At 32.9% G+C, this 69,178-nt stretch overlaps 7 protein-coding genes and 1 long non-coding RNA gene across 12 annotated transcripts; 7 read left to right on the top strand and 1 right to left on the bottom strand.

The window, feature by feature from the left end:
- Positions 1 to 16,661: 16,661 nt before the first annotated feature.
- LOC107960631 (probable calcium-binding protein CML33) lies at positions 16,662 to 18,776 on the top strand. Its single transcript, XM_041111919.1, has 2 exons — positions 16,662 to 16,928; positions 18,450 to 18,776. The coding sequence occupies exons 1-2, from the start codon at positions 16,662 to 16,664 to the stop codon at positions 18,774 to 18,776; spliced, it is 594 nt and encodes a 197-aa protein (XP_040967853.1).
- A 17,691-nt stretch (positions 18,777 to 36,467) lies between these two features.
- LOC107957551 (probable inactive heme oxygenase 2, chloroplastic) lies at positions 36,468 to 39,304 on the top strand. Of its 4 annotated transcripts, none has more exons than XM_016893083.2 (5): positions 36,468 to 37,097; positions 37,529 to 37,752; positions 38,238 to 38,345; positions 38,438 to 38,565; positions 38,768 to 39,304. In XM_016893083.2, exons 1-4 carry the CDS (start codon positions 36,530 to 36,532, stop codon positions 38,528 to 38,530), a joined length of 993 nt encoding a protein of 330 aa, XP_016748572.1. In that variant the 5' UTR covers positions 36,468 to 36,529; the 3' UTR covers positions 38,531 to 38,565; positions 38,768 to 39,304. The 4 variants fall into 4 exon arrangements, 2 of the variants coding, with proteins under 2 accessions (XP_016748572.1, XP_016748573.1); XM_016893084.2 differs by having other exon boundaries at positions 36,469 to 37,097; positions 38,250 to 38,345; XR_005926448.1 differs by having other exon boundaries at positions 36,508 to 37,097; positions 38,250 to 38,345; positions 38,438 to 38,639.
- A 1,686-nt stretch (positions 39,305 to 40,990) lies between these two features.
- Positions 40,991 to 41,248, top strand: LOC121228902 (precursor of CEP8). The gene has a single exon (XM_041111918.1). It carries the CDS (start codon positions 40,991 to 40,993, stop codon positions 41,246 to 41,248), a length of 258 nt encoding a protein of 85 aa, XP_040967852.1.
- Positions 41,249 to 42,087: 839 nt separating this feature from the next.
- On the top strand, positions 42,088 to 45,951 carry LOC107957552 (polyadenylate-binding protein RBP47C). Its single transcript, XM_016893086.2, has 6 exons — positions 42,088 to 42,836; positions 43,534 to 44,014; positions 44,836 to 44,894; positions 44,977 to 45,107; positions 45,183 to 45,279; positions 45,472 to 45,951. Exons 1-6 carry the CDS (start codon positions 42,507 to 42,509, stop codon positions 45,631 to 45,633), a joined length of 1,260 nt encoding a protein of 419 aa, XP_016748575.1. The 5' UTR covers positions 42,088 to 42,506; the 3' UTR covers positions 45,634 to 45,951.
- A 3,127-nt stretch (positions 45,952 to 49,078) lies between these two features.
- LOC107961227 (transcription factor MYB73) lies at positions 49,079 to 49,973 on the top strand. The gene has a single exon (XM_016897422.2). It carries the CDS (start codon positions 49,126 to 49,128, stop codon positions 49,765 to 49,767), a length of 642 nt encoding a protein of 213 aa, XP_016752911.1. The 5' UTR covers positions 49,079 to 49,125; the 3' UTR covers positions 49,768 to 49,973.
- Positions 49,974 to 55,009: 5,036 nt separating this feature from the next.
- LOC107957553 (uncharacterized) lies at positions 55,010 to 57,593 on the bottom strand. Of its 2 annotated transcripts, none has more exons than XR_001700491.2 (3): positions 57,221 to 57,593; positions 56,940 to 57,046; positions 55,010 to 55,263 (listed from the first exon to the last, which is right to left on the bottom strand). It is a non-coding gene; the product is annotated as an uncharacterized lncRNA (long non-coding RNA). The 2 variants fall into 2 exon arrangements; XR_005926447.1 differs by having other exon boundaries at positions 57,398 to 57,593.
- A 4,745-nt stretch (positions 57,594 to 62,338) lies between these two features.
- On the top strand, positions 62,339 to 63,463 carry LOC107960632 (uncharacterized mitochondrial protein AtMg00860-like). The gene is made up of 2 exons (XM_016896945.1): positions 62,339 to 62,527; positions 63,146 to 63,463. The coding sequence occupies exons 1-2, from the start codon at positions 62,339 to 62,341 to the stop codon at positions 63,461 to 63,463; spliced, it is 507 nt and encodes a 168-aa protein (XP_016752434.1).
- Positions 63,464 to 68,243: 4,780 nt separating this feature from the next.
- Positions 68,244 to 68,735, top strand: LOC107960633 (uncharacterized). Its single transcript, XM_016896946.1, has one exon. The coding sequence runs from the start codon at positions 68,244 to 68,246 to the stop codon at positions 68,733 to 68,735; it is 492 nt and encodes a 163-aa protein (XP_016752435.1).
- Positions 68,736 to 69,178: the final 443 nt, after the last annotated feature.

Below are 69,178 nucleotides of genomic sequence, written 5' to 3'. Positions count from 1 at the left end.
TCTTCTCTGAATTAACAAGAATGAGGGATGATACATCTTGGGGCATCAACAAAGTACTCTTCGTCTTCTAAACACATATCAAGTTCAAAGAGTCCTCAAGAAGTTTTGGGCAGAGAAGCTCATGCTACGATATCTGGGGCACCTATTTTCATATTTATTCATTTTGTATCATAGCAAAATTTGCTATCTTGATTACCTTATTCATTTTGAGGTTTTTCTCAATAAAATTTCATCTTGTCCATTGCTATAATCTTTTTCAAGTGTTTTTCATTGAAATAATGATTAATGGACGAATGACATTCAAAAAAGAGTTCTGCATATTACTCTGAAATGATTCTAAATGATACAAGGACCTGAAATGGGACTAATTAGTTTGAATTACCCAAATTCAAAGAAACATTGGGAAAAGAATAGCCCAAGTTATGATTATTCTTTAAGAAATACCAACTGAAGAGAAAGACTAAATAATATGTCATTGATAAAACCTTGGTGAACAACAAGTAATATCAAATTAAGCATTAAAAGAAAAATAACATTTTTACATTCATGCAAACATCACCCATACACATCTAGTTAGGAAACTTGATTCATTCATGACATCCTAATCATTTGGCATAAGCATAGACTCAAGAAATCAATTTTACGAGTCATGTCCCTCAGAGGACAGTGTAGCAAGATCGATTGAAGCTACAAATTACGGTGAATCTTATCTTCCTAAAGTTCTAGTGAAGTAGGTTAAAGTCATCAATCTTATCTCCCTGAAGTCGCAGTGGAGCAGACTGAAGATAGCAAATTTTATTTTCCTGAAGTTGCAGCAGAACAGATCGAAGCTATAAATTACAGATCCTATCTCTCTAAAGTTGCAGTAGTGCAGGTCAAAGCAAGCCTTATCTCCCTGAAGCCGCAGTAGAGCAGACTGAATATAGCAAATCTTATTTCCCTGAAGTTACAGTGGAACAGATTGAAGCTATAAATTACAGATCCTATCTCTCTAAAGTTGCAGTAGAGCAGGTCAAAACAAGCCTTATCTCTCTGAAGTCGTAGTGGAGCAGACTGAATATAGCAAATCTTATTTCCCTGAAGTTGTAGTAGAACAGATCGAAGCTGTCAATTACAGATCCTATCTCTCTGAAGTTGCAGTAGAGTAGGTCAAAACAAGCCTTATCTCCCTGAAGTTGTAGTGGAGCAGACTGAATATAGCAAATCTTATTTTCCTGAAGTTGCAGTGGAACAAATTGAAGCTATGAATCGCAGATCTTATCTCTTTGAAGTTGCAGTGGATCAGGTCGAAATTACAAACCTCATCTTTCTGAAGTTGTAGTGGAGTAGGTTAAAATTACAAGCCTCATCTCCCTGAAGTTACAGTGGAGCGGACTGGAGTGAGGCATATTGAAGCTACTCGAAGAAAATAAGCGCCAAAAGAAGTCGAAACTCAACAGGTCCAGGCAAAATTGGCCCTCTTATAGTCTTTGCTCCATTCCCGTTACATGACAATGAGCAAAGAGGGCAGCTGTACGGGCCCAAATTTGCCCGGCCCTTTAGAAAACCCAATAATGATAATAAAACCCAAAATTCAATGTCCAAATTACAAACAATTAGCAGGCTTAAATTACCCAACTTAGACCCAGCTAAGCCCAAACCTGGATGGCCCGATAGGCCCAAGCCTAAACCGAATCCAGCCAAGCCTAACCCTAGTTTCCCCCTAGAGTAATACCCCTCCCACGTACGTCGTCTGCACGTCTAACACCCGAGGTTTGGCCCTCCATTGTCCAGTTGCACCAAAGCGGCCACCTACAGCCCCGTTGACCTTCGTGCGCCTGCAAAAGAGAGTAAAAGAGGAAACAAAACAAGACAATAGAGCCAAAAAAAATGAAGCAAAAACGAGGCGAGAAAACGAGCAGAGATAGACAATAGCAATAGGAAATCAATCGATTTTCGACTATAAAGCCTAAACAAAAAGCAGATTGTATTTACACAGACATTAAGATTGAAATACAAAAAGAAATAAAAAAAAGATGGTTTTTGTCTAAACTTTCTTGAAATTTTTACATTTCCTGGATTCATTTTCCTTCAAATCATTCATCATTGCATTAGAAAACAAAGAAAAAGTGAAAGAGGAACCTTACCTTGTGAATCGGCCATAGATTTCTCCTTTTGCTTCGTTGAAATTGAAGCCGAAAAAGGATCTCAAGGCTGAAAAGCCATCCTTCCAAAGTTAGAATACACCGGTCACCGGTGATAGTGGCAGATCGGCGTTTGAGCCAAAGGAGGCTAGGGTTCAGCCGAATAAGGAAAAATGGGGTGTTTAGTTTTCTGCTTTTGACTCCTAAATGGTTAAGTGTATTAGTTTTAGGTTTTTTTTTTAGTTTTAATGATGGACATAAAACGACATAGTTTAGGGCCTATTTCAGTGGCTCCAAAACGATGCCGTCTAGGCCGACCCATTTTGACTCGACCCGATGGCCCCTAGGACCTGCGTGTTTCAGCGGAGAGGGGATATTTGCATGTTGGTCCTTCCTCTTTTGCACCAACGTTCGATTGAGCCTTGTTCGCATCTTTCTTTCTTTTAATTTTTTCCCTAAGATTTACGTGTTCTTGCATTTTAACCCATGTTGATAATATATTTGAATCTATCTTTCTCAGAGATATTATCACACTGTCAAGTTAACACTATTGGTGTAGTGATTTCAAGTACTTTAAGTCTATGGCATGTATAGGAGTTTAAATATTAGAGTATGTGATATGGCTTTAACCATATTTGATTATGGGGTTGTAAATCCATTTTAATTATACATGCATGTGCTATGGTATTACGTGATGAGTTTATAATGATTATAGCATGAATGTGGTAAAGATGTGAGTAAAATCTATGATATCTATTGCATGTGAAATTCCCATAGTCATGACGTGTTAGGAATGTTTAAGAACCTAATTTTGCCATGTTGTATGTTATTGTATAAGTATGCGTGCATGTGTTGTGAGTGTGACAAAATGGCTCGGAAAATAGCCTTATATTTGTCCACACAGGTAGGCATACGGGTGTGTGTCAAGGTCATGTTTTAAAGTCAGTGTTGTAGACGGGCTAAAGGCACGGGCATGTCCCAAGACACATGGGCGTGTGTGACCATACGATCTATATTCACACGGGTGTGTGGAGCCTTAAAGCATGAATTTTTCAAAGTTTTTCTTAAGTTCTCGGTTTAGTCTCGAACCATCTCTAATGTATGTTTCGGGTCTCGTGAGCCCGTTTAAGGGACAAAATATTTGTGAAACAGAAAGTTTTAAAGTGATCAAAATTTTATGGCCCGATTTTATATAATTGATTGAGTTTAAGTCAAGTAACACATCGAACCTTGTCCCGGCGTCGGATACGGGCGAGGGGTGTTGCATTTATTCTATTGTTGAAAATGAATTATTGTTAGAATTATAATATTGAATTGAATATTCAGGTTGAATGGAACGCGATATTTGAGTATATTCGTTATTTGGCATATGACGCTGTTAAAGGAAGATATCGGCAAATTGCCCAAGTAAATCGGGGTTCAACATTTGTTGTAAACTCTCATATTTTACTTTCTGTTTAGCTCTTTCGAGCTTTTGTTCAGCTCTTACGAGTTTCTGTTAAACTCTTATAAGTTTCTATTCAGCTATGACGAGCTTCTGTTCAACTCTTATGAGTTTCTGTTCAGCTCTTACGAGCTTCTATTTAACTCTTATGAGTTTCTGTTAAGCTTTTACAAGCTTCTGTTCAACTCTTACAAGCTTCTGTTCAGCTCTTATGAGCTTCTGTTAATGATGTACTCTTATCCATAAGTCATTCTTCAAATGAGAAAATTTTGGTAAGGTGATTTATTTATTGAAATTGAAAGACATGTTATTTATTTTTGGTAATGACTTGAAAACGAATGTATTCATCGATTGAAGTTGTGATTGATAGAGAATTATCAAAAATGATTTTATTATTTGATTTATTATAGTTAGTTCGATAAGATTTTTATTTACCCTATCGAACTTACTAAGCTTCATTAAGCTTATTTGAGTTGTTTATGTCCTTGTAGATTTTTAAAAGGTTAGATGATCGAATCAATACTCAAGTCACACTATCTAGCTTATTCCGGTAGTTGTTGAAATGTTCAATACGATTTATATGGCATGTATAGGCTTTTGTGTGGATTGGATTAAAGTTTGGCTTGTGTAAACGTTATGAATTACATTTTGTTTATATAACCAACTTATATATATTGGTTTGAGAATGAGCCATATTAATGATGTTAGTGTGAATGATATATGTTTGTATGTAATTATTTTGTAGTGAACCTTAGTAGAATTGTTAGATGGATTAAGATGGATTAAATAGGTAAGTTTGGATATTTAGTTGACATGTTTATCAGTTGTCATTTGAGGAGTCTAAGAGCATGTTGGTTGATTGTGGTGATGATAAATGTTTAAGACATGATTTTAGTTTGTGTTGAATGTTTTGGTATGGCTTGATGATGTCTGATTTGTTGAAGCTAAGTTGGTAACAATTTGGATGAGAAATATGACTTGGAAAATGACCTATTTTCGTCTACACGGGCAGAGACACGGGCATGTGTCTCAACCATGTGCCAAGTGACACGGTTGTGTGTCCTCTGTATCTTTTAAATTGCGCAAGTCAGTATGCTCACACGGCTTAGCACATGGGCGTGTGACTTGGCCGTATGACCCAAGTTAGAGAGTTACATGGGTACAGACACGACCGTGTGTCCCTATTTTGAATGCCCATACGACCTGACCACACGACTGTGTGAGTCACACGGCCTGGCCATACAGCCATGTGTCCCCTGCAACTTTGAAAATTTTCAATGTTTTTCGAAAAATTCTTTGAGTACCTAATTTAGTCTCAACTTGTTTCTAATGCATATTTTGGGCTTAAAGGCTCGTATAAAAGACAATATGTTTGATTTTGATTGGTTTCTGACGTGAATGTAATATGATATGAAATATCTGTTAATTTAATCTGTAAACTCCGATAATACTCCGTAATTCTGTTCCGGCGACGAATACGGGTTAGGGGTGTTACAAATAATCTCAATATCAATTTCTTAAATAATCTTAGATAATTTGAGAGTTGTGATTCTTAATTTTTTTCAATTTTTTATTAGCTTTTAATTTTTTAATGTTATATCCTTTCACCAAATGGACACATGTCAACTTCAAAGGCATTATTGATTCCACATTGAATTCTTTTAAAATAGCATCACGATAGACCTCTCATCCATAGTATCTCTAAATGAGACTACCCATTCTACCTCAAAGGAGTCATACACTTAGGTTTAAATTCCATACTTGTAACATCCCGATTTTGGGCTTAGTCGGAACAGTAGTTTCAAGACTACAAATCCGATAAGGAAAATTTCATTTTTATTATATTTTTATAGTCTACAATTTCACGGAATGATTTCGTGAAAATTTCGTTCGAAAATTTTGACGTTTGGGCACTCAATTTAGTAAAAAGGACTAAATTGTAAAAAGTGCAAAAGTTGAATTTTACATGTTAAAGGTGTCTAATTGTCATGAAATTTTAAATGGGAGGTCCTTAAATTATAATTCAACCATTGTATAACTTATTGGACAAAAATGGCCTTGGTTGGGTAAAATTTGAAAGAATAGTAAAAAGGGTATTTTGGTCATTTAGGGGTAAAATGAATTAAAAGACAAATTTTAAACCCCAAATGTATCCCTTTCTTCTTGCTACAGCAGAATGTACCAAGAGCAGCCATGGTTAGGGTTTGGCCAAGCTTTCAAGCTTAATAATCAAGGAAATCGAGATTTGGGCTTAAATCGAGAAAATACAAAGTTATGGACTAGAATGGTAAATTGCCATTTCTAGATCCGAGGTAAGTTCGCGTGATTTAATAAGCCTATTATTCATGTTATTATTGATATACATGAAATATAATTTGTTATAATTGTATTGAATTTGATGTTAATAGAAATTTGATGGAATATGATATTTAAAAGAAATGGGTGATTACCGAGAATATGAGATCTTGCATATGATTGTCCTGTTTGCATGGGTGGTTGTGCTAAGAGATAGTACAGGTACGTACTCGAAACTCATGATACATGTTTGACATGTGAAATGAAATGGACTTGTGAAGAGAGTGCAAATGAAATAAGTTTTAGTATTGTTCAATTAATAGACACAAACGGTGATTTATGGTTGATGACTTGAGATTACATGAGGAAATCTCGGTTGAACCTTCGGAATGAAAAAACATGGTGCTAAATGGATATACCATGGTTATACGTGTAACGTGGTGCTAAGTGGATATACCACGATTACACATATTGATACATGTAACGTAGTGCTAAGTAGATATGCCACGGTTACATATATTAATTCATTAATGTGGTGCTAAATGGATATACCACGATTAAACATGTAATGTGGTGTTAAGTGGATATATCATGGTTAAACATGTAACGTGGTGTTAAATGGATATGCCATGGTTATACATGTTAATTTGAAAAGTGGCGCTAAGTGCGTATGCCAAAATTACATGTTAGCCCAATAGTGTGGAGCTATGTGCTAAAACCACCGGATATTGTTACTTTCCGAAGTGTTCACCCAGAGCAACAAGTTTGCTAAATGAAATTTAACGTGAAAAAAATGTGGGATAGTACCGGAATATGAATATATGAGTTTTGAATTATAAGTTAGATATGTGATTGAATTTTTGATAAGATGAATATGGATAAGTATTATCTTGAAAGTTGATAATAAGAAATTTTAGTGAAGGAATGAAATTTGGGATAAACAGTCTAAAATAGCAGCAGGGGAGTGACTTTGAAAAATCACCAAAAATAATAGAATTTTAATTAGAAGTGAAATGATATATGGAATTAAAGCTTATTGAATCTATTTTCATATAAAAGAAACAGAGCAAACAAAGGAATTCTGTATTTTGAGATATTTATATTTTTGTAAGACTGGTTCAGACTAATTTCGTGATCTCCTGTTCTGAATTGTAAAAATTATTAAAAATTGTACAAAAATAATGAAGGAACATAATTAATATGGTTTGATTCCTTATTGAATTTATTTTCAGAAGAAAGAAACGAGAACCTCATTTGAATTTGGTAGCAAAAGATAATTAAAATTTAGTGAAGAGTGGTCGAAGCTGTCAAACAGCTAAACAGGGGAGACTTTAAATAATAAACTGTACTTATTGGATGGACCAAAATTCTGAAAATTTTATGGTGGAATTATATATGAGTATAGTTTCTGTGAAAATTTACGGATCTTAATTTGGAGTTCCTTAGCTCCAAATATAAATGATTTAGTGACTATGACTCAAGAAAACAGCTTAACCAGAACATGTGTAAATGTACAATTGGAATAGTTTTACTATGGAAAGCATGTTAGTAAATTGCTTATTATTTTCATGCAAGCTTACTAAGCGTAAAGCTTACCCACTCCTTTCCATTTCTTTTAGTGTTGTCAGGTTAACTCGGGGTTGGAGATCGTCGGAGGCAGCATCACACTATCAAGCCAACACCTTAACAGTATAAACACATATGCTAGAATTATCAAGTGAGTGGCATGTATAGGGACCTAGTTTTATAACATGTGTTATTATAATTTGGCCAAATATATTGGTCTTTAGTGAGCTAATGATTCTGACTTATAAATCTAGCTATTCATGTTATGTCTGATATTGGTGATGTGCATATGCTTGTTTGCCATGCATGGTTGGTAATATGTTATGTGTTGTTGTAAGAATGTCATGCTTGTGTCTTGATTGTGAATATATAATTACTCAAATATGCCATGTCAATTGAAATGAAAATGTATAAGTGTATGTAGGTAATTAAGGTTGACAATTGGCTTGGAAAATAGCCTTGAAATTGACCACACGGCCCAATCCACACGGGCGTGTGACTCTCCGAAGCAAGAAAATTAGTTAAGTTGCCCAAAGATTTTCAAAGTTCTTGATTTAGTCCCGAACCACCCCAATGTATGTTATAGGTTTCGAAGACCAATATAAGGGACGATATACATGTGTTCAAGATGTTTTAATTTTTGGTGAAATTTTGTGGTCCGGTTTTACATGTTGTGAATGTTTAAGTCCAGTAACGCCTCGAACCCTGTCCTGACGTTGGATACGGGTGAGGGGTGTTACAGTACTATTCTAATATGAACACACTTCCAAAGCAATAAAGAGTCTATTTAGGCTTAATTATCTCGTATTGATAAAGTCTCATGATACATGCCTATAATTATCTATTACACATTTAATGTGATTGGATGTATATTTGGCACGTCATACTTGTGGATAAGGGGACCTCTTTTATAAATATCTTGAAAAACAATGAATAAAGGATCAACCTTTTAGCATCTTGAGGTTGTTCTGAACATTCATCTCTTTGATCAGCTTGTCCCATTGTCCTTGTTTTGGCGACTCTCGGCCTTTATAGGTGAATAGGTCTTCATTGCATAACCCTAATCTCCTTACTCCCTCTTATTTACCTTTCTTGTTGTATCCTGTATCAACAAATTCGTTATTCAAATTGTTAGATATAGTTAAAATATTATAACTTATTTAACAATTCAAATAAAAAAAATGATTGCCATTTTCATTAAGAATAAATTGATCAAACTATAAAAATTGGGTAAACTACACTATTGGTCAAAAATTACAAAAGAGGCAATGACATTATGAAATGTTTTTGTTTTAGTCGCCCGCCATTAATTTGGGGTTAGGTAATGTTATTGTACACTTATTTTAGTCACTCAACTTTAGTATGTGTTCATTTTGGTTACTCATTCTATCTTTTTAATTTTCTTTACTTTTAAGAATTAATTTTAGATTATTTTTAGTAAATGAGAAAAACTTGGGTTTTATAGAGAAAAGCTTATATTTTTATATGGAAAAACTATTTTATCTTTTTAATTTACTTTATTTTATTTTATTTTTTTTTAGAATTAATTTTAATTTTTTACGGGTAAAAGGAAAAATCTAAGGATTTACAAAGAATTATTTGGATTTTTATAAGAAAAAACTTGTGTTTTTATAAGAAAAATCGATTTTTTTTAATTTTCTTTTTTTAGAATTAATTTTATTTTTTCAAAAGAAAGGAAAAGCCTAATTTTTACAAGGAATTACCTAAGTTTTTATAGCGAAAAAGTAATTTTTCTTTCATTTTTTAGAATCAATTTTAATTTTTTCTCGGTAAAAGAGAGACATAAGGTTTTTTTTTAAGAATTACTTAAGTTTTTATAAGGAAAATTTTGAATTTTTTAAAATATCTTTTCAATTTCCTTTAATTTTCTCTTTTAGAATTAATTTTAATTTTTTTTCAGTAAAAGAGAAAAAACCTATGTTTTTACAAGAAAATATTGACGTGTTACAGTGTTTGAGTTACATGAAAAAACTTGAGTTTTATCTCGCACTTGAATAATTCAATTTCTTGTAAAACCTAATTTTTTTTCTTTTCTTTTTTGAAAAAATGAAATGAAAATAAGTGAGCAAAATGAATATTTATTAAAGTTAAGTGACTAAAATGAGTTACAATAAACATTGTTTAACCCTAAATTAACGACGAGTAACAAAAAAAACAATTTATAACCACAATATTTTTAGTATTTTTTTTGGGTACCCAACAGTAAAATAATTGTAAAAGAAGTAGTCTACGTGTACCAAATAAATAAATAAATCCAATTGGGATAATATTTACAGAAATTGAGACAAATTGGTGACAGCAAAACAAAATGATTCTCTTATGTTAAGGAGATGATGTTATACCCTGTTTTAGTGGATTTATTCCTTCCAATAATTCGTCGTAGCTGATTCCCTCCATGAAAACGTTAGCAGTAGAACACGTAATACAACGAACCATATATCTAGTAGCTGTTTTAATGGACTTGTATAAATTTGAGATACATTTTTTTTTGTTATACTATGAATTATCGCCCTAAAAAAATTTAATATAAATATAATTTTTTTAATATGATATCTAACCCCGCAAAATACGTAAAGAATGCACAAAATGTACAAATTGTTGGATAAAGCATCGTGAACATGAAGCTTGATGTACCCACGAAAAATTCCTGCACTAGCTTAAAAACTAATGGGTAAAATCCACCAAAAGTCACTATGCTATTAAAAACTTTACATTTTGGTCACTCAATTTCGAAAAGTTAGAATATGATTATTAAATTATTTAAAAGTTTTCATTTAAGTCATTGAACTATACAAAAATATTTTTTATTTAATTAAGTCACTAGGCTGTTTAGTTTTCTTTTTAAGTTGTGCTACTAAGCTTTAAGCGAGGAGTCAACAATCAATATGGTAGATCAGTACTCATTGATAAGTAGAAGAATATAGTTAGTATTGAATATCAGGAAAGAAAACTGTTTAGATTTTAGGTAAACAAATTGAACTATAAAAGAGAAAGGGAAGAAGAGTTTTTAATTAGCTTAGGCGGTTTGGATGGAGAATGTTGTACAATAGTGATTTTAACAATCCAATGACTTAAATAAAAAATTTTGAATAGTTCAATGGTCATTTTATAATTTTTTTAAGTTAAGTGACTAAAATGTAAACTTATTAATAGTTAAAGTGATATATATCCAAAATTAATAATGAAATAAAGAAAATGCTAAATTGCAGTATTGGCTATTTTTTCTTTTTAAATAAACAAATGTTGAAGCCATTTTGAACTTAAATCAAAGAAGGTGGAATTTCAAACATTCATCTGATCTTTCTCTTTTATTTGCTGCACAAGAGAGAAAAAAAATGGTGCATTTCTTCAGTAAAAGAGCAGAAACAAAGACCAAAGATATACCGAAAGAAGATTACGATGAATTAATGAAGCTATTCAAGCGTTGCGACGTCAACAACGACGGAAAGCTGAGCTGGGAAGAGGTGAAGGCAGGTTTCCGAAGGCTTCAATCTCGTTTTCCGCTTTATAGAACCCATCGTGCGTTTCAGATGGCTGACGAAAACCACGATGGGTTTATCAACGTCAATGACGAGCTCGACAAGCTTGTGACTTATGCTTTGGAGTGTTACCCAGGCAAAATCAAACTTCGATTAATTTAAATATATCTACCCCTCTCTATATAGAAAATCCACTATATATGTAATCAAGCTGCTGTTATCCTTTTAAATCTGAATATCATAACAAAACTCAAACTGCTGAGGTTTGAGCGTGTACTTTGTGTATAAAATCAAGCACATTAGAACAACAAGTAGTTGGATGTAATGGTAAGATACGTTGCATTCTTATAGTAATAATTTAAGTTCAAACTTTAAAGATAATATTGTTGAAAGAGACAATTATAAACTCCGAACATAAGCAGTAAAATGAACATAAAAAATATAAAAAGAATAAGAATTTTAAGACTTGATTTGAGACAGTAAAGTTAACTACCTTTGCAAGCTTCTCATCGGAAAAAGATTTCAATCAAGGTTTCAGTGGGAACATGTAAACATATACTACCAAAAAAAAACTTATATTTACCGGCATTAATTAGCTCTCGGTAAAAAAAAAAACACGCCTATTGATTTTTCCTACGGTTCGTTGACTGATGGTTCACCACTGGTTAGGCGAATGTGGATAAAAAGTTTCCGGCGAGAAGATTTTAAAGAGTAAAAGTTCTTTCCAAAATATTAAGAAATATTTGAAGAAATCAAAGAATTCTGAAAAAGTTGCTCTCTAATCCTATTCGGTTGACAAAAAAGAGATTAAACTCGTTTTCAAAATCAAATCTTGAAGATCGATGAAAAAATATCATTCATCCAAGATAAGTTTCAAAGACATTCGAATCAAATATCTCTCGATCTTGTTACATTAGCACAAAGAAGATAAAACTCATTCTTCAAGATCAAATCTAGATGGTTCTTGAAGCGGACTCAACCAATCAAACCTCAAAGAACCTTGAATTCAAACTTGTTTTAAAGATCAAATCTCGACTACCTTTGAAGCGGGCTTTATTAATTCAAGATCAAGTCTCAAAGTCCCTTAAATTTAAATGAACAAATTCTCAAGCAAGCATCTATTTAGACTTGTTTTTAAGATCATCTCTATGACTTTTTGAAGTTGATTGCGTCCATTCAAGATTAAATTTTCATGACCCTTAGATCAAAAGCTCCACCAAAAAGAAGAATCAAATGAATTATCTAAAGGTTGTAACTCAAAAAATTTATAAATAAAATTCTTTGATTTGTTCCTAAATACTTTTTATTCTATTTTTAGCTCGAAATTTGTCTATACAAAATGTTGGCATCCTTTTAACTGGAAAATCTTATTTTAATTCTTATGTCTTTACGAGGATTTTATGCAAAGATTATATGGATTGAATCACATTGAATATCAATTAAGAAATGATTTATTTTGAAGACTTTTATGTGTGATTATGTTACCTTAAATGAAGAGATCTAATTTTTATAAAAATTATTGTTTCATACTTAGTTTATAACTAAGCTTTCAAGGAAAAAATTTTAGTGGAAAGAATAATCTTAAATTGAATTATGAAAGTAAGGTTGCAACTTGATCAGTATGTTGTATCTAAATCACATATTGTGTTGTAAATTGATAATGAATTACTCTTTTAAGTAAGACCTTACAAATATAGAAAAGATTTTGAATTAGCGTAACCAATTTCTATGTTTATCTCTATTTTACTTGTAGGTAATTAGGCAACTTCTTTAATCCAAAATTAGTCTTAATCATTTTCTTAACTCTCAAATCTTTGCTTTGGATGCCATAGGACAGGATCAAATTGAGGAAATATCTCTATTATGATTTTTCTATGGAGAATGGGCATCCCAATTAGGCTGTTTTAAACAAGATATTTTAATTTAATCACATATTCGAATATATATCTCTTGTAATTCATTTCTATTTTCTTATATGAAATTTTCATTTATATGCTGAAAATGAAGTTTCTTTAAAATATGCTTCGACATGTAAGTTAACAGAATGTTGGGTATATCAGGGTTAACAGAATTAAGGAAAGAAAAGGCAACAAAGCTCTCAGGGTGACCAGAGAATATGGAATTGGGGGAGGAGGGGGTTCCATAAACACTTTAACACTTTACTTGATTCTCGTGATCTATTATTATAGTAAGTGGTCATGTTTACGTGCCTCATGTGATCTTGTCTTATTATTTATGTTATACGATTTTGAAAACGAATATCGGATGTAGATATATGTCTAATATAAGTGTGATTCATTTCTTTAATTATATTCATATGGTTGGAATATCAAATTTCTTCTTCCAAGTTGAATTTTAAAAAAAAAAATTGTTTATAAAAATATAAAAATTTAATCAACACGATAATCAGATTTAATGATGTGGTGATATGAGATTATATCTCTTCATCACTTGAAAACTAAATATATCTATCTATTTATATATTTTCTTTTGATGACATGGTACAGTTATTAAAGTGTCGTGTATAGTACTCTAATAATTGAAATCTAAAGTGTCACATATAATGTTCTAATAACCGGACCAATAGTTGAATTAGTCACACCACTGATTCTCGATTCAACTACTAGACTAACAATAATTAATTAATTAATTAAAATTTCATAAAAATTTTAAAAAAGTGTTTTTTATTAAAATGGTTCAACTACCATTTTTGTTTTTTATTTTACTAGTTTCGAACAAATTCTTATTTAATCTATTCAACCCATTTATTTGGACTAGTATACCAATTAGTTCTTAATCTAATCAATCCAATCATGTTCTAAAAATAGTAATCACATCATCAAATGTTGGGTAAATCCGTATTATCAATGAACTTTATAAGAGGCAGTGGCTGATAGAATTCAAGCATATAAATAGGGAGCAGAACTGTTGCGTTGATCGACTAGCTAAAATGGGGCATTCAGAGTTGGAAGGGTTGCGATTTCTGGAGCATCCACCGGATATGTTACTTGATGTTTTGTTGCAGGATAGGAACCGGCAAGGAGGTTTTGGGGCTGTTTAGACTGATTCTGTTGTGGTTCGAGTGAATTTTTTTTATTCACAAAAAAAAAAAACTCAAAATGAATGAAGTTGTTAAGTTTAAATACCAAAATGAAAATAAAAAAGTACTAAAATAGATCCAATTATTAAATATAAGGACCAAAAATTATATAATTCCTTTATTGATGATATATGTTTAGCTGAAGAAGGGAATCAAAATGTACCCAAAAAGAAAAAAGGGATTCAAGTTCACCTAAAAGCCTTTTGCACAAAAAGAAATTCAGTTAAAAGCCCCCATCCATTCTATCCGAAGCTAAATCATTTAGATAAGCTTAAATTAGAAATAAATAATCATTTAAAACCCTTCTGATTAGGGCGAAATTGTGCAGATATGTATGTTCTTTACCATATTCAAGTTGGTGGCGTATATGTTAAAATGAGATTCCAGATTAAGTTTTGCTTCTTTTAACTGAAAATCAATTAAAAAGAAGGTTATTCTTTGGGTTAATAAAATCCCATTGAAAGGGACATCTCCATTCATGTTTTAACAACAAATAACAAAATTTCCGCATCTTTGGACCCTTGCCCCTTTATTCTCCAAACAACATGGCCTACCATTACACATAATTCATCTACAATGAGTGTTAGTTACGTTATTATAATTTTTTTTAAAGATCAGTAGTTCAATTCATTTTCCTCTAAAAAGATCGTTATCTGTTCGGGATTTTATCCAAACACGTGTTGGGCAACGGATTTTAAAGCATACAATTCCCAAAAACTGCTCAATCCTCAAAAATTGCCTACTTGAAAACTACTAATCTCTTGAAACCTTTTCACTGCATCATTTGTACTGTTTATCAATTAAAAATAAATATATCTTCTTATCAGTGAAAAAAATAATAATACATTTATTTTTAATTGATAAGGATGTGATAATGAAAGTTTATAAAACAATTCAAACATAATTTTAAAAAAAACTAAACATAAACTCTTGTTTATATGCACAATATTCTTAAATTTTATATTAAACTTTTTAAAAGTAAATTTAAATTAATCCTTTGTCACTCAATTATTAAAAATTTTATTTTAATCATTAAAATCTTTTAATTACTATGTGATTATATTTAAAACAACTGATGTTGTAGTGTTTACTTTTCTGTAAATTAAGGAAGCAAAAAATTATTGCTTTTTTTTTAAAAAAACTATCTAACTTTTATTTGTTTCTTTTTATTTAATTTCATCATCTTCTCAAAAAAAAAAAAAACCTTTTGGAGTTTCATCTGCATGTCAGGTCACCACTAAAATCGTCATTCTTTGCCATTCTAGATATCGACAAACTTATCTCATCGTCCTCTACCAGTCCATTATTATAAAATTTTTAAAAGCCTCTTTAAAACTTAACGAACCTTCAATCCAAAACTCAAAAGAAAAACAACTCCAATTTCCAATCTCCACCATTTGATCAATGCGGAATCGAGATATATTGCTCCTTTCGTCCACCCCCCACAATTGGAATTTAAAAGATGTTCCAAAATAGAAGAATCAAGGGAGTGCTCCTCTGTGCGCGCACGTGCGTGCATGTGTGCGTGTTTTGGCTTGAAGGGAATCTTAGCCTCACTTGTAGAATAAAAACTTTTTTCCACTTAAGTATCAAATAATATATATCTAGATCTATGTATATTATGTTTACTTTATATCTTTTTCCTTTTTTTCTTCCTCTCATTTTGGGCTTCTTTTACAAGTACGAGCATTTTAAAGCTCCATGATTTTAATTAATATTTTCAAAATTAGACCAATGATTAAACCATTCAAGTCATCAGTTTCCAATATGAGCAATTTATCTAGTTTGATTAAATAAGTTTAAAAAAATTATAAAAATAAAAATATTTTTAAAAAATAAAGAAAATTGGTTCAACTAGATTTTTAACTCGGTTCAATCTCTGTGTATGGTTTGCAGGTTAATCAATTCACCTCCAATCTAATTTAGAGCTATACTCCGACAAGTTCGCAGTCCAATCAATTGATTTAGTTCTGAAAATATTGGTTTTTATTGATGAAAAAACTTTTGCGATCCCATCAAATCAAGTAAGCAAGCAGTGAGATTTGAAAATAGAATTAATCACCATTGTCTTGACCTTAAGAGAGAAAATTTCGAGCATTGTTGGCATTGTCGAACATTATAAACAAAGAATAAAGGAAAAAAAATAGAAAAATAAAGAGAGAAATAATGTAAAAGGAAAAGGAAAAAAATTAAAAAATACTTTTAAAAGTTTATATGAGATGATAATCTTTGGTTAAAACTTTTTTTTAATGAATATAGCACTTTGGTTTAAAATAAGTAACGAAAGAATAGTTTAAGTATTATTTATGAAAAAAAATTAAAATTAAGTATCAATATGAAAAAATATGTATACTTTAATTACCTAGAATTTTAAAAATAGCCTAAGTTAATAATTTTTTTTTGATAAAATAAGTTAATAAATTTAAATGCTATGATTATTACTAAAATTTAAAAACAAAAACTCAATAATGATTCATAAGAAGAAGAAGAAGACTAAAATTTAACAATAAAAGTTGCATAATCAGTTTTCTATATAAGCAGATATTCTCTCCACTTAAGACGTATACAACCGAAGCTAAAATAGCAGCTTTACATATACATTTTCTTCTTCCATTTGGTTGGGTAAAGAGAAAATGGTTTTTTTTAAGAAAAGTGTATCACCATCTTTGCTAGCCGAACATGAGCAGATCCTGAGTTTATTCAAGGGTTGTGACGTCAACAAAGATGGAAAGCTTAGCAAAGACGAAGTGAAAGAAGGTTTTCGAAGGCTTCAGTCTCGTTTTCCTCGTTTTAGAGCTCAACGTGCGTTTAAGGTGGCTGACAAAAACGGCGATGGGTTCATCAGCGAGGCAGAGCTCGACGAGCTTGTTGATTATGTCTTGGACTGTTACGAAGGCAGCGTAGCTCTTAGATTGACCAAATAGATATGTATATTTTAGGAAAATCCTCCATGAAGAGTTATCAGAGAAGCTTTTAGGTAGTGATGTAGCATTATATATGTATGTACATATTAGGAAAATCCGCCATGAAGGGTTATTAGTGAAGCTTTTAGGTAGTGATGTAGCATAATATATGTATGTATGTATGTATATATTCGGACAATCCGCCATGAAAGGTTATCAGTGAAGCTTTTAGGTAGTGATGATGTAGCTGCAGTTTGAGCTTTGTACTTTGAGTGTTTCTTAGTCTATGAAATTAAGAGTATGTAATTTTAACTTGAATGTAAGATAGAAGTGTTACAAACTCTTAAAGTCTCTCGAGTTTCCTTCCATCGAAAGAAAAAAAGAAATTGAAAGGAAGAAAGAAAGATTGTTGATGCTTCAAGATTGTTAATGGTGTTTTACAAAATCTAACACCATGCAAACAATGGGAAAAAACTTTTCTAAAACAGTTTATGTCTGAATCTCTGATTGTCTGAAACTTTCAGCATTGAGCATAGTGTCTGAAATTTATGAGAGGAAGAATAATTCTTATTTGCGTAAAATAATTCTCTTAATTTTCGTTTTGCAAAGATTATGCTGCACATTAAGAAATTAAATAATACCGATTTTTCCATTTCAAGAAAAAAAAAATTAATTAACATAAGACTGATTTTTCCATATGATTCCGCAGGCAGATATTACTTTCAGCGATGAATGTATAAAATATTTTATGTCGAAATTAACACAGAGTTTAAGACAGTATATGATAACCTAAGACCTTGACCTAAGTTGCTGACAACAAAACAAAATTATTCTCTTACGTGAAGAAGATGATGTTACCCTGTTTTAATGGACTGATTCCCTCTAATAAAGCTGCTTTTTTTTAAATAAAAAAAAAATTTCCTCCAGTAACATGTGCTAGTTGATTCCTGTTGAGTTTAATCATGATAAAAATATTTTTATCATACTCAAAATATAAATCTAAAATTTTATTTGAGTCTATTTCTATTTGTAAACAAATACAAACAAATAGCTCAAACTCATTTTAGGCTGTTTATATAAATATATATTCAAAATATTTATATTATTTTTAATTTAATATTTATTTTATATATAAACATCTTAATTTCTTAAATATTATTATCTTAAAATTTTAAATTATTTTTTAAGATAAATGTTCAACCTGAACCAACTCTACTGGTTCCTCCAATAAAGATAAACTAGAGCTTGACTTAGAAAAAAAACAGTTTCAGCACAACCAAAAAGTTAAATAACATAAAAAAAATATATACGAAGACAAAAGCATCTTGAACATGAAGATTGATGTACCCATGAAAAATTCCTTCAATAGCTCATAAACTAATATAAAAATAAAAATATATGGCAGAATGTTTATATATATAAGTAAATGATAAACCATTTTAAACTTAAACAGAAGAAAGTAAAGTAGTGTTTCAAACTTTCACAAATAGTTTGTGTTTCTCTTGTACTTGCTTGCAGGGAAAGAGAGAAAAAAAAATGGTGTTTTTCTTCAATAAAAGAACAGAAACAACGCACAAAGATTTACCTCCCAAAGAAGATTACGATGAATTAGTGAAGCTATTCAAGCGTTGCGATGTCAACAACGACGGAAGGCTTAGCTGGGAAGAAGTAAAAGCAGGTTTTCGACGCCTTCACTCTCGTTTTCCGCTATATAGAACCCATCGTGCCTTCCAAATGGCTGACCAAAACCACGATGGCTACATCAACGTCGGCGATGAGCTCGACAAGCTTGTTACTTATGTTTTGGAGTGTTACCCAGGCACCATCAAACTTAGATTGATTTAGATCATATCTACAAATATCCACTGCCTCAACTAATATTATATATGTAATTAAGCTGCTGTTAGTGTTTGTGTGTGTATTCTGTGTATTTCCTATAGTTGGATCATAATATGAAGCATATTAGGACCTGATTTGAGACTGTAAAGTTAACTATTTTTTTAAGTTTCACATCTGTAAAAAATTCCGTTCGAGTTTCCGGTGGCAACAGAGACCAGGATTCCTTCATCTTACTCAACAATTCATTTTTATTTCTAAACTCTTTGGCTTCCACATAACTTCGAGCTCTTCCAGACTTCCTCCAAATCTCATTAAAGAAAAATCAAAGCTTGGAAGAAAACTTGAGTTAGATTTATAATGTCCATCGTTTACAAATCCATCCACATCGATTTGAGTAGATTTTTCTTTTCAAACAATGGATGTGGAAAGGTGCAAGGGGGTGAATTTTAGTAGGTATGAAATGATTATAATAATTGTTTTTCTCACTTCGCTCCGTTTTATTAAATGAAATTATCATTTTATATTTAAATTTATATATTTTATATTTAAATGTTTTTTTTAATAATTATATTAAAATATTTATTTGTATTTAAAAAGATTAAAAATATTAAAGATAAATAATAAAAAAATATATTAAAGTGAAGTGAGTTGAAATAAAGTGGATCGAGGATGAATAAAGAGTATGTCAAATTTAGAGTAGTGATGAAGTTAACAATATCTATTCTCACTCTACTCCATTATCACATCCTTAATGGATAGGTTTAAGCTAATCACATTCCAATATAATAAACTTCATTAAAAAATTTTATATATAATATTTTTAATTTTACTAAACTTAAATATATATACAAGTTTGGCCTACCCTAAAACACTTCCACAGATGAAATAAAACAACTTAAAAATGTGGAACCAAATTTATCGCATATTTTAAAATTTAAAAAGTCTAATTTTTTTATTTAAATTTTCTTTAAATATCGAAATGACCTTTTGGACGTATGTGAATAGTCCAACCCATCGTTCAGGCAAAGGTACAGTGAAACCATGTATATCTGCATTACTGTCTTTACAACTCACAAGTTACTATGCACGAACACCTATAGAGATTAATGCATCTGGAACTATGTACTTGCATGTGTTTGTATATATATAAGTAGAAGTTGAAACCCTCTTAAACTTGGAAATAACGTTTGTCACAAGTTGTTTCTTTTTGTTTTGTTGCAAGAAAAAAAGAAATGGTTTTCTTCTTCCGTAAAACAGATAAAAGGTTTCCAGAGACACTGAAAGACGATTATGCAGACATAAAGAGGTTATCAAGTGTTGTGACGCCAATAACGATGGAAGGCTTAGTTGGGAGGAGGTGAAGGCTGGTTTCCGGGAGCTGCAATCGCGTTGGCCTGCTTATAGAACTCAACGTGCGTTTCACATAGCTGACAAAGACGGTGATGGCTATATCACTGAGTCTGAGTAATGGACCAGCTTGTTAAGTATGCCTTGGATTCTTACAAAACCAAACGTAAATACTAGATTCGTAAGTAACTCAGAATATATATATAGAGAGAGAGAGAGAGAGAAAAACTCACTAGTGTACTGTATCAATGAAGTAGCAATTATCTGGGTGGTGATGCAGTCATCTAATATACAATCAGTATGTAATTAAGCTCCAGTTTGCCTTTGATCATGTATTTTGTGTACTTCAGGTATAATAATAAATTTAAGTATATTAGGACTTGTTCTTCTTTGTTTAGAGTTTAACATCTTCCAACTTTCTCAGTCCAATGGTTTTTCACAGTTTTTCTGAACTTTAAACAATCCACAAATGGGGAACATTTTTCAGAAATATGATTCTTTTTTTCCAAACAATTGATTGGAAAAGTTAACAACTCCACCAGGATTAATTTCTGGGTTGTTGTTCTGAAACATTTTAACTCGAAAATAACTTTGGGAAAGAGGGAATGAAGAAATATTCAACCCTGCAACATTCGACATAGGAAGTCAGTCGGAAAGAGAGTTTTCCCAATCCACAAAATGACGAAAATGATCAAAGAAAATGAAAAGAAAAAAGCTCGAATTTCTTACTAGATGTTGAATGTGAAATATCCTGATCAAAGTATAATAAAAATAAAAGGCCTCCATTAAAACTGCAGAATTTATGCTGTATTGCTGTCAATAGCTTTCGTTGTCCCCATGTAAAAATTCCTTACGATAAAAGCTAATCTTGCTGAAGAATGTCAGTGAAGGTTAAAGTGATGGATAATCAATTCAAGATTGCCCCCATCATATGATTATCAGTTAAGAATCTTCTCATCAATTATTGTTTCTTCAAGAATTTGACTACACTGTTCAAACATTGATTTTCTCAACACATCAAACAACCAAACTTAGGTCTAGATTTTATTTTCTTTTATGATATTTGTAAGCAGAGATATCGATGAAACCAATCAGGTCTCATTTAAAAATATTTTCAGACCCAAACTCCACCGGCTCGCCTATTATATTAAAGCCTTAACAGCTCCTCCACTCACGCAATTTAAACTTTTTACACTTTAATCATTAAACCTGTACACATAAAATATTGGATTTCAACGTTTACTTAGGTAAATATAAAATTGTACTCAATATGCTTGTAAAATACTCCATGAGTTGCAATCATGAAGTTTTAGGCAAAAATTTATTTGGAAAATGAGAAAAATATCATTTTTTTCATAAATAATTGATATTAAAGGGATATTTTTGTCTTTTAATAATTTATGTAAAATTCGTAAGGAAACTATTTTATAATATAGGCAAACAATAAACTTAATCCTCAAAGTTTACATTTTTTTTATTAATTTGGCCATTATTTTTTTATCTAAATTTGATTATTAACTTTTTAAAAAGAGTCAAATTATTTTTTAATCAAAATACTAACCAAAACATTATTTTTTTAACGATGTTTGTAACAGCCCGATTTAGACCCTAGTTGGAACAGTGGTTCGGGACCACGAATCTGAGTCAGAAAAATATTTAAAAATTATTTTCTATGTTTATTATGTGTGAATTTGTATGTGTGAAATTTCTTTGCTTTAATTTTATCGTTTGAGTGTTCGATTAAATAAAAGGACTTAATCGCGTAAAATGAAAATTTAGTAGTTTAATGTATAAGGGGCCGAATTGCTATTGGCTTTATAAATGGAAGCCTTTAAGTTGAAAATAGCCCATTGACATATTGAATGGACGGCATTAGGCTTATATTTTATAGTTTTGTTATAAATTCATTAAGGTTAATTTAGTAAACTAATAATATAAGCTATTATAATATAAAATATATCATAAAACATTAGTGTTCATATTATTTTTTACCATTGCCGAAACTAAATAAGAAAGAAAGGAAAAGAGTTCTAGGGTTCGGCCGTTTCTAAGCTCAATCAAAGTAGGTGTTTAGCTCGGTTTTTGATAATTTCTACGTTTTTGAGATCGTTCCTTCGAGTACTAGTAAACCCATGCTTGAATTTTTGATTTTGGTGAATATTTTGAGTTATGCCATTGTTGACAGCTTGTGATTTTTGTTGTTTGATGATGAAATATGAAAGATATGTTTTGGGTTAACATGTTTTGTATTGAAATTTTTGATGATTTTGAGTAATTAAGACTAAATTGAAAAAATAATAACTTGAGGGACTAAAATGTAAAATAAATGAAATATATGGACTTGTATGAACATGGGTAAGATTCGGCCTAACATGGGTATAGTGAAATTTTTCATATTTTTTGTTTTGTGCAATAGGGACTAAATTGCAAAAAGTGTAAATGTTAGGGGTAAAATGGTAATTTGCTCATTTACATGTTTTTGGACTAAATTGAGTGATTTGAATGAGCTTAATTTGAATATGTTTAGATCAAGAACCAAAGAAATCGGATTTGGATCGGGTGAAAACGAAAGTTGTCGACTAGCTGTCCCGTTCCATTTTACATTGTCCAAGGTAAGTTTATAAGCAAATAGACGTACTTCATTTTAATTAAATACAAAGTATATATGCTGAAATGAAATATATGAATTTATATATGCTATTGTCGAATGTGTATAAGCATGGTAACCATTTTTATGCATTCGTTTCGACCGAGTTACGACGTTCGAAAGCCCCGTATAAACGTTAAGAATAGTTAGGATACATATGTCATGACATAGGATTCCAATATATGTGTGCAAGTAAGACCATGGCATCGATATGTGACTCTGATATATGTGTGTGAGTAAGACCCTATCTGGGACAGTGGCATCGATAAGTGACAACATGTAAGACCACGTCTGGGACGTTGGCATTATATGATATGTGTGATTATCCAAGTGTCCTATCCAATTTTGAATGGTTCATTGGGCAAAGATAAGTGGTGTTCGAATGTGTAAAACGAACTAAATGGCCATGTATGAATTAACTTGTTACCTACTTGGGATAAGGTAAGTAAGTAACTTGTTTATTTGTTACAAATCATGTACGATGCAAATGAAAATATATATGTATGTGGTATGTGTATTCGGCTTTGAGAATGAGTAACTTGTTCATCATTGAAATAATTCTTAATATGTGCATATATGTTTAGGTATATTCGGCCACTTAATTAATATATGTATATGTAGCTATAATTTGATACATGAGCAATATATATTTGAGTGTATGTGGACTAGGTTATATTATGATTATTTGGCTTTGGAAGTTGATTAATAATATGTTAAATTGACTATGTGAACATTCAGCCAAGGTGAGAAATTGTCAATGAAAATGTATTATTTATAGAATTTGTAAGTTTGAGATTAAGCATGGTATGGTAATGTAAATCAGTTAGTTAAAATGAGTAGACTATATCTTTGAGTTGTTTATTTGCTTATGACTTACTAAGCTATGATAGCTTACTTTGTGTGTTCATGTTTACTTTGTTTTATAGATTTTGGATTCAAATTACAAGCTCGGGGATCGTCAGCAAAGTTCATCACACTATCTACTATTTCGGTACTTAATAGTTGAACTCAAATTATGGCATGTATAGGCTGGAACATACTTTTGAAATGTTGTATTTTGGTTTATGTATAATTTGAGCCATGTGAAAATGACTTAATTTCTATGTTTGAATTCAGTTATGCTTAGTTGTGGTTTGAATTCGTTTTAGTTAAAGTGTTAAGTACTATAAATGGATGATGCTCGTGATAGGTGTTTTATGCTTTGAAAATGGCTTGCATATTATGTTTAAATTTTGGTCTTATATGCTCTTTTAAAATGTTTGTAAATTGATAATGGAAGCTTTGGATATGTAAGGGGTTTTAGGTAATAAGATTCGACTATGAAAGAATGAGAGCATAATATGTATTTGGTATATTAGTTAGTTCATGATGGAGATATGAAATGTGATATAATTAAAGTGATGGATGAATGTATACTAGCTTGATTGGTTCGGTTGTTAAGTGGTAAGTATTGCATATATTTCATGATTATTTTTGTTGATTGTTTGGATATGTAATCAATGCTAAATGTGATCTTTACTTTAGGGTAAGTTGTGCATTATGTATATAATATGCATTAATAGCATGTTCGGTCATGTTATATTGTATTAAGTTGCATATGTGATTTCTTGTTAAATTATGTAATAAGTTTTTAAATGGTTTTACTATAAGCTTGTGCAGGAGTTATTATTTATGTCCGAAAATGGTTTAAGTTAAAATGTTGTAATGTACTTGAGCTCGGTGAACATGTTGCATCTTTTATATGTTGGTGGTTTATTAAACTATAAACATGACTTGCTATAAAGCTTAATTCGAATATGCTTAGATACATTATTTAAATTTACATATTTTTGAATGAATGTATATAAATTATATTAATGTATGATATATGAAATTCGCGTTTACCAACATGGTAATGTTGCATGAATGAATGACAAATATAATATGGAAGTTAGTTTCATATGTGGTACAACCTATACGTGTGCAAGATTTTTATAAAAAAAATTAGGTTAATATTCCATTAATGAAGTTGTTGATATAACTAAAATGTAATGCATATTAGTATGTATTGTGATATGATCGGTAATGCCTCGTAACCTTAATCTGACGACGGATACGGGTTAGAGGTTTTACATTTGATTGGTATTAGAGCTACGTTTTAGTCGATTCCAGGACTAACGTAGCGCGTGTGAGTCTAGCTATATATGCCATATTATTTACTGCGATAGTGTGATGACTTTTGACATTTAAAAATATGTTTTCATACAGTAAATGGATCCCAACAGAGTTGTAGCTGATGATGTTGAGAGTGTAGTGCCTACTCCCGCACAAGGGACAACGTCGGTTGATTTTTGACTGATTTCGAGTAACCAGGAGGGAGAGGTTAGATAAGCCTTTTACCAAATGATGAATGACTGGTTTACTCAGTATATCCGGACTAACCCGGCTGCACAACAACCCTCACCCCTGACTAATCCATCTTCGATACCTGTTATACCTCAAGTAAGTGACTCGTTGAGATTACAAAAGCCACCTGTTGATAAAATCAGAAAATATGAGGCCGAAGAGTTCAAAGCTACCGATGATGATGATGCTGAGCGAGCTGAATTCTGGCTTGATAATACTATCCGTTTGTTCGATAAACTATTTTGTACTCCGGATGAATGTCTGAAATCTGCCATATATTTGCTTCGAGACACTGCATATCATTGGTGGAATACACTAGTATTGGTGGTTCCGAGAGAGAGGGTGACTTGGGAGTTCTTTCAGACTGAGTTTCGTAAGAAATATATCAGCCAGAGATTTATCGACCATAAGCGTAAAGAATTTATGGAATTGAAACAGGGTCAGATGACCGTGACAGAGTATGAGCGGAAATTCGTGAGACTGAGTCGGTATACCCAAGAGTGTGTTTCGACCGAAGCTATAATGTGTAAAAGATTTGAAGATGGGCTGAATAAAGACATTAAATTGCTAGTTGGCATACTTAAGATAAAAAAAGTTCGTAGTACTGGTTGAGCGAGCCTGCAAAGCTGAATACCTCAGGAAAGAGAAGAGAAAAGCTGATTTTGAAGCTAGAGATTCACGTAAGAGATCATTCAGTAAGCCGCTTCAGCCGGCACTAAAGAAGTTATGAGATAATTTTAGCCGTTCTAAAGCTACTTCGAGTTATTCTCGACGGGATCAGAATAAACCACCTGTGAGCTCGAGAGCTATCTCAGTAGCTAGTGTGGGTAATGTCAGATCAAATCAACTTGAGTGTAAATATTACTGTAAATGACATCCCGACAATTGTAGATTGTATGATCGGGCCTGTTTTAAATGTGGATCGATGGATCATTATATTCGTCAATGCCTAAAATTAAGTGAAGAAAATCCAGTACAGAATACGAGATCGGGTAATACTGTAGCTTGAGGTAGACCACCCAAAAACACAGGTAATGTGAGTAGCAGTTAGAGAGGGACTAAAGATATGGCAGTTAGATCTGAGGCTCGTGCACCTGCCAGAGCCTATACTATTCGTGCACGTGAGGAGGCTTCATCCCCAGATGTTATTACTGGTATATTCACTCTCTATGATACTAATGTAATTACATTGATTGATCTTGGTTTGACTTATTTTTATGTGCATGAGACTTTAGTATTTAGTAAGACTCTGCCTATTGAGTCTACTGAGTTTGTGATTAGAGTGTCAAACCCCTTGGGCCAGTGTGTTATGGTTGATAAAGTGTGTAAGAATTGTTCTTTGTTGATTTGAGATCTGTGCTTTCTGGCTGATTTGATGTTGTTGTCATTTGATGAGTTCGACATAATTCTGGGTATGGACTGGTTAACCTTGCATGATGCTGTTGTAAACTGCAAGAGAAAAACTATTGATTTACGGTGCCAGAATGATGAGATTATTCAGATTGAATCTAATGATCTGAATGGTTTGCCAGCAGTGATATCTTCAATGTTAGCTCAGAAATATGTGAAGAAAGGTTGTGAAGCTTATTTTTCCTATGTTCTTGATAGAAAAGTGGCCGAAAGAAACATTGAATCAGTACTTGTTGTGTGCGAGTATCCGGATGTGTTTCCTAAAGAATTGCTAAGTTTGCCACCTATTCGGGAGGTAGAGTTTGGTATTGAATTAGTGCCGGGGATAACTCCGATATCGATAGCTCCGTATAAAATAGCACCTACTGAATTAAAAGAATTAAAAGCTCAGTTGCAAGAGTTGAAAGATAAAGGTTTCGTGAGACCGAGTTTCTCCCCCTGGGGTGCACATTTGTTATTTGTGAAAAAGAAAAACGGAACTATGAGAATGTGCATCGATTATAGGCAGCTCAATAAGGTGACTATAAAGAATAAGTATCCATTGCCAAGGATTGACAATCTGTTTGATCAACTGAAAGGGGCTACAGTGTTTTCAAAGATAGATTTGAGATCGGGCTACTATCAGTTGCGAGTTAAAAACTCCGATGTGTCAAAGACTACTTTCCGAACGAGGTACGGACACTATGAGTTTTTGGTTATGCCTTTCGGACTTACTAATGCACCTATTGTTTTCATGGATTTGATGAATCGGATCTTCAAACAATATCTGGATAGATTTGTGGTTGTGTTCATAGATGACATTTTGATCTACTCCCGTGATGAAACAGAACATGCCGAACTTTTGAGACTTCTGTTACAGACTTTGTGAGATAAACAGTTGTATGCAAAGTTCAATAAATGTGAGTTCTGGTTGTGTGAAGTCAGTTTTCTAGGCCATGTTGTATCAGTATCGGGTATTCGGGTTGATCCGAGTAAAATTTCAGCTATACTTGATTGAAAACCTTCGAGGAATATTTTTGAAGTCTGAATTTATCTGGGACTTGCTGGTTATTATAGGCGGTTCATGAAAGGTTTCTCTATGATTGCAGCCTCGATGACGAAGCTATTACAGAAAGATGTTAAGTTTGATTGGTCAGAAAAGTGCCAGAAAAGTTTTGATCAATTGAAAGCCCTTTTCACCAAGCTCCAATACTGGTTCAGCCAGAATTGAGTAATGAATTTGTTATCTATAGTGATGCATCTTTAAATGGTTTGGGTTGTGTTTTGATGTAGGAAGGCAAAGTTATAGCTTATGATAGAGGATTGCGCGCGGACCAAGATCGAGTTGCCAAGTCACGAGAAACTCCTACGAAAACCCTAAACAATTAGATCTGAAACGAAACAGAAAATTAAAAGATTAGATTTTTGAATTTTCAGATCTGAAATAAAATCCCCAAAACAGTAAAGAATCAAATAGAGAATAGAAATAAGTGTTAATAAGGAATCTTGAAACCCTAGAAGAGATTGCGATTCTGCCCAATTGAACACCCAGATAGTTTTCCCCAAATTTCGGCAATCTAATTTCTCCCAAAAAGAGTATGGATGAATCGGCAAGAACCCTAGAAATTGGGGATTTTTGGGCTAATTCCTTAAGATAGAAAAAGGCTGAAAACACAATAAGAACAGAAAATAAATTAGATAAAGATTCGGCACAAGCAGAAATAAAGAAAGAATTGACAGTAAGAAATTAAAAGATAAGTCCTAAGAAGCCTTGAAATCCCGAAAGATCTCACAACTCCCTTCAAACGGCTCTAATCTCCCCTCCAAAGAATATCAATGGCAAGAAGAAGGTTGAAGATAGCTCCCACAATCAAAAAGATTGTTAAAACAACTTCTAAAGAAAACTCAAGAGAAAATCCTTGAAGAACTCAAAGAGAATTTCACTCAAATCAAATCTGAAATTTTCAATGTAATTGTAATGTAATGTAGGGTGGCTGGCCAAGCCATATAAATAGGCCTTTCAAATGTTTTCCTAATTTAATTAGAACACTAAAACTAAAACTAAAAAAAAACTCCTAATTATTTTAATATGGAAATTCGGCCAAGGGTCTTTTATTTGGGACTCTTGGACTGAATATAAAAATTTAAACTAAGTAAAATAAATAAATAAATAAATAAAAATAAAACTTTACAACTTGGGCCACTTTGACAATTTGGCCTGATTTTCAACTAAGTATGGGTAGATTTCTTGATTGGGCTTGGAATCTTCTTATTGGGCTTTGCCCTCAAGAATTTGGGCTTGTGATCCATCTCCTACCGAAATTGAATCGTTGATGCTCGTAATGGAGATCCAATGCGCTTTGGCTGCAAGATTTGGTGTCTTGGACCAAGATTCCCAATATTTGAAATCTTGATTTTCCCTTTCTTTTGTGTACGCATCTAAGGCCTTACTAACAAACTCCTGGATGGTCCCATTTAGTTTGGAACGCATTTGTCGGGCCTTTGATCTCGTATCAGCTTATGCCTCGAGACAGTTAAAGCCACATAAGAAGAACTATCCAACACAAGACTTAGAACTGACAGCTATTGTATTTGCATTGAAGATATGGCGTCACTATTTGTTCGGCGAAAAATGTCATGTTTATTGTGATCACAAAAGCCTAAAATACTTGATGACTCAGAAAGATTTGAATTTAAGAAAACGTCGATGGTTAGAATTGCTAAAAGACTACGAGCTTGTAATTGACTACCGTCCAAGGAAGGCTAATGTTGTTGCTGATGCTCTAAGTCGAAAATCACTATTTGCTTTGCGTGTAATGAATTCGCATATGGCTATGTCTAATTATGGTTCGATAATAGCTGAATTAAAAGCAAGACCGTTATTTGTTCAACAAATTTGTGACGCTCAAAAAGTTGATGATGATTTGTTAGCAAAACGAACTCAATGTGATTCAGATGCTGATTCAGAATTTCGAGTTGATACTGATGGTTGTTTGAGATTCAGAAACCAAAAATGTGTCTCGAGAAATTCAGAGTTGATTCAGATAATTTTGAATAAAGCTCACAGCAGTCGGTTATCTATTCACCCAGGTAGTACAAAGATGTACAATGATCTGAAATAGCTTTACTGGTGGCGTGGTATGAAACGAGACATTTCTGACTTTGTTCTGAAATGTTTAGTCTGTCTGCAAGTAAAAGCCGAACATTAGGTACCTTCTGGATTGCTTCAGCCAATTATGATACCCGAGTTGAAATGGGACAGAGTCACGATGGATTTTGTATCCAGTTTACCGTTGACACCGAGCAAGAAAGATGCAATCTAGGTTATTGTGGATAGATTGACTAAATCGACTCATTTTGTTCCGATACGTACAGACTACCTGCTTGATAAGCTAGTTGAATTGTACGTTTCTCAAATTGTGAGATTTCATGGTGTGCCTATTTCTATTGTTTGGAATAGAGATCCAAGGTTTACATCGCGGTTCTGGAAGAAACTGCAAGATGCACTAGGTATGAAATTAGATTTCAACACAACTTTCCATCCGCAAACAGATGGTCAGTCTGAACGAATCATTCAGATACTTGAGGATATGTTGAGATGTTGTATTCTCGAGTTCGATGGTACGTAGGAACGATACTTACCCCTGATTGAATTTGCATACAATAATAGCTTTCAATCGAGTATCAAAATGGCACGGTATGAGGCTTTGTATGATCGTAAATTTCGTACACTATTATTTTGGACTAAGCTCAGTGAAAATAAGATACACGGGGGCGATTTGATCAGATAGACCGAACAGAAAGTAAAAGTGATCCGTGAAAGTCTGAAAGAAGCATCAGATCGACAGAAATCGTATGTGGACTTGAAACGAAAAGATATAGAGTTTTAGATTGGAGATAAAGTCTTTTTGAAAGTATCATCGTGGAAGAAAATACTCAGATTCGGTCGTAAAGGCAAATTGATTCTGAGATTTATTGGGCTGTATGAGGTTATAGAGCGTATCGGGCCGGTTGCTTATAGACTGTTGTTGTCACCTGAGTTAGAAAAGATCCATAATGTATTCCATGTTTCAATGTTTCGAAGATATCGATCAGATCCCTCACATGTGATTAGTCCGTCTGATATTGAGATTAGGTCTGATATGACATATGAGGAAGAACTGATTCGTATTTTGGCTTGTGAGATTAAAGAGTTACGAAATAAGAAAGTTCTGTTGGTTAAAGTATTGTGGCATAAACACGGATTTAAGGAAGCAACATGGGAGCCAGAGGATACAATGAAAGAAGGTTATCCAAACCTATTCACCGGTAAGATTTTCGAGGACAAAAATCCCTAAGGGGAGAGAGTTATAATAACCCGATTTAGACACTAGTCAGAACGGTGGTTTCGGGACCACGAATCTGAGTCAGAAAAATATTTAAAAATTATTTTTTGTGTTTATTATGTATGAATTTGTATGTGTGAAATTTTCGTGCTTTAATTTTATCATTTGAGTGTTCGATTAAATAAAAGGACTTAATTGCGTAAAATGAAAATTTGGTAGTTTAATGTATAAGGGGCCGAATTGCTATTGGCTTTATAAATGGAAGCCTTTAAGTTGAAAATAGCCTATTGACATATTGAATGGACGGCATTAGGCTTATATTATATAGTTTTGTTATAAGTTTATTAAGGTTAATTTAGTAAACTAATAATATAAACTATTATAATATAAAATATATCATAAAATATTAGTGTTCATATTATTTTTCACCATTTTCGAAACTAAAAAAGAAAGAAAGGAAAAGAGTTCTAGGGTTCAGCCATTTCTAAGCTCAATCAAGGTAGGTGTTTAGCTCGGTTTTTGATAATTTCTACGTTTTTTAGATCGTTGTTTTGAGTACTAGTAAACCTATGCTTGAACTTTTTATTTTGGTGAATATTTTGAGTTATTCCATTGTTGAAAGCTTGTGATTTTTATTGTTTGATGATGAAATATGAAAAATATGTTTTGGGTTAACATGTTTTGTATTGGAATTTTTGATGATTTTGAGTAATTAGGACTAAATTGCAAAAATAATAACTTAAGGGACTAAAATGTAAAATAAATGAAATATATGGATTTGTATGAACATGGGTAAGATTCGGCCTAACATGGGTATAGTGAAATTTTGCATATTTTGTGTTTTATGCAATAGGGACTAAATTGCAAAAAGTGTAAATGTCAGGGGTAAAATGGTAATTTACCTATTTACGTGTTTTGGACTAAATTGAATGAAAATATGTTTGAACAAGCTTAATTTGAATATTTTTAGATCAAGAACCAAAGAAATCAGATTTGGATCGGGGAAAAATGAAAGTTGTCGACTAGCTGTCCTGTTTCATTTTACATTGTCCGAGGTAAGTTTATAAGCAAATAAAAGTACTTAATTTTAATTAAATGCAAAGTATATATGCTGAAATGAAATATATGAATTTATATATGCTATTGCCAAATGTGTATAAGCATGGTAACCATGTTTATGCATTTGTTTCGACCGAATTATGACATCCGAAAGCCCCGTATGAACCTTAGGAATAGTTAGGATACATATGTCATGACATAGGATTCCAATATATGTGTGCGAGTAAGACCTTGTCTGGGACAGTGGCATCGATATGTGACAACATGTAAGACCACATCTAGGACATTGGCATTGTATGATATGTGTGACTATCTGATTGTCCTATCCAATTCTGAATGGTTCATTGGGAAAAGCTAAGTGGCATTCGAATGTGTAAAACGAAATAAATGGCCAGGTATGAATTAACTTGTTACCTACTTAGGATAAGGTAAGTAAGTAACTTGTTTATTTGTTACAGATCATGTACGATGCAAATGAAAATATATGTGTATGTGGTATGTATATTCAGCTTTGAGAATGAGTAACTTGTGCATCATTGAAATAATTCTTAATATGTGCATATATGTTTAGGTATATTCGGCCACCTAATTAATATATGTATATGTAGCTATAATTTGATACATGAGTTATATATATTTGAGTATATGTGGACTAGGTTATATTATGATTATTTGGAAGTTGATTAATAATATGTTAAATTGACTATGTGAACATTCAACCAAGGTGAGAAATTGTCAATGAAAATGTATTATTTATAGAATTTGTTAGTTTGAGATTAAGCATGGTATGGTAATGTAAATCAGTTAGTTAAAATGAGTAGACTATATCTTTGAGTTGTTTATTTGCTTATGACTAATTAAGCTATGATAGCTTACTCTATGTGTTCATGTTTACTCTATTTTATGGATTTTGGATTCAAATTACAAGCTTGAGGATCGTCAGCAAAGTTCATCACACTATCCACTGTTTTGATACTTAATAGTTGAACTCGAATTATGGCATGTATAGGCTGGAACATACTTTTGAAATGTTGTATTTTGGTTTATATATAATTTGAGCCATGCGAAAATGGCTTAATTTCTATGTTTGAATTCGGTTATGCTTGGTTGTGGTTTGAATTCATTTTAGTTAAAGTGTTAAGTACTATGAATGGATGATGTTCGTGATAGGCGTTTTATGCTTTGAAAATGGCTTGCATATTATGTTTAAATTTTGGTCTTATATGTTCTTGTTAAAATGTTTGTAAATTGATAATGGAAGCTTTGGACATGTAAGGGGTTTTAGGTAATAAGATTCGGCTATGAAAGAATAATAGCATAATATGTATTTGGTATATTAGTTCGTTCATGATGGAAATATGAAAAGTGATATAATTAAAGTGATGGATGAATGTATACTAGCTTGATTGGTTCGGTTGTTAAGTGGTAAGTATTGCATGTGTTTCATGATTATTTTGGTTGATTGTTTGGGTATGTAATTAATGCTAAGTGTGATCTTTATTTTAGGGTAAGTTGCGCATTATGTATATATATGCATTAATAGCATGTTCGGTCATGTTATATTGTATTAAGTTGCATATGTGATTGCTTGTTAAATTATGTAATAAGTGTTCAAATGGTTTCACTATGAGCTTGCAGGAGTTATTATTTATGTCTGAAAATGGTTTAAGTTAAAATGTTGTAATGTACTTGAGCTCGATGAACATGTTACATCTTTTATATGTTGGTGGTTTATTACTGTAAACATGACTTGCTATAAAGCTTAATTCGAATATGTTTAGATACCTTTATTTAAATTTACATATTTTCGAATGGATGCATATAAATTATATTAATGTATGAGATATGAAATTCGCATTTATCAACATGGTAATGTTGCATGAATGAATGACAAATATAATATGGAAGTTAGTTTCATATGTGGTACAACTTATACGTGTGCAAGATTTTTATAAAAATAAATTAGGTTAATATTCTATTAACGAAGTTGTTGATATAACTAAAATGTAATGCATATTAGTATGAACTGTGATATGATCGGTAATGCCTCGTAACCCTAATTCGTTGACGAATATGGGTTAGAGGTGTTACAATGTTGACGTGGCAACCTATTTGGCAGTCCATATGTACTTTTTGCTGACAAGATACTATTTGTCTTATATGTCACATCAATAAATAATTAAAAAATATATAAAAAATTAAAAATTTAAATAAAAATAGCATGAAGTACCTTTGGATTATCATGTAAGTTGTCATATTTAAAATTTTAACATTTTAGTTAATATTTCTATAAAAAAACAATTTTACTCTTTTTAAAAAGTTTATGTTTAATTTTAACTCTTTATAAAAGATTGACAACCAAATATGATTAAAAAAATAACGGCCAATTTGATAAAATATATAAATGTTAAGAGTTAAATTTATCATTATATCTAAAATATACTAACACTGTTTGAATTTAGAAACCTTGAGGCATTAACAAAGAAGTTTCAACCAATACGCCAAGTGTTGTTATATTATTAAAGCATATTTGTAATCATACTATAATGAATATTGAAATTTGTCACTATATATTTTTTATATTAATATTTGCCATTATGTTTTGAAAATATGAAGAAATTTATGTTCAACTCTTATATGATTGAATTTTATTAAAATTTTGCCACTAAATTAGTTTTTTTTAATTAAATTTTACTGCGCAATATTATTTTTGATAATTTAAAAGCATAATTTAATAATAAAAATTATTTCAAATATTTTTATTTTATTAATTAATAATAATTTAATTTATAAATATTAGAAAAATTAAAATTTCTATTTAATGAAATAAAAACTTGAAAAATAAAATTACATATATCGTAAAAGAAAAAAAATCATTTTTTTGTAAAATAACCATTTTTACTTAATTTTAGGCTTTGTTTGTTTCACTAAAAATGAATTCCGGAAAATGATTTCTGGAAAATAATTTACTTTTCTGGAAAAGCTAATATTTTCTGGTGTTTGAAGGAATTTGTGTAAAATATTTTCTGTTGTTTGGTAGATTTCTTAAAAGTATTTCATAAAAGTTGTTTTCAATTAAACAAACATACATTTGATATTTTCTTATTTTTTCATTGTTTAATTGAATTTTTTTATCTAAAATTTTATATTTTACATTTTTTTTGCATATATTAAAAATATTATGTTAAATTCAGATTCATTACAACGTCATTTTTTAATTACATAACTACTAAGTGAGTATTTTTTATTTAAAAATGTGACATCAACAAAATTGACAAGAAAATTTAACAATGTCAACAATTGAACTTGATTTTCAAATTTGAATAGTAAATGGACTAAATTCTTGAAAATAAAAGTACAAAGACTAAATTACAAATCTGTGAAATGTAAATAGACTTATGCCATATTTTAAACTTTATACTACAAAACATTTATTATTAATATATTTATAATTGTAATAAATATTTATTATTAAAATATTAATATTGAATATTTTCAATAATATGTGAATAATATTATTTAAAATTATTGTTTTTAAAATTTATTATTAAAATAAAATTGAAATATTAAATAATTTATTAAAATAATAAATTATATTTATTATATTAACAATTTATTATATGAATAAATATAAATAATTAAATATATATGTTTAATAATATTGAAAAATATAATATTTTAAATATTTTTAAAAATAAAAATAAAATTTATTATCAATATAATAATATTAAGTTTGATTTAAGTTAATTTTTATATAAAAATAAAATTATCTATAGATGAGCTCTTTTCCGGAAAATGACTTACGCTTTTCAAAATGGTAAATCATTTTACAAAAAAAGAGCTTATTTTACCTTGACCTGTAAGTCATTTTCCATTGACCAAACTATTTTTTGTGAAACAAACACAAGAAAATGCAGAAAATATTTTTCGTAAAATCTTTTACATGTAAACAAACGAACCCTTAATGTTATATTAATTAACATATTATTGTTAAATATTCAAGAAAAATATAAAATTTATTTTATTAAAATTTATCTTCAAATTATTTTTAAATTTAAATTAAATTTGAATAACGAATTTTAATAAAAAAATAATTTTAGTGGTAAAATTCAATAAAATAAAAGTTAAAAAAAATATTTGGTATATTATTAGTAGAGTTTTTAGACTCTACAAGTAAAGTTAGGGATTAACAAATGTCCTGTAGAAATATAGTCAAATATTAAAAAATAAATATTTTAAATAAAGACACATGTTAATTTTTTAAGATTACTTGTGAAATAAAAAAAAATAGGTTGTCAGTATATTAAATATGCTCACCGTACGAGTAATGCCACAAAATTTATTATAGAATTAAAATATAATGATAAATTTATCTCTAGTATCATAACGATGGTGACTAATATCAATATAGTGATAAATTCGCATATTAACCCATTAATTTTCAGGCTCTGACAACATGTGTTTTGTTAGTTGGGCTTTTTGGCTGATGTTTAGACATCAAGGAAAACGGTCCATTTAGGAGCTTGTTATTGAAAATGGCTACCCAACAACAGAGCCCAATAACATCTAAAAACCTCATCTCTTGATCTCTTCTCTCATCCCAGGCGATGATGCGATTGTCTTGTTTCTGCCAACACCTTTCGATGGATTCGGCTTTCAAATCGCCTCTCTTTCATCCAACTACATCGTTCAGTCGTTCTCAAGTTTCATTCCCTTTCTTCAGCTTCCAAACACAATACCTTACCCTCAACAAACCACCTACCATCTTACGCTGCTCTAACTCTTCCACCATTTCTTCCACCACTAATGGTAATAACAACAATATGGCAGGGCTTCCGGTGAAGAAGAAGAGGAAACGGTATAGGAAACAGTACCCTGGAGAGAATGAGGGCATTACTGAAGAGATGAGATTCGTTGCTATGAGACTTCGTAATATTAAAGGTAAAAAGGTCAGTTCCGATACTGTTTCTGACTCTGAAACCGACACTGAAAATACCCCAAGCGATCAAGAGAAAGAAGAAGATTCTGAAAATTTGAAAAGCGGTGAAAATGGTGGTGATGGAGAAGCAGAGACTTGGAGTCCCACTATGGAAGGATTTCTTAAGTACTTGGTTGATAGCAAATTCGTCTTCAACACTATTGAGCGCATCGTTGATGAATCCGATGATGTCGCTTGTGAGTTTTCTTTTTTCTCCAAGCAAATTACTTTACAAAAAAAATGGGTGCTTTTGGCTTTGTTTTTTCTCTTTCTTTTTCCCCATTTTCTGGGAAGTACCTTTTACATTTTGATGTGTGTCAAATTAGAATAATATTGAACTTTGTGGCTGTGCCTACTGATTGTGGATTTTGAGTAGCTTTGTTAGAGTGAAATTTGAGCCTTTGCATAAACAGGGGTGGCCCTTTGCTTTCTTATTTCTGCTACTTGCATGAGTTCAATTGATATCTTCTTGTCTTGTTTTGAATTCGTAGATGTAGAATTAGCATCTTGTGTTCAGTGAATCCATGGTGGATATAATTGATTATATTGCTGACTTGCATGTTGGTCACACAATTTTAACTCTTGCTTGCCGAATTACTAGAGAATTTAACATCGAAATTTGCTGCAGATGCCTACTTCAGGAAAACTGGACTGGAAAGATCAGCAGGGCTTTCTAAAGATCTAGAATGGTTCAGCCAACGAGGTCTTGTAGTTCCAGAACCTAGCAATCCAGGAGTTTCGTATGTCAATTATTTGGAGGAATTAGCCGAGAAAAGTGCCCCACTTTTCTTGTCTCATTTCTACAATATTTATTTTTCACACATAGCTGGTGGTCAAGTGATTGCAAGGAAGGTACGCAGAGGGTCATTGCCTTCTGACTCTTCATTTCTCTTGAAGTATTTGTGCTTGACACCTTTGTATGACAAATTTCAAAACGAGTATGAAGATTTGAGTCTCCAAGGACCGTCCATATACATGGAAAAGCGTAGAAAAAATTGTACATATACCAGTATGCGGTACTCATGATGTTTAGTAGTGTTTACTATCATTGCTTGAGGTGGTAGCATTGAAAGTGTTTCTGGATTTGAGCCTATAAACTTTTGTAATGTTCTTATTTTGATATTTAGGAACTTAGATGAGTTCTTTGTATGTGCTTTTATATTGTGTCCTCCAAGAAACTCTAATCTGAAAGAGAATTATGAAGGCTAACAGCCTCTCTCTACGAAGTGAAGGCAAAAAAGGAACATGCAGGAGCTTAAAATAATGTTCTTTTTGCCGGATTTAGATTCTCTGAGACCAAACCAATCATTTTTTTCCTAATTTTTAATTGTCTTTAGGTTTCTGATCAGCTTCTTGAAGGAACGGAACTAGAGTTCTATAAATGGGAGGGGGATGTGCAAGAATCATTGAAAGATGTCCGCAAGAATCTCAACATGCTTGGCGAGGTTGATGATTGAGATTGCTATGTACTGGAAGAATAATCTGTTTCTTTTTTCTAGGTATTTCTTCATACTTATTTCTGGCTTATACTGTGCAGCATTGGTCTCGGGATGATCGAAATAAATGCCTGAAAGAAGCAGCAAAGTCATTCAAGTTTTTGGGGCAGATAGTTCGTTTGATAATCTTATAAACAGGATTGGTTTCCCATCAATGCACTGTATATTTGTAAGCCGATAACCTTTTCCACTTGTTCTCCTCTACCGACCTCCTTTTGCACTGCATGCCATTGATATTAGAAGGTGACATCAAATATGTTGATATATCCTGGAAATAAACCAACATTCCTCTTTGCTTGAACTTTAGCTTACATTTCCAAAGCTCCTCATGGTCTCAGCTAATATGTTTGTGTTTTCTTGCTGTTCACCAGGCAATGCATTCACCTACTTGTCGGGATTGTCGGGACAGCCAACTAATGGAATATCGGCGCCACTGTCGTGCATTCATTGACATTAATGTCCTCTAGTGGTGACATTCTTACTTGGGGGCACTAAGCAAAGGAAGCAGCCTTTGTTTCCAAAACATGAAAATGGTGGCGATTGGTGTTTCCACTGAAGGTGTGTGAAAATAAACAGCAAGTTTGACGGTGGGACAGTGGCGATCTTTCATGTTCTTGGGTGTTTGGTTTTTAATGTAGCATGCAAGAAACCATGAATTTTATCCTAGTGGGTGTAAGAGTATGCAGGTTTTGATTAAAATGTGACACTTTATGTACTATTTTGAAATTTTAGAAGAGATATAGCAAAGTGGGAATAGACCAAGATAGGACACTTTATTCATTATGTTTGTTGTTTGTTAAGTTTCCATGTCCGACACATACAACGAAATTTTTCGGATTATTGTATGACAATGCAGATTACCCTTTTGTTGAGAAATTTTATTAAGAATTTATGTTGTGTTCTGATCATCTAGATGAAGATCAAAGAAGAATTTGTTTTACGCTTTCAGTTAGATCAATAGCTTTGTCAAATATTTGTAGATATAGTTTTTTGAGTCCTTAACATGAGACTAACAAGAATGTCTACTCTGCTGCTGTACTCTGTTCCTTTAAAATACATCCTCTTTTGCATCAAAATTTCACAAGGATGATTGAATCCAATCCAAGAACAGGGATGAGGATGATGAGGTGTTCCAGAAAAATGAAGTTGATGCAGGAAGATTTAGATTGATTATGATGGAAAAAAAGAGGGTCTTCTTGAGTAGTGGTAGTCAGATGATACAAGTTGTTCTCACCCCCTATGGAATAGGCACAAGGCCTAGTCGGAGGCCGGTTATGGGGCCGAGAAATGTGTCCATTTGAAGGGAGATAAAGATTTTCCGGTCTGCAGTAGAAGCCCCACAAAATCCTACTTTGATTTCCGTTATCATAATAACCCACCCATTGCTGGCAATTTGCTTCTTCTACCTTGTCACGCTTCAAAATGCTCATCCTCAAAACATTCAACAACAAATAACAAAAAGAACATAAAAAAATCATTGACCACTAGAAATATAAACATTGTATTTCAACCATCTACTGTGGAGCCAGCATCCATATTACCTGATACTCATGTAAGAATATATATCCAATATGCTATACCGGTATTTTATGTAAAAGAAAAAAGAAAAGTGTGCAGAGGCTGGGGCTGTGGCTGGGGCTGGGGCTGGTGAAGTCAAAGAAGGTATGCAGTGATGGTTTGAAAATCTTAAGGATGGCAGAGAAATCACGAGAGACAAGGAAAATTGGAAGACACTTGGATTTTCCACTTTATGTTCCTTTGAAAACAATTATGATTACTTGTTGTTACATGTTAGTTTCTTCTATGTTTCTGTTTATGGCCATTCCTCAGTCACTACAGAAAAGAAATTCATACCTGCAAGTAATTGATATGTTAAATCTACAAATTTTGGAAACAACGAATCTTTTGTTGAAGTGACAGCTTTTATCTCACTTTCAAAGGTTTTAGTGCTTAATAACTCTTACTCCAAATAAAATTACTTTGTTATCCAAGCACGTGAAACATGACGTTAACAGTAATTCCAAGGCTGATATTCAAAGATTATGGTCGTTTGCTGTAAACTGATGTTCTAAGGCTCCGCCTTCTTCCTATTTACAATTTACCAAAAAAGGAAAATTTCCTTTAAATTTTAGTTCAATAGATTTTGAATTTGTTGTATTAATTTCTGGACAATCCGCAACCGTAACATCAATACCTGAGAAGCGAGACCTAGGAAGCAAATACGTGCAAGTTTCCGCCCACCAGCAACAAGCATGAATATGCTGTCTAACAATTCAAATCTAGAGAAAGAACGGGGAACAATAGTTGACACTGGATGGAATCAAGACATGCAGGAAGCAGGCAGCAGTACAACACCACACATAGATGTCAACAATTAAACACTATGGGATTATACTGAACTTGTCCTTTCAATCCATCATAATAACCAAAAAGACTCATCAGTCTGCAAACCAGCCAGGACGGGCATTCCCACTCCACTCCACTCCACTGCTAATTAAAACTCTATAAATTCCCAGCCAAAACAAACGCTTAAACCCATCTCCTCATCATCATCATCACTCATACCTATAACTTTTCCTCTTTCAGCCGCTCAAATGGCCAAAACCAACCTCATTGTACCCGCTGCCATTCTCGCCGTCCTTTTGTTTGCTTACGGGATCACATTTTCCAAGGAAGCCCGGGTTTTGAAAGCCGACCATAAAACACATCACCATTCCAGTCTAAATGTGAACGTCAAGGGTGACGTTTTACCAGATGGATCCGCCACTGTCAACAATGTCCAAAAAGCTGCCTATCGCACCGACGCTTTCCGTTCCACGACTCCCGGTCACAGTCCCGGCGCTGGTCACTAGAATAACTAGATTTATCATACGAAATATTATATTATTTTCATTTTAAGAACGTACTGTTATCTTATAATATCCACTGTTTGAAATAATGTCTTATATCATCATTTGTAGCCTTTTTAATCAATCTCATAGGCTATCTTCTATCCTATGATATTGTTTGATGAGATGAGAAAGTAGTATTAAGTACACGAAAATTGCATCTTTGTCTCCATTAATGCATTATTAAAATGACTAATGCTACTATTATGTTCTTATTTACATATAATATAAAGTTTGATCTTTCTATTTAGGGTAATAGCATCAATAGAGTACATCTAAATATTACAAAGTTTGGAGCTGTCTTGTCTTCTTTAATTGCCTACACCCTTTCAAGTCACCTTTTTTAGATAACCAAAACCTCATGACCTCCAACTATTATTGGTCATGACGCATAACTTATGAGCTACAGTGATAGCCAGAATGATGGTATGAAATAGTAACGTTATATTATTTGTATATTTTTAATAATTTAATATTATATAAGTATTTTTATTTTAAATTTTAATATTTTCACTTTGATAAAAATTAAATTTAAATGAAAATTTTAAAATTAAGATGAAATTATTGATGTGATATTAAACTATTAGAAAGAGATAATATCATTAGTTTATAGAATTCTTTCTAATGAGAAGAGATATTCTAAAACTGTCATTTCAGATCATCTCTATCCCTTTTTAAAAACTTTAAATTAATTGCTCTATAATTCCAAATTCAATGAATATAGGTATTAATTAGGTGATGGAAGAAAGATAAGAGGATGGGAAAGGATAAAGTTTTAATTGGATACAAACTACTATCCTTTTATGGAAAAAAATTATTAAAATAATTTTGGTTCTGTAAGTAATGCATGTTGCTGGCGGCGGATTGAGGGTGAGAGAGTGGGCTTAAACCCGTATCACGTATCATCCCCTCAAAGTCAACAGCTGATATCAAACTATCACCTATCTAATCTAACGGCCAAAACCACAACTACGTTTGGGTTAAATCCTCTGCTTATACCCTAGCCGCATTTTCTTTCTCTTCTATTTTCTGTTTCCTGGAAACACTCGGATTCAACTTTTATTTTATTTTATTTTATTTTGTTTCCTAAACGAATAAAGGAAAAGAAAGAAAGAAATTAAAACTCAGATTCAATTCAACTAAACATTCAAATCTTTTTAAATTTATATTATTTTCCTAAGATAATAAGTGCTAGCGGTTTTTATTAATAAAAAGGATAAGGATGCAGCAAAATAGTGGCTTGGATTCGCAACCGTCGCAGGAACAGAACCAACGGCAGCAACAACCTCCACGATCGCAGCCGCAGTGGGTGGCAATGCAGTATCCGGCTGCCGCTATGGTAATGCAGCATCAAATGATGCAACCGCAGCACTTCGTGGCGCCGCCACTCCCACCTCAGCACTACATGCCTTATCACCACCTTCATCTCAATGGCCACGCGCAGCAAGGTTCCGGCGGAGGTAGCGGTGAGAACAAAACCGTTTGGGTTGGTGATTTGTATCATTGGATGGACGAGAACTATCTTCATAGCTGTTTCGCTTCCACTGGCGAGGTTGAACAAAATCTCATTGACACATTTAGATGCTTCTTTTTAATTGCCTAATTTGCTCTGATTTATATTCTCCTGTTTTCGCAACAGTTACATTGTCATATTTCACGGTTTTCTGCTGTTGATATCGTTAGTACGGATTATAGATTAATGTGATTGAATCTTCTTTAATACTTCTTTACGTGCCTCTCCATTGACAATCAATATGATCGTCATAATTTAATGTATGAAAATACTTCTTTAAATGCTAACCTTCACAATTACTGTTATAACAGAAAAAATTGTATCTGTACATCAGCGTCGGTATTAATTTGCTCTATTCTTGCATGCTTAACCCTAATCAAATTCCATGAATTTACATGAGTACAACTGGTGAACTATCTGACATCGATTCCCCATTTGAATATAGCAAAAAGAAACATTAATTAACTTCTACCCTGTCTGAAGATATAGTCTGGAATATAAAAAAATCTGTTAAGAGAAGGCATTGCTTTTACAGGATTCTGTATTTGTATGAATGTTGAGGTTAAATTCAAGTTAGAATGTAAGGTTGGTAGTGACAGTAACTTTGCATAAATTCATTCCAAGTATGACAATGGTACTTAAGGAAGAAAGAAAAGGAAGAATCTTAAAGAAAGAAATTTGAGTAAGGTTGATTGCCTGCCTAACTTAATTTATAATTTGGAATTTGTTTGAGCAGATTGCATCCATTAAGGTCATTCGCAATAAGCAGACTGGTCTATCAGAAGGATATGGATTTGTGGAATTCTTTTCGCATGCAACAGCAGAGAAAGTTCTCCAAAGTTATAGCAGCGTTTTGATGCCTAATACTGATCAACCTTTCCGTCTGAACTGGGCAACTTTAAGCACGGGAGAGAAACGCTCAGAAAATGGCCCTGATCTTTCTATTTTTGTAGGAGATTTAGGTGCTGATGTTACTGATAGCCTATTGCATGAAACTTTTGCTAGTAAATATCCTTCTGTTAAAACTGCAAAAGTCGTTATTGATGCTAATACTGGTCGATCAAAAGGTTATGGTTTTGTGAGGTTTGGGGATGAGACTGAAAGGTCACAAGCCATGAATGAAATGAATGGTGCATATTGTTCAAGCAGGCCGATGCGCATTGGTGCCGCGACTCCGAGGAAATCCTCAGGGTATCAGCAACAATATTCTTTGCAAGGTATTTGATTATTTACCTTGCATTTCTTTTTAAAGTTCACAAGCATTGGTACTTCTAATTTCTTCAAGTTTTATGGAGAATTTATGTTCCTTCGGATCTATCAAAAAGCAAATGTTCTTAGGTGACATTTCATAATTGTCTATGCCTCCTCTCTTTTTGTTGGTTAATTGCCGTTTCTTCGGTTATAATAAGAACATCTTGGTATTAAATGGTACCTTTGTTGGACAATAAATGCTAGTCGTCTGGGGTTTTTTATTTTTTTTGGTAATATACAATTAGAGAGTTAGTACTCATGCACGGTAGAAATTTTATTATCATATCACGTAAGTTGTTAGCTTCCTTTTTTAGTGGCCATGACTGAATTTCTAGAATAGTAATTGGGGTTTTGAAATTGACATCACTAAAGGATTTTATTTCATAGCGTAAGAATTTAATTGGTTGCCTCAAAATTTTATTATAAAAATTTTTATCATTTTTTTTTAAAAATTGTAACATCCTTTTACCTCACCTTATATAAAGGATGAGTCTTAAAATTAACCTTCTTGCTCCCTTTTTCTTTCATGAAACTTAAAACGGGCTTTGGCAAATGTAGCATTGCATGACCGGCACTGTGAATGAACTTCAGTGCCATGGTCAATTGCCAAACCCAGATGCTTATTTACCGGGTTTTATATCTGCCGCCCTACACAGAATTAATTTCTGGTTGCTATTGTTCATTCTTGCACCATCTATTTTTTAAACCGTCCGGGCAAAGTTACTTGTTACGGTTTAAAGTTTTGAGGATTTTACCAGACACTTTTTCTTTCTTTTGTTCATGGAAGGTGGGTATGCATCAAATGGTAACTCAACTCAATCTGATGGAGATTCTTCAAACACAACCGTGAGTTTTTCCCCTCTTTTTTGGCTTTTAACTTCTAGGAGCATCACCATTTGTGCTCCTTGGCTAATCTTATTTATTTTAGATATTTGTTGGAGGGCTTGACCCAAACGTCACTGAGGGAGATCTCCGCCAACCTTTCTCTCAGTATGGTGAAATAGTCTCTGTTAAAATACCTGTTGGAAAAGGATGTGGGTTTGTACAATATGCCAACAGGTAAATCTATGGCTCTATTTCGGCCTTTGCCTATAATAGACTGCTATTTTTAAGATATAATTTGTTACTCAACAGGAATAATGCTGAGGAGGCATTGCAAAAGTTGAACGGGATGGTAATTGGCAAGCAAACGGTGCGACTTTCCTGGGGTCGCAGCCCGGCAAATAAACAGGTCTCTTTTTCTATCCATATTCCACACTCCCTTTTTTCTCCATCAGTAGTTTGTCAAAGCTGCCTGTTACTAAAAAGTAGTATTGATCAAATGACATTTTCCGAAACAAACTAAAAACCTTTGCATATAATTTCCTGCCCATCACTTATGATAAATCACATATTTAGTCTACGATTTTTTTGGAGAATGCAGTTTAGAGGTGATTATGGTAACCAGTGGGGTGGAGCTTATTATGGAGGACAAGTCTACGATGGTTATGGATATGCTGTGCCACCACCTCATGACCCGGGCATGTACGCAGCCGCATATGGGGCATATCCCATCTATGGCAGTCATCAGCAGCAAGTTAGTTGAAATAATGACATCGGGGGAGAGAAGTTGTAGCTCTTAGTGAGTAGATACTCAAAACTAAAGGGGGCCAACGGCAAACTAAAGCAGTAAAGCTCTCTAGATTTCTTTAGAAATCTTTATATGAATCCTCTCCAACTGTGGACCGGAACTGAATTTTGACCCCTTAGATAGTTTTTTGTAGGGATTTATTTCAAAATTTGTTTAATTTTTTAGGTGAGGTGAAAAAGAAAACTTGGTGATTGGAATATAAAAGTTGAATATGGTAAATAAGAAGTACCAAAGATGGGGCTACTTGTCCGGTCTGGTAGGTTCGACCTTAAATAACATCTTTAATTACGGCATGGTTCAATCCAAATTAGGCTTGGGAAAGAAAATAGGGCTTTCTTTTTTTTCCTATTTTGAGTTTTTTAATGCTAAAAATGGAGATTTGTCTTAATGGCAAAGAAGATGAGGGTTTATTTTAATACTAAAAATTGGGGTTTGTTTTAACGGGGAGAAATTTAAAGTATTATTTATTTCAAAATTTTGTAGATTTTTTATTGTAGAAAAGATGAAGATGGAACGAGAAGGACCGAGAGATGATTTTTTATTTATTTTAAATTTAAATTTTATTGAATCTTAATTTTAAATATTTTATTTAATTAAAAATCATATTTCATAAATTGATTGGTGTAGAGGTTTTTTTTAATAGAGTTAACTGTTGGTAGCTAAAGTGATAACAAAATAAAACTTTAAATATTTAATAAAAAGAAATTTAATTATTTAAATGAGAAAATTTGTATAGTTTGAATAGCTTTTTTTTATATCTTAATAATCTTAATGTTAAAGAGAAATTGAAATTATTATAGACTCATTTTTCCTCTCAATCAATCTTTGAAAGAAATTATTGAGTGTTGATACTTATAATTTGAAACATAAAGTATACTTTATATTTACTTAATAATTGAATAATATAATATAATGTAATTAAATTTTATATTTAACTAATTGAGTTATAGTTTAATTGATATAGATATTATTGTTAATATAAAAATATATACATTCTTTTATTATAGTTTCATATTACTATCGTAATTTTGTCTAAAAATTATACTGACACAAATGATTTTCTTAATAATAAACTATTTATTAACAAACATAGATAATAAATTAAATATAAATTTCAACAAAAATGCATGGAATGCAAGCAACGGGTTGAGTTGACTCGGTGACAGAAGGACCAAAAAGTTACCGGCAAATGGGTTGGAAAGAGACAACAACGGGCCCACCTTAGTGACAACCATTCAAGTGGCTCTTCGTTACATTTCATAAATCTCTTCGTATCTTTCCACTCCCCTTTTTCTCTCATGTGCGTGCTTCATACTCCCCAAATTAGGCATGAGACGCTTCAAGAATCATATTTACTTAAAGAGATATTTGAGTATGGGAGCTCAGATGGTTGAGAATGATTAATTATGAGTATAGTTGCTCCTCGAAAACAAGTGAGTCACACACTCCCTAGGGAAGAGATTTAAATTAAAACCCACAGAATGCAATTGGAATCACATGAGATTCTTACAACCTGGCTGCTGGGCCAATCCTACGTGGAGGGCGCCCAAGTCTGTAATTTTGTTTTCTCTTCCCATTGAGAGCCGTTGATTAGTGTAACCAAAAAGAAGTCAAAAAGGTATAGGGTCCTCACTTTCCTTCTTAATTTAATATAAAACTTCTGTTCTGTTTATGTTATGCGTTGCTTCAACCTATCTTCTCATGTTTTAAACGTGATTTTATTAGGTTAAAATTTCACATAGCTACTTATACTTTTTACAAATTTAAAATTTAATCCTATATTCTTATTTTCAAGAATTTAATCTCAACTTTTTAAATTTTAAAATTTAATCTCATTATTAACACTAATAAATTTAGTCCTATATAGTAGATCAGGCATGGGGACAAAGGATCCCAAATAATTACCAAGTTCGACGACTACAGATTCTATCCTCTATATTTACTATATAGTATTTTCTGTCTTTCTTAACTTCACACACATTTTTCCCATTCTAGATCATCTTTCAATCAACACATTTCTTCTTGCTGTCATCAAATTTCTTTTTTATCAATGGACAATAATTGTATTTCCATGAATTGCCTTGCTTCCTCTTATCCACTATTTTGGTCATCATTTTAACTTTGATTTCCTCCAACATGGTTATTATACTCTTGAATTGCGATTTTGCAACATGCATTGGATAATCATTTTAACTCCGATTTCCTCCAACATACCCCAAAATAGAAACCCTATATAAATATTATTGAAAATCAAAATGCGATTCTATAACAGGCTTTAGATAGTTCTCTTTCGCACAATTTTTTTACTTTCTCAAATTAGGGTTCAATTTTTGCTCTCTTTTCTATAAATTAGGGTTCAATTTTTGCTCTCTTTTCTTTAAATTATCTAATTCAAGTGTTTGTTCTTTTAGGATTGACCATCTCATTTCTAAATTGATTCAGCGTCTGCTTATTTTACGTTTTTTTATTTTTAATTTTTTTAATGAATAAAAAATTTTTTGAATTATTTTTATTTTAATTACGTGTGAAATGCGTTGATGTTTAGGTGGAATAAATTTTTTTTCACATCAGCACTGTTAAACATTTAACAGCTACGTCAACATGTTCGTTAAAAATAAATCAATTTGACAAAAAAAATAAGTGTTAAAAGTTAAAGTGCTGATAAAAACAAAATAAAAGACCAAAGTGACCAAACAATTAAATGATAAGAGTTATTTTTGGGATTATGGCGAAAAACAATTATTTTAGATGAATTCGTGTCTTATTGGAACTTTTTCCCATACATAGTCGGTGACTCCTAAGGTATTTTTACCTTGCAACACAGTAAGACTGATGGATTAGTTGGGTTATGATTTTACTAAAAGTTTGTACTTGGAAAACATTAAGACAAATTGGGTGAGGATGCTAAACTACACTAGACTTTAAGATTAAAAAATTTGCATTTTCGTGCCTTTTTTTTTATTACCTTTTTGGTGTAGCAATAGTTTTAAGGATGAAAAATGTCAAATAGCTAGTCGGACATGATTTTAAAAATAAATTGGTTTATTTAATTTACTAGGAATCCATTTGAATTAATTTATCACACCTGCTTGTCATTACGTTTTTAAAGGAAGTTAAAGGTTGAAATGACTATAAGTAATAAACCAAAAATGTTAGTTATCATATAATAATTTTTTAAAATTTAACAACCAAAATGCAAACTTATTTAACCATAAATAATTAGTTTTGTTGTTTACCCAAAATAAAATTAAAATCAAATTTCTATTTAAAAAAAAAATCAGATCATTTTTTAATAATAAAACTTTAAGACGCCACCTTCCAGGAAGTTCCCTCTTCTCTGGTGGATGCCTAAAATGTTCATGAACCTTTACTTCATATATATAATATAAACCCGATCCCCCTCTTTCATCTCATACATTTCTCTTTGCCTTGTTAAGTCTTTTAAAAATGGAAGCAGTGAATGGATGTTCATCTTCTTCATCATGTGTTACATCTTCTTCTTCTTCTTCAAAGTCATCTTTGTCTGAAATGGCTTCGAGCAAATCTGAGAAGATCAAAGGTCCATGGAGTGCAGAGGAAGATAGGATTTTGACTCGGTTCGTTGAGAAATACGGACCCAGAAACTGGTCTTTGATAAGCCGTTATATAAAGGGTCGATCAGGGAAATCATGTAGGCGTAGATGGTGTAACCAGCTCAGCCCCAATGTGGCGCATCGTCCGTTTTCACAAGCTGAAGATGAGACCATCTTGGCTGCTCATGCTAGGTTCGGTAACCGGTGGGCCACCATTGCTAGATTGCTTCATGGGAGGACTGATAACGCTGTGAAGAATCATTGGAACTCCACGCTGAAAAGGAAGGCCAAAGAATCACGACAGCAACAGCAACGAAAGGAACAGATCTCAATGAGTACTTACCAGCAAATGGATGAGGAAGCCTTGTCGACATCGTTGACTCTAGCGCCGCCTGGTAGTGGAACTGCGTCGGTGGCGGAGAGGAGGATAAGTGTACCGGCGGAGCTTTGGGATGTAATGAGAGATGTGGTAGCAAGAGAAGTTAGAGAGTATATGAGCTCAACTTCATCACACTGAAGCATCAAAATTTCACTAAGCCATTGTATTATTCTGTATTAATCTCCCTATGTTTTTGAACAAATAGAAAGATTGAGAAAAACGATAAGTATCTTCTGTCGAGTAGCACTGTTTAGAATTTCTCCCAATTCTAGGAGATGAGTGATAGTGGGCGGCCACCACAAGACAAATTAATACTCTACTCTGTACTCCGGTTCTGGTTAACATTAACATTAAGGGTGCGTTTGGTTCGCTGTATTGAATTAGAGGTGTATTGGATTAGAGGTATATTGGATTAGAGGTGTAATAGCTAATCCACTGTTTGGTTGAATGTAATGAAATAGAGGCGTAATAGTAATCTTGTGTTTGGTTGAATGGAATAGAGGTGTAATAGCATAATGGAAAAAATTAAAATGACTAGAATACCCTTAGCATAAAATTGTTTTGGTAAATGATTATTGTTATTGTTATTTAAATTATAATAAGATTATTATTATCAATAATAAATAATTTAATCATATTTAAACATAATTATTATTAAATATATTTTAATTAAAATATATAATTTAATAAAATTCTTAATAATTAATATTCTTATATTAATTTACTCAAATCATAATATATGATACTGTAAAATATAAATTAACATAATTATTATTAAATATATTTTAATTAAACTATATAATTTAATAAAATTCTTAATAATTAATATTCTTATATTAATTTACTGAAATCATAATATATGATACTGTAAAATATAAATTAACATAATTATTATTAAATATATTTTAATTAAAATATATAATTTAATGAAATTCTTAATAATTAATATTCTTATATTAATTTACTGAAATCATAATATATGATACTGTAAAATATAAATTAACATAATTATTATTAAATATATTTTAATTAAACTATATAATTTAATAAAATTCTTAATAATTAATATTCTTATATTAATTTACTGAAATCATAATATATGATACTGTAAAATATAAATTAACATAATTATTATTAAATATATTTTAATTAAAATATATAATTTAATGAAATTCTTAATAATTAATATTCTTATATTAATTTACTCAAATCATAATATATGATACTGTAAAATATAAATTAACATAATTATTATTAAATATATTTTAATTAAACTATATAATTTAATAAAATTCTTAATAATTAATATTCTTATATTAATTTACTCAAATCATAATATATGATACTGTAAAATATAAATTAACATAATTATTATTAAATATATTTTAATTAAACTATATAATTTAATAAAATTCTTAATAATTAATATTCTTATATTAATTTACTCAAATCATAATATATGATACTGTAAAATATAAATTAACATAATTATTATTAAATATATAACTTGAAAATTATATTCTGCATAAACATAATTAACTTATACTAAGAAAAAGTTAGATGAAAATGAAATTGTACATCATAATCAATATGTTCAAAAGTTTTACAACATCAAAAAGTTTGAACATTGATATTTAATGGTGAGAAAGAAATCTTCTGACCCATTCCAATCGGGCAACAGAAGGTAAACTGAAGAAAACGATCATTTGAGTTGGATGATCGGGAATTTTACTCAAAGCATCATACCGCTGATCGTCGGTTAAACCTTCAATTGACCATAAGGCTGAATATAAATTTGAAGCTTTCTCTTCCATCTTTTCTTCAGACTTCTGCTGAACTACCATCTCGGAGGCAATACTCATACTGATTCTATCGCCAACGGCCTGGATTTTTTCCCCCAACAAGGTGGCAGCCTCCTCAAATGAAGCATACACATTATCACGAGCATCATATTTCTTTTTTCTCTTGTTTGAAGATGAGGAACCCCCTTGATCTCTATCTCCTCGCGGATCCATACCGGAAACATCCATGTCGTCTAAAGAGACGTCAGCTTCGCAGTCATAGAATGTGTTTCTCTCTTCATTCATATCTGTAGTACGATCATCCTCAGCATGTATTTCTTCAAGAACATCAGCAGCTGTTTGAGCGTCTTTCCCAGTCGCCCGATCTCTTGCGTATATGGCAGTAAGCTGGTTGTAGTAAGGGAAAGAACGATGTTTGAATTGAGAGGCTTCTTTGTGACTCTGAAAAAAACGAGGAAATCATATTAGTTATAAGTTTTGTAAAAAAGCAAATAAATACTTGAAATACATTTTACCTTAACATAGGATTCCCAAACTGCATCTTCAGCAACAACGAGCTGCCTATGCTCGTCCCAACCAAAACCGCTGTTGTTTTGACCATTAAGCATGTCGTAGACGACTGACCATTCCCTTTTTAAGCACCTAATCCGAGATTCAATATTTGGTCTCGCCTTCAACATTGCTCCTGGTAAAGCCTTTTCTAGCATTTTCTCTAGCTCGTTCAAATAACCGGCTTTGAATCCGGTATCAGCATTAAATGTTCCTACATTGTGCAAATCCACCATGCAAGAAACCAAGGCTGCATCCTCTTCTGGAACCCATTTTCTCTTGCTTCCTCGAGAAGCTTGAGAAGAAGCACCCGTTGGTGGAACACCTGACATATTGTTCTTAAGAAAAAAAAAACAAATTAACATTATTTACTATTTTGAATATCATGAATCAAAAGGTGAACAATTTATAATATTATATCGGTAGTTCAATACTAAATTTAAATTTATAACACATGCTGAATGAAAAGATAATTAAATTATAATTCAACAAAGTTTAGTACAATACAGAATTTTAATCAAAGACCACCAAAGTTTCATAAACTAGATACATAAAATAACATCAACAAATCAATTCAAACTCAATTTGTCCCTAAACCTAACTAATTTCTAGATGTTTGCCATTCATCGAACATTTGGTTGGCTAGTTCCATCCTCCAAGTTGCCCAAGCATCCGATGGATGAATATTTGTGATATTCGGTTCATCGTCATCCACCACATTAGTAGGTAATCCTTCTCCCACCTTCGCTTCAATGGGATCAATACTCATATGGGTTCGAATAAAATTATGGAGCAAACAACATGCAATAATAATTCTATTGTGCACCCTTACAGGATAAAATGATGGACTCCTAAGTATTCCCCATCTAAGTTTTAATAAGCCAAAGCATCTTTCAATGACATTACGTGCTGAGGCATGTTTCATATTAAAAAACTCTTGCGGAGAACTTGGCTGATAACCCTGACGCCACTCGTTCAGATGATATCGCTGTCCTCTAAATGGTGCAAGAAATCCCTCACAATTTGTGTATCCAGCATCAACTAGATAATAACAACCTATGAAATAAATTGGCTAAAAAATGATTAATTCAACAAACAAAGTTTGATCTTAATGAATAATTCAAATTCCTCTAACTATACACTGTACCATGAGGAACTTTTAGTCCATGTCTTCTACTAATGGCATCTCGAAGCACCCGTCCATCGGCAACTGAACCTTCCCAACCAGGAAGAACATAAACAAATTGCATCTCAGGTGTACAAACACCTAGCATATTTGTTGCTATGTCACCTTTTCGGGTGCGATATCTAGGTTTATCAACTGTTGGCACCCTAATCTTGATGTGGGTTCCATCAAGAGCACCTAAGCAATTCTATATCACATGATATAGAACATTGAGTTAGAACACTATGATTAATCATATTAGTCAACTAAATATTGTACAAGCTATATATAAAACTCAGTCTAATACCTTAAACCATTTCCACCTTGTGTCAGAAGAATCGGCTGTAACTGGGTCCGGCTTTTTAAATAAGACATCTTGTAAGTGTATGACAGCATTTAAAACATTATGAAATGCTCTGCTTACAGTTTCCCCGGACCTCTTAAAGTGATGCTTGATAACTCGATTTTTTAGGTGATGGGAGATGATATGTAAAAACATTGCTACTTGCTCATCAACAAGCATGAACCTTGACGACTTCAATCCCCCTATCGATTCTAACATCTCACATAGTTTAAAAAAGGCAGCTCTATTCATCCGTACTTGTTCAATACAAGTCTCGTCACTAGCATATACAAGCCTCTTCACATAATCCCGTTGTGCATAAAAATCTACGGTATAGGACCTAATCCTTGGTCTATAAGTATGTAGGCTAAGGCTGGCACCCATTCTAAATAAGAACCAAATCGCGATTCTACAGATTTTCAACCAAATTGTCAATGCAACACCGATTCTTTTACGCCTCACTTTGTACAATTAAGGGCAGACGAGCCATTACTGCACCATATTAAAATTAGAACTCAGTATCAATCCCCTCACACTTTAGAGTAGCAATTTTTTTAAAATAAATATTGTATAAGATATCTTTTTCAATTAATAAAATAGATAATTCATTAAATTTTTGTTGAGATGTTGTTAATCTTCAGTAAGATTTTATCAATTTTAATTTTTAAAACATTTTCTCCGTTGATGCAACAAAAACATGAGTAATTAACATTAAACGCATTTGAAAAAGAAACAAACTCTTTATGAATAATTATGTCAATTGAGAGTCATTTTATAATTTGATAATTTATTTAAAATAATATTCTAATCAATTTGAATTAAATAAGGAATTTGAATATTATTAATTTAATAACAATTATATAAGCATCGAAATTGGAACTTGAGAGAATAACATTTATGTTCATATCTTTACGTATGACAACTAATATCCATATTACAACAAAAATTTAAAAAATTTAAAAAATTTAAAAATTTAGAAGAGTGGAGATGATGTTAGCATAATGGATGGGTGCAGAAGAAATTAAATAAGGGGAATGAATGGGTAATGTGAAGAAGATGTGACTTGAAGAGAGGAAAATAGAAGGAATCAAATTTCAAGAATGATTGGATTTGGTTGACAAACTTTTCTAACATTTCCAACATTTTTACATCACCACAAGATTTTGTCCCCAAATTTATGCTTTGCTTATCTCTCTTATTAATCTATGTTGGATTATATGTAAACACGTCCTTTTTCAATCAAATCTGCAATTTCAATTTCTTTAGTAAAACATCTATCCAATTTTATTATAAAAATTCAAATAAAAAAAATATCCTAAATGATGCATAAACTCGAACGACTTATTTCTAAAACGACATATTATACAAAAAAGAACATAAACAAATTTGGTGTCCTCCTAACTGTGATGCTTTTGAACCGAGAGGAGGTGGAAGCGACAAAATGAGTAAGCAACAGCCTAGCCGAAGCTACAACCCAATATTCCCTGGTCGCAAAATTTAGATAAATAACAACAAAAGTTGAAAACCACCTTCATTACCATAAAGTAAGCTGCATATTTAGGAAAAGGATCCATTCATCTGAAATCTTCTTATGTTTCACGCTAGTTTTATAGGCTACTCATGAACCACATGATAAAAGAACACTATGATTCACCAAAATCATGCAAATAATCTCAGTAACAGTATAAAAAATCAAATAATTTAATTGCAAAAAAACTTACAGTGACTCAGTGAATACAAGTGGCCGGAGGCGAAGCAAGCAAGGGAGGTTGGGACTGCACCATATTAAAATAAAAATACAATTTCAATAATAAAAATAGAAGAAGAAAAAGCGTAGAAATTGTAGCATGAATTACTTCTTCAACTATGTTTAGAAAAAAATTATAAATAAGGACATACATTCTTAGTAAAAATACAATTTCGATATCCAGTTCAGCTAGCAATTATAAAGCATTCTCATAGCCGAAACAATGTCCAGAAATGCAAAAACAACACCATTGTAGATTTTTCATTTTTGATCGTGACAACAGATATACACGCCACTTTTGGGCATCTACTGCTCCTTACTCTGTAAATAAAATCTGGAGTGGCATTCAAAAGCAGGTTTTGAAGGGCCTTTCAAAGGTTTGCCAAAGCTTGTTCTTAGCACCAGGATTTAATTAAGTACATTTCTAAAATAAAAAGTGGTTAAAGAGTTTCAATAGTTGATAGTACACAAATGAGTCCTATCTATACATAATCTAACTTACAATAAAGTTTAGCAGTGTTAGTTGTATTGCTTTTGTCTTTGAAAAGTCAGTGATTTATTGGCAGTTTGCTGAGAAAGATCAGTGTACCTTTCTTTCATTTATATATCAAGCCTTGCTATACTTTTAGGCCCTGCATTCAAGGCGTGTTTAGTGTTAGGTGTTAATAAGATAGATCTTTGTGTTGTAGGAGTGATAAGATTCCATTCGGATAAAATATTTTAGAGCTCCACATCTTCGAAGGCTTTTTCAGTGGTTGTGATTGCCATTATAATTTCATAATGAAATAACCATAGGAATCACATCCATGAAAACTACATGGGATTCAATTCTTATTTTCCTTCTCTTGCTTTGCAATCCAGATCAGTAACCCGTCTTGTTGATTCCACACTTGGCAAAAGGCTCTCATTTATTTCTTTAAATCTTAGATCAAGCCTTTTTCAATCCATCACCAAGCCAGCATTACCTAACAATAGTATTTTAACCACAAAAACCCAATTGCATTAAATAAGATACTTTTCACAACCCTATCGACAGTTTCCGTAAGTAATTTTTCTTGACCAGCTAAGCAACCAAATTCACACCAAAACTGTCGCATACTTTAAACTCACAAAACAATATTAACCATCCCCAAAGCCTCCAACAAAACATACCCCACTGCTGTTCTACCTCAATATTATTTCCAAATTTCTCAACCAAGATCTCTGTTTCAGTATCACTTTCTTCCACTATGATTCCCCCCTTTTCAATTCTCTCATCATCTATTCATCTCAGTTAACTGCATAATAGCAGCAGACTGCCAAAGTTTGGTCTACTATAGCTACCCAATAAATATTACAATCATATTTAAAATACATTAGCCACCCCTTTTTTTTTCTTCTTTCTCTCCTATGTGATGCATGTTATATAGTTTTATGTGTGTCGCATTCTGCAGTCAATTTCTAATCCTTTACCCTCGTCTGTGATCTAGCAGCTGCTTACCTAGCCTTCCCCCCCCACCCTAGGGGAACTAACCCATTATCTTAAAAGTAATGAACCCCTTTTATTTTTTTCCTTTTAATTTTAGCCAAGCATTTCGGGATATTAATTGTTCTTATGTTCTTAGACACAATTTACTTATCCAGTTTAGCTAGCAATATACACATGACTAGAAAGCAAGAGGGCAAAGAAATTAAGTAAATTAACCTCAAAAAATGTACTCTTACAGGAATCGAAGCTTTTGAAGCTTGCCCAGAGTAGATGGAATGTGCCCGGTTAAAGTATTCCAAGATCCTCTAGGATTATACCAGATATGTTATTACTATAAAGCTCCCTGTCAAAAAAAATGGTAATCTTCAGCAAAAGAAGTTCAATAGAAGCACATAAACCATGCATGTATCTATGAAAATGCAACCAAATCCAATGGAAAGATGACAACAGATGCAAACCATTGTGTAATGACAAAAGCATAGAACATCATTGTTTACAACTATTTCTACAGGTATACCTGAATACCTCAGACATTCTGGTCAGTTTTGGTTACTAGGATGACAAAATCATGCTGGTGTTTTGTTTTTCCTTTATGTATGTCTCAATATTCTAACAATGAGAGGTAGCATGTAAGAAATGAGTTATCTATTTTGGGGTCAACCAAAATTAGACTAGGCCTACACTATCGACTTACAAATTCTGCAAAGCCGGAAGCTGTCCAAGCTGTGGAACCAAATGACCAGACAGATGACAACAAAATCAGTCGCTCGCAAAATAAAACCAATCAAATGCATATAAAATAACTTCAATTAACACCAACTGCTTTCTTTTACACAACAAATCAATAAGAACAACAGAAGAACACATGCAACCCCAAATCCCCCTTAAAAACGCTTCTTTTCCTTTGATTAATTAATGCTTTTAACAATTTAAACCCAAAATGAAACAACTTCTAATTCCCTGTTAGAACGAACCAACAAAGCCTATATACTTCAGTAAAATGAATGATGCAATATAAAACCAAAAGAGCTAAAAAACTCAGTAAATGAATGATATTAATTAGCATACAAGGAAAATGATCATAGTTTATATGAAGAAAAAATACCTGAAACTAGGTGCAAACTTCTGGGTCTGTTACCGAAAACAAAGAAAGAAAGGAGAAGAATTTGGGGCTTCTGGGTTAAAACTTCAGTATGTTACAGAAAACAAAGAAAGGAGATAAAGGCGAAGCAAGAAATTGGGGCTACTGGCCGAAGGCGAAGCAAGCAATGAAGGAGATAAAGGAGAGACAAACCCAGGAAACAGAGGGCAAATTAGGGCGTGAAACTAAAACGGATGTAAACTGAGGAGGAGCCAGGGATTAGAAAACAGAGATTTTCGGGGATTAGGGCCGTAACGTATTAGGGGTGTATTAGCCAATACATTGAACCAAACAACTGCTTAAGAGGGGCTTAAGTGGGGCCCACGGATTAGGGGTGTATTGGCTAATCCAATACATTGAACCAAACATAGTGTAATTGATAACACGTGCAGCTTACAATGCCTTAGATCTCATGGGGTTGGGCAAGTAAGAAAAAATAAGTAATTGTGTTTTTCACCATTCAAAAGCTTTACTTTTTTTCCCCTGAAAGAAGTTTAAATGAATTTCAAAACAGATAAAAAGAGATTTTGGTATGGACTATGGAGTGTTACAGCATCAAGTATTCATTTTCAGCTTCAGTGAACTCTTTGTGCAGATGCTCTTGTAAGATTAGAGAGCAGTGTTTCGATTCCCAGCTTTTGTCAATAGCCCTTGAACTATTTAATCCCACTATTGCGCGTTGAGTCCAATGGGAAAGTGATGTACCGTGACACCTTCACGTTTTAATCATTTTAATGCACTTTCTTTCTTGATTTAATTTTAAAAAAAAACACTGTTGGGATTTATCTCTATCAACATATATAAAGTACTTCAGACAAGGTGGGCCTTGCCTGTTGAAAACTTGAAAACATGGTTTTGAAACCGGATTCAATTAATCAAAGCTCTCTAACTTGACATCACCGACTTTGGGTTTCATTTGAACAAGGCTTGCATGTGTTAATGTGGCAATGCGCTTAAAAAGAGGAAGTTTTCAAGTGATGTAGCTTTCAGTACTGTTGTTTTTTTTCAGTTTGGTGGTTCAATTCATAGGTTATTGAAAACCCTGAAATAAATGCATACAATAACCATTTCAATGGGAGTTAAAAGCTCTGCAGGAGAGAAATTATGTTAACTATGTTAGAGATTTGTGTCTCATAAGGTATCCGGAAAGTTTAATAATCTTCATGAAACCGTCTTAGGTTGTTAAATATCATCACCATATCCAAATTTGTTTGTGAATTGATCAAAATATATGTAGAAGGTTCTTCTGATAAAGTGAAGAGACATTACAATCTAGTAAAACAAGATTTTGTGGAGAGACGGGGGAGAGAAAGATTGAAGCAAACTCTAGAAAACAAGTACGGTAGTAATAGACGCAACATAAGGTTGAGAAAGATAAGAGCTACTATGGTTGTTGTAATTGTAGAGAAAAAGTTTCTGTAAGAGTTTTAGAAAGCTAAGTTTGTCAAAAGGTCTCAAAAGTCCTCCTCAAATGAAACTTTGGAACTTCTATTTATAGTTTCTAAAGTAGTTATCCCAAAAAATTGTTGTAAAACAAGTGCGAACGTGGGGGAACGTCGGGTTAATTCACAAGTATGTTTTATGAATTATTGGATAATGAAAATGAATGAAATTCATTCACATTCATGTTACTTGTAGTGAGTAATGGGAGAGAAGTTATGAAAGTAGTGGATGTAATGATAGTTTAGCGAAAGTTCCTCTCATGTAACTCATTTTTACAAAGAGAGTGCTATTTGCAAACTTAAGTGCTAGTGTCATAGGATTAGAACTTTAGTTTGACAAACCATGTGGCATTAGGCAATTTATTGGGATTCAAATCCGCCTAAGTCAACCTTACTCTCGAAAAATAAGATTTCTATCAGAAATTTTTTAAGATATTGAAGCAAAGTAAAAGCAAACTCGAAAGAAAAAAAAAACCACTAACAAATAGAAAAGGCACAGAAAAAGAGTGCACACCAAATGTTTGAATAAATGCTCTAAACAAGATATTTTTAACTTAAAAAATCAAGTGATTACAAATAAAGGGGAATGACTCTATTTATAGTTGAGTCTCCTCAAATTTAATGATACTTTGAATTACATCAATGGTTGAATTTAGTTCTCATCTACAATAAGAGAGTCCAAAGAGATTTATAATAATTATTCTCATAAAAATATAATTTACTAGAGTGAATACATTTTAACCAAGAGAGGAATAGACACACTTGCACTCCAGAGAAAAGTTAATAAGAATCATTTTTAATAATATTTGTATCTAAGTCTCCGAACTATACTCTCCAAGATTTCTCAATGGTGGAGTAAACTTACAAATCCTACAAATCTTCTTAGTGATTTTATAAAAAAAAAACATATTTCTTGACACTAATATTTACAGAAACGTTAATAACCAAAAACGAGTATATAAACTCTATTTATAATACTTTAAAATAATTAAGCCTAAATGGGGATAAACATTATCTGTCCAGACAATAATTGACTTATTGGTCCAGAAAAAATAAAGGCGGATATTCGAATTTGTGAAACCCAAAATTGAATTAAGCTGGACCGACTCGACATCAACTCAAAATTTTGTACAAGCAATAATATTGACCCTACAAACACCTCAACTCATGAGTTGCTTAGGTTTGCTTCACGTGGACCTTGGATTGTTGCTGATGGGCAACATCTTTATTATGGGGTAAAATAATAATTAGGGAAAAGAGGTTAATTTCTGTTAATTAATAGTTAGTTTGTTTAGTAAAACGGTGCGTATAGTTTAATGAACCGAGGCGTTTTGCACAACTGTAAGTGCCACGTCCTCTTTAGCTGCTGTTTCCTTTTTAAGCATGAATTGTGTGTGGAGAAACAATTATGAAAAATATTGAGCAGATTTATGAACCTTCTTTTTTCTCTTTTCTCTCCTTAATTCTTCTTCTTCTACATTTTCTCTTTTGTATTTTCTGAGTTCTTATCAAAGGTATCAGAGCCTCTACCATCCCCACAATGACCGGTGATAGAGTGTCGACACGGTTGCAAAAGGAAATGGGCAGTATGAGGCAAGAAATCTCCAAGATCCACGAGGAGTTGGCTCGATTGGAAGCAACGATAGACTCCAAGTTTCAAGCATTTCGAGAAGAGTTTTGAGGGGATTTGCAAGCATTTTTGAGCAAGAATTTTGATAAAGGGAAGAAGGTTTTAGGAGCACCACCTGGTTTCCCTCAAAAGGAGGCCGACGCATCCACTGTTCTTGTTGGACCGAACTTGACGGATATGGGCAGCATGCATGGGAAGGTTCAGTCGCCTGTGGTTGGGGTATCGGAGAAGGTCAATAAGCTTGAATGTCCGAAGTTTGGCGGCAATGATTTTCGAGGATGGTGGACCAAGCTTGAGCAGTATTTTGAGGCCGAAGGAATACTTGAGTCTAGCAAGGTTTGTATGGTGATGTTGAATTTAGAGGGGCAAACCTTGGAGTGGCATCATTTTTACTCTCAATGAAATGGGGGTCTTCAGATGTTGTCATGGCCAGCCTACTTCAAGAGTCTATAGGATCGTTTCGGGTTTGGTCAGTTTGGCAACCCTATGAAGGAGATAGTGAATCTGAAACAACAAGGTACGGTAGAACAATACCAAGACATGTTTATTGGATTGCTGAATCAATTACATCTACCTGAATCTTATGCTCTTAGCATTTTTCTTAGCAATTTAAAATCTGAGATTGGCTATTACTTGGATCTGTTTGAACCTACTACATTGATGGAAGCATTTTAGTTAGCCAGCAAAATTGAGGCACTCTTGGCTTGTCCAACAAAGAAGTCTTCCACTCCTTCGAGTAACTCACCTCGATCACTGTTGAATCCGTCTATCATCTCGGGCTACTCCTCATCACCTATAAGATCTGTTCCTGTTTCATAATTTGTTAGCAATGCCACAGTCAACCTACCAGGTACTCGGTCTATTCCACCTGCAGTGCTGGTAGAACGCAAGCAGAAAGGTTTATGTTTCTGGTGTGGAGCCAAGTACCAACTGAGGCACAAGTGTGTCAAGTCGCAATTGTATCATTTCTTATGGGAGCCTCTGTTGGATAGCGATGTAGAAGAATTTCAAGAGTGCTCAGACAAACTCGAGGAGGGAAATTCTGAAGAAGACCAGTCGAAATCCCCTGTGATTTCGTTAAATAGGTTACAAGGCCATAACACTATGAGAGTAGCTGCTTGGGTAGGATACACTCTAGCCATCATCTTGGTTGACTCTGGTAGTACCCACAATTTTATTGATGCCAAATTAGTGAACAAATTGTCCTTGCCAGTAACACCTCAAGAGAAATTGAAAGTGACTGTAGCTAATGGAACTTGTCTTTTTACTAGAGGGCTGTGTAAAGGAGTGTCATGAGAGGTTCAGGAACATCACTTTGTAATAAATTTTTTGGTTTTTCCTTTAAAGGGATGTGACATGGTCTTGGGGGTGCAATGGCTACTGATGTTAGGGGACATTATTTGGAACTTTAGCTCATTAACCATGCAATTCATGGTTAAAGGACAGACTTGTATTCTTCAAGGCATCATTCCTGGTTCGTTGGTAGTGGAGGAGCCTGGGTCGAATACGAAATGTTTTGTGACTATGGGTCAGTCGTTGGGAATATATACAGTAGTAATGAGCACGCTAAGGCAAGCAGCACTTTCAGCCATCACAGTTAAGGACTCTACAGTACATCTTTAAGCAATATTGAACGAATTTGGGGATGTCTTCCAAGTACCTACGGGATTACCACCGCCTCGACTACATGACCACCGAATCCCTTTAAAAGATGAAAGTGTGGTAATTAAGGTTTGGCCTTATCGATATCCTACTATTCAAAAAACTGAAATAGAGAAATTAGTTAATAAGATGCTCCAAGCGGGGATAATTAGGGACAACAACAGCTCCTTTGCTTCCCCGATAATAATGGTCAAGAAGAAGGATGGTAGTTGAAGGTTGTGTGTGGATTATAGGCAACTAAATCAGCATACCATTAAGGACAAATTTCCTATCCCTATTATTGACGAGCTGCTAGATGAGTTGGGGGAAGCTCGAGTGTTCTCTAAACTTGACCTAAGGTCAGGTTACCATCAAATTCGAATATACGAATCAGACATACATAAAACTGCCTTCAGAACACATGAAGGGTACTACGAATTTCTCGTAATGACTTTTGGCCTCACTAATGCCCCTTCTAGTTTTCAGGCCTTTATGAATTTGATTTTCAAGCCCTTATTGAGGAAGTGTGTGCTTGTATATTTTGACTATATATTGGTGTACTCGAGCTCTTGAACCGAACACCTGCAGCATTTGAGGGAGGTTTTGCTTCTTTTGAGGGACCAACAGTTGTTTGCTAAGAAGAACAAATGTTGTTTTCGCACTACTCAAATTGACTACTTGGGCCATGTTCTAGGCACTGGAACGGTCTCTATGAATAAGTCCAAGGTTGAGTGTGTTTCATCATGGCCAGTTCATCAATCAATTAAGGAATTGAGAAGTTTCATTGGTCTCTTCGGGTATTATAGAAGATTTATTCGACATTACGGTCTGTTCGCCAAGCCTCTTACCGAGTTGTTGAAGAAGAATGGGTGGAACTGGTCAGAACATGCTAGTGTTGCGTTCTAATCACTCAAAGATGCCTTATGTACAGTACCTGTCTTGGTGCTACCAAATTTTCAGCTTGAATTTACTGTAGATACTGATGCTTGTGCGACGGGAATTGGAGCTGTGTTGCAACAAGGGAGACCAGTAGCATACTTCAGTAAAGCCTTAGGAATTCGACACCAAGCTTTCTCAATTTATGAGAAAGAAATGTTAGATGTTCTGTTAGCCGTGCAAAAATGGCATGCTTACTTGGTGGGACGACATTTCATGGAACACCCCCTACCTATGTCTGACGCTGGGACCGGATACGAGGCATTAGCGGACTTAAACATGCATACAAATGAAAACCGACCCTAAAATTTCATTTAATTCAAAACTATTCAGACACATGCATAACGCCCCTTATTTGGGTCTACAAGGCCCAAAACATACTTTGGAACTGTTTCGGGACTAAACCGAGAACTTACGAAAACCTGGAAAATTTCACGCAACAAGAAGTCTTTCATTTTAAACATATTTCACTTTAACCAATATCCATGACTATCAACCTCAACACAAGATATTAGCACATACATGAGTTCAATAACATTTAATATCATCTATTTTAATACCAACGTATCATTTGCCTACAATCATGTATGTAATGTACATTCTTACATTAACTAGAACTAGATTTGCCAAATCTTATTCTCGTTTAATTCCATCTTGCTGTGGTTACCAATTTGTCCATTAAACATTCATGTTCAAGGCATTATTACTTATTTACATTTAATTCATGATCCATAGGTATGCATTCAACTTACCTAATGTATCACCAATCATGCACAACAAACAAAGCTAACTACCTCATCACACCAGAAACATAGAACATGACATGATTAATTAAGCTTACAAACCATAGTGAATATGGGCCACATCCCATGGCCATATACGATAACTCAATGTAGATCAATAGGTTAGGCCAAATCATAATAATAATAATAATAATACATGTCATAAAACTAGCTTCCTATATATGCCACTCACTTGATATTTCTAATATTTGAATTAATTCTCCTAAAAGTGATAGCTTGATAGTGTGATTCTGCCTCTGACGATCTCCAACCCCGAGCTGACCTGCCAATACTAAAGAAATGAAGAGGAGGGGTAAGCTTTATGCTTAGTAAGTCCATATGAAATTAATAAGCAATTACTAACATGCTTTTCAAGATAAAACACTATAATTGTACAATTACACATGTTCAGGTTAAGCTATTTTATCAAGTTACAGTTACTAAATCATTTATATCTGGATCTACAAAATTCCAAATTAATTTACGTTAATTTTCGATGAAACTAGACTCATATGCCTTTCTCTCATAAAATTTTCAGAATTTTTTAATTTTCCAATTAGTATAGTTTATTCATTAAATTTTCCCCTATTTTAGTGTTCGGCTACTCTGACCTCTGTTCACTACAAATCAATTCTCTCTTTGTATAGAATTCAAAGGGCTATGCCGTTTATTTCTCTTAAAAATAGACTCAATAAGGAATCTATACATGGAAATTATAACTCCTAATTATTTTTTCACATTTTTAGTGAATTTCTTAAATAGGAACAGGGGATCTCGAAGTAATTTAGACTCTATCTCACAACTATTTAAATATCTCATAACATAAAATTCAATTGCATGTCCCGTTTCTTCTATGTGAAACTAGACTCATTAATATTTAATCTCATATTTTATTCAGCCCCTAAATCAATTTACACAATTTATGGTGAATTTCCAAACTTTCATCACTGCGTTAACCCAAAACTGCCAAGGCTAAATTTACTCAATCACAACTATTATTCACTAAATCCATACAATATCATTTCATCCATCATGGAAAGAACACATAATTATGCTACATAGGCATAGATCCATAATTTCAATGTCATCAAGTATCAAGACTTATTCCTCATCATGTCATTTTCATAGTATTCACCAATACTATATACATCATATATCAAGGCATCATACATAAGTTTAGTGTACATACCTGTACAACTTGTAATATAACCTAAGAACATACTCACCAATGCCTTGTCTCATTAGGACCATTATTGAATACTCCGTCAAATTACCCGTTGAACACTCGAAATATAATCGGATACACGGAAGCCCGCAGCTAGACAAACTCAATAGCCTGCGGTTTATGTAGCAAAGCTACCATAATCTCACCCATAATGAACTCGAAACACAACTCAACGAGCTCGGGTGTTCGCATCCATAATGAACTCGGAACACAACTCAACGAGTTCGGATGCTTGCATCCATAGGTGAACTCAGAACGCAACTCAACGAGTTTGGATGACTCATAATTCTCACGAACTCGGATCACAACTCAACGAGTTTGGATCTCAATTTCTTAGTGACATGTCACTTGTATCCTAACCTATTCTTAAGGTTCAAACGGACTCTTTTTTCGATCATACGCCTTTGTCATCTTTCTGGTGAAGTCAATATCGATACTCCGGTGGGAACTCATATTTTTCAATTATTCCACATAATTTGTATAATAATTCAACAATAATCATAGCATGCAACAATTCATAAATAATAATCATCATATCATTAGAAAGACATTAACAAAATATAGTAATGTTACATCATTTACATAATATCAAATTATTCACATATATGCATACTTACAATTCATATAATATCATAACATTAACATTAAAATACACATTGAATTGTTAAAATCATATGAACTTACCTCGTATGCGAAAATGGTCATTTTTACCATTTTGTCCACAACTTGGTATTTTGTCGATTTTAGCCCGAATTTCGATTTTTATTTCTCTATCATTTCAAATATAGCTTAATTAGGACTCATATTATTCAAATCAACCCAAAATCATATTTTTTTAAAATTACAATTTTGCCCATAAACTTTTTCATATTTACACTTTTGCCCCAAATCTCGTAAATTAAACTTCACCATATTTTCTTATGTTTTATGACATGCTGATCATTTTTCCCTTCTATAGCAACATCCAATTCTCACTCTAACATGTATTTATGAACATTAGGTATTTTTACCGATTATGTCATTTTACTCGTTTTCACGTAAAATCGCTTAGCAAAAGTCATTTATCTAACACCCAACCTTCATTTTCTATCATTAGACATCAAAATACATCGATATTATTCATGGGTAAACTTTTAGACATGAACCTTAGCTCAAATTAATGTTAGAAATAAGTAGAACTTTAAAAACTGGGAAAAGATGGACTTACAATCAAGCTTGGAAGTTTAACCTTAGCCATGTCTTCCATCTCCATATACGGTTATGGCATGAGAAAAATGAAGAAGATGACATATTTTTCTTAATTATTTTAGCTTTATTTACCAATTTACTAAAATACCCTTAATGAAAAATAAATAAAAACATACCATGTCATGTCCATCTTTGTCCACTAATTACAAAATGGTCTATTTACCATTTAAGGACCCTCAATTTAAAAACCCATTACTCACAAGTACTTAGTACCTTTGTAAACTAGAATACACATTTTGCAACTTTTACAATTTAGTCATTTTGACTAAATTGAGTGTCCGAATGTCAAAATTTTCGAACGAGGTTTTCGCAAAATTATCTTGTAAAATCGTAGACCATAAAATATAATAAAAATAAAATTTTATTCATCGAATTTTTGGCCACGAAACCACTGTTCTGACTAGGCCCAAAATCGGGATATTACATTTCAAGATACGAACGAATCATCAGAGTCTACGATTTTTGTCTGATCAAGTGGCTGTCACTCTATTTTAGCAACGTTGAGTGGCTAAGATGCTGGGCTACGACTTTGAGGTTTCATACAGGAAAGGGATTAATAATGGAGCAGCTGATGCACTGTCTAGACAGCCTCAGCTAGACTAAGGCCAACTCTTCCAGTTGTCAACGAGTTCTGTTATCTCGAACTTGTTAGCTCTGGTGCAACGTTCATATAAGTCTGATGATAAGCTCCAAAAAATCATACAAGATGTTCACCATTCAGGAACTCAGTACCAAAAATATTTATGGAATGGTCGTTTTTGAGCAGGCGAGGGAAAATTGTTGTTGGAAAGGACTTACAGCTTCGACATGAATTGTTTCAACACTTCCATGCGAGTGCTGTAGGAGGACATTTGGGAATACATGTTACTAGGAAGCGTTTGGCTAGTTTGTTATACTGAAAAGGTCTTACTGCTAATGTTAAACAGTGGATTCGGGAATGCCTAATTTTTCAGCAATGCAAGGGTGAGCAGTGGCTTCTCCTGGACTTCTACATCCGTTACCAGTTTCTGATCGAGCATGGTCTGTCATTAGTTTAGATTTTATTGAGGACTTACCCAATTCGAACAAGAAAAACTCTATATTAGTGGTGGTAGATCATCTGACTAAATATGGACATTTTGTGGCTTTATCTCATCCCTATACAGCAAAGGAAGTGGCCCAGGAATATTTCAACAATGTCTATAAGCTTCATGGTATGCCCGACTCGATCATATCTGACAGGGATAGAATTTTTGTTAGCAATTTATGGCAGGAGTTGTTTCGACAAGCGGGAACCAAACTCTTATTGTCCACGACCTACCATCCTTAAACGGATGGTCAGATGGAGGTCTTGAATAATTGCCTTGAAAATTACCTGCGATGTATGACTGGTGAAATACCCTCATAGTGGTCTCAGTGGCTCCTTTTTGCTGAATGGTGGTACAATTCTTCTTTTCATTTTTCTATCCAACTTACTCCATATGAAGTACTATACGGGCAACCACCTCTTACACATATGCCTTACTTACCTGGGGCCTCATCGGTAGCTGTGTTAAACCGCAGTTTGCAGGCGAGGGAGGCTGCCAGGAAGTTGTTGCATTTTCACTTAAAGAGGGCTTGTTCTCGCATGAAACACTTTGCTGACAGACATTGCTCAGACAGGGGTTTTAGCGTTGGTGGTCTCGTGTACTTACGCCTACAACTTTATAGACAGCAAACAGTGCGAAAGGTGCTTAATCAGAAATTATCTCCCAAGAATTTTGGACCTTTTTCAGTGATCAAGAAAATAGGAGCTATAGCTTATACCCTACAATTACCTCCGGGTTCTCGCATACACCCTACCTTTCATGTGTCACAATTGAAGAAGCATATAGGTTCCAGTCCGGCTCAAACTCAATTACCTTTGCATGATGATCGTGATGCCATGCAGAAGGAACCTGTGCGGATTGTTGACAGAAGGATAGTTAAAAAGGGTAACCAAGCTGTTACAGAGGTCTTAGTGGAGTAGGTCGACACTTTTCCAAAAGACGCTACATAGGAGTTTCTGACTATGCTACGGACAAAGTTTCCTCATTTCCATCCTTGAGGACAAGGATTTTCTCTTGGCGGCAGCATTTGTTATGGGGTAAAATAATAATTAGGGAAAAGAGGTTAAATTCTGTTAATTAACAGTTAGTTTGTTTAGTTAAACGGTACGTATAGTTTAATGAACCGGGGCATTTTGCACAACTGTAAGTGCCACGTCCTCTTTAGCTGCTGTTTCCTTCTTAAGCATGAATTGTGTGTGGTGAAACGGTTATGAAAAATATTGAGCATATTTATGAACCTTATTTGTTCCTCTTTTCTCTCCTTAATTCTTCTTCTTCTTCTACGTTTTATCTGTTGTATTTTCTGAGTTCTTATCAATCTTTTTCTTTACTTAATTCTTCTTATGAACCTAATAACATAGCA

This window comes from Gossypium hirsutum, chromosome A05 (assembly GCF_007990345.1).
Source record: "Gossypium hirsutum isolate 1008001.06 chromosome A05, Gossypium_hirsutum_v2.1, whole genome shotgun sequence".
Taxonomy (NCBI): Eukaryota; Viridiplantae; Streptophyta; class Magnoliopsida; order Malvales; family Malvaceae; genus Gossypium; species Gossypium hirsutum.
Note: the sequence above shows the minus strand (reverse complement) of the source record. Positions and strands in the feature narration are given on the sequence as shown.

Excerpts from the sequence above, each read along its gene's own strand:
- LOC107957552 (XM_016893086.2), top strand. The coding sequence starts at position 42,507 with ATGCAGCAAAATAGTGGCTTGGATTCGCAACCGTCGCAGGAACAGAAC. Across the intron at positions 45,108-45,182 it reads TTTGTACAATATGCCAACAG|GAATAATGCTGAGGAGGCAT; the intron begins GTAAATCTATGG and ends GTTACTCAACAG. Across the intron at positions 45,280-45,471 it reads GCAGCCCGGCAAATAAACAG|TTTAGAGGTGATTATGGTAA; the intron begins GTCTCTTTTTCT and ends TGGAGAATGCAG.
- LOC107960631 (XM_041111919.1), top strand. The coding sequence starts at position 16,662 with ATGGTTTTTTTTAAGAAAAGTGTATCACCATCTTTGCTAGCCGAACAT. Across the intron at positions 16,929-18,449 it reads TGGACTGTTACGAAGGCAGC|GGAAAGAGAGAAAAAAAAAT; the intron begins GTAGCTCTTAGA and ends ACTTGCTTGCAG.
- LOC107960632 (XM_016896945.1), top strand. The coding sequence starts at position 62,339 with ATGCAATTCATGGTTAAAGGACAGACTTGTATTCTTCAAGGCATCATT. Across the intron at positions 62,528-63,145 it reads TCACAGTTAAGGACTCTACA|CATTTGAGGGAGGTTTTGCT; the intron begins GTACATCTTTAA and ends GAACACCTGCAG.
- LOC107960633 (XM_016896946.1), top strand. The coding sequence starts at position 68,244 with ATGCCTTACTTACCTGGGGCCTCATCGGTAGCTGTGTTAAACCGCAGT.
- LOC107961227 (XM_016897422.2), top strand. The coding sequence starts at position 49,126 with ATGGAAGCAGTGAATGGATGTTCATCTTCTTCATCATGTGTTACATCT.
- LOC121228902 (XM_041111918.1), top strand. The coding sequence starts at position 40,991 with ATGGCCAAAACCAACCTCATTGTACCCGCTGCCATTCTCGCCGTCCTT.
- LOC107957551 (XM_016893083.2), top strand. The coding sequence starts at position 36,530 with ATGATGCGATTGTCTTGTTTCTGCCAACACCTTTCGATGGATTCGGCT. Across the intron at positions 37,098-37,528 it reads TGAATCCGATGATGTCGCTT|ATGCCTACTTCAGGAAAACT; the intron begins GTGAGTTTTCTT and ends AATTTGCTGCAG. Across the intron at positions 37,753-38,237 it reads GTCAAGTGATTGCAAGGAAG|GTTTCTGATCAGCTTCTTGA; the intron begins GTACGCAGAGGG and ends AATTGTCTTTAG.